At 43.6% G+C, this 70,749-nt stretch overlaps 21 non-coding genes across 21 annotated transcripts; 11 read left to right on the plus strand and 10 right to left on the minus strand.

Moving 5' to 3' along the window:
• The first annotated feature begins 25,957 nt into the window (after positions 1 to 25,957).
• On the plus strand, positions 25,958 to 26,030 carry TRNAA-AGC. Its single transcript has one exon. It is a non-coding gene; the product is annotated as a tRNA-Ala (tRNA).
• Positions 26,031 to 27,232: 1,202 nt separating this feature from the next.
• Positions 27,233 to 27,305, plus strand: TRNAA-UGC. Its single transcript has one exon. It is a non-coding gene; the product is annotated as a tRNA-Ala (tRNA).
• A 201-nt stretch (positions 27,306 to 27,506) lies between these two features.
• TRNAA-AGC lies at positions 27,507 to 27,579 on the plus strand. The gene has a single exon. It is a non-coding gene; the product is annotated as a tRNA-Ala (tRNA).
• A 3,248-nt stretch (positions 27,580 to 30,827) lies between these two features.
• On the plus strand, positions 30,828 to 30,900 carry TRNAA-AGC. Its single transcript has one exon. It is a non-coding gene; the product is annotated as a tRNA-Ala (tRNA).
• An 856-nt stretch (positions 30,901 to 31,756) lies between these two features.
• TRNAA-UGC lies at positions 31,757 to 31,829 on the minus strand. Its single transcript has one exon. It is a non-coding gene; the product is annotated as a tRNA-Ala (tRNA).
• A 1,598-nt stretch (positions 31,830 to 33,427) lies between these two features.
• TRNAA-AGC lies at positions 33,428 to 33,500 on the minus strand. Its single transcript has one exon. It is a non-coding gene; the product is annotated as a tRNA-Ala (tRNA).
• A 286-nt stretch (positions 33,501 to 33,786) lies between these two features.
• Positions 33,787 to 33,859, plus strand: TRNAA-AGC. Its single transcript has one exon. It is a non-coding gene; the product is annotated as a tRNA-Ala (tRNA).
• Positions 33,860 to 35,120: 1,261 nt separating this feature from the next.
• On the plus strand, positions 35,121 to 35,193 carry TRNAA-UGC. Its single transcript has one exon. It is a non-coding gene; the product is annotated as a tRNA-Ala (tRNA).
• Positions 35,194 to 37,560: 2,367 nt separating this feature from the next.
• TRNAA-UGC lies at positions 37,561 to 37,633 on the minus strand. Its single transcript has one exon. It is a non-coding gene; the product is annotated as a tRNA-Ala (tRNA).
• Positions 37,634 to 38,951: 1,318 nt separating this feature from the next.
• TRNAA-AGC lies at positions 38,952 to 39,023 on the minus strand. The gene has a single exon. It is a non-coding gene; the product is annotated as a tRNA-Ala (tRNA).
• Positions 39,024 to 39,319: 296 nt separating this feature from the next.
• TRNAA-AGC lies at positions 39,320 to 39,393 on the plus strand. Its single transcript has one exon. It is a non-coding gene; the product is annotated as a tRNA-Ala (tRNA).
• A 1,704-nt stretch (positions 39,394 to 41,097) lies between these two features.
• TRNAA-AGC lies at positions 41,098 to 41,170 on the minus strand. Its single transcript has one exon. It is a non-coding gene; the product is annotated as a tRNA-Ala (tRNA).
• Positions 41,171 to 44,936: 3,766 nt separating this feature from the next.
• On the minus strand, positions 44,937 to 45,009 carry TRNAA-AGC. Its single transcript has one exon. It is a non-coding gene; the product is annotated as a tRNA-Ala (tRNA).
• A 201-nt stretch (positions 45,010 to 45,210) lies between these two features.
• On the minus strand, positions 45,211 to 45,283 carry TRNAA-UGC. The gene has a single exon. It is a non-coding gene; the product is annotated as a tRNA-Ala (tRNA).
• A 1,603-nt stretch (positions 45,284 to 46,886) lies between these two features.
• TRNAA-UGC lies at positions 46,887 to 46,959 on the plus strand. The gene has a single exon. It is a non-coding gene; the product is annotated as a tRNA-Ala (tRNA).
• A 202-nt stretch (positions 46,960 to 47,161) lies between these two features.
• TRNAA-AGC lies at positions 47,162 to 47,234 on the plus strand. The gene has a single exon. It is a non-coding gene; the product is annotated as a tRNA-Ala (tRNA).
• A 2,065-nt stretch (positions 47,235 to 49,299) lies between these two features.
• On the plus strand, positions 49,300 to 49,372 carry TRNAA-AGC. The gene has a single exon. It is a non-coding gene; the product is annotated as a tRNA-Ala (tRNA).
• An 821-nt stretch (positions 49,373 to 50,193) lies between these two features.
• TRNAA-AGC lies at positions 50,194 to 50,265 on the minus strand. The gene has a single exon. It is a non-coding gene; the product is annotated as a tRNA-Ala (tRNA).
• Positions 50,266 to 51,013: 748 nt separating this feature from the next.
• TRNAA-UGC lies at positions 51,014 to 51,086 on the plus strand. Its single transcript has one exon. It is a non-coding gene; the product is annotated as a tRNA-Ala (tRNA).
• A 14,243-nt stretch (positions 51,087 to 65,329) lies between these two features.
• On the minus strand, positions 65,330 to 65,402 carry TRNAA-AGC. Its single transcript has one exon. It is a non-coding gene; the product is annotated as a tRNA-Ala (tRNA).
• A 732-nt stretch (positions 65,403 to 66,134) lies between these two features.
• TRNAA-UGC lies at positions 66,135 to 66,207 on the minus strand. The gene has a single exon. It is a non-coding gene; the product is annotated as a tRNA-Ala (tRNA).
• Between the last annotated feature and the right edge of the window lie 4,542 nt (positions 66,208 to 70,749).

Consider the following 70,749-nt stretch of genomic DNA (forward strand, 5'->3'; position numbering starts at 1 on the left):
AATATAGGGCACAATTTCCTAATAGTAAAAACCTGTACAGCAGTGGGACAAACCTCCTTGGAGGTGGTAGATTCTGCATATGTGGTAATTCTGAAGAAGAGGCTGAATAGCAATCTCTCATTGATGGTTTAATTGGGTTTCCTGGAAGTTGCAGGGGATTGGATTAGCAATAGCAATAGCACTTAGATTTGCTGCCTTTTCTAAGCGGTTTACAGAGTGAGCATATTTCCCCTAACAATCTGGGTCCTCATTTTACCAACCTCCGAAAGAAGGAAGGCTGAGTAAACCTTGAGTCGGTGAGAATCGAACTGCTGGCAGTCGGCAGAATTAGTCTGCAATGCTGCATTCTAACCACTGCGTCACCAAGGCTCTAGGTTAGATAATTCTTGGGGCTGTTCCACTTCCATAATTCTATTAATTATTGTATAATTCATGAATGATGAATGAATGAATAAATGAATGAATGAATAACAAATGAATGATGGATGAAAATTGCATTTTTGTCCTACCTTCTAGAAGTTGCTCAGGGCCATGCATGTCAGTTCATCATTCATTTTAAGTTCACAACAAGAACTCTTGTGAGATAGGTTGGTTAACCCAATCCAAAGATGACTGGACCAAAATAATCCAATGACTCTATGGCTGAGAGTGGCCTCAAACCTGGATGCCCTCATCCAGACATCAAATGGATTCTCATTATATAATTAGAAGGTACTTCAGATGTTGCTGGATCTCATTCACATCAGCTCCAGCCAAATGTCCAGATGAAAGGAATTCTGGGAGCTGTGATCTAGCAATGGTCATTCCAGCACTGGCAACTTATGAATTTTTAGAGCAGGGGTGTCAAACTCAATTTCATTGAGGGCCGCATCAGGGTTGTATTTGACCTTGGGGTTGGGGTGGGGTGGACATGGTCAGGGTAGACATGGCCAGCTCGACGTCATTTGTGTCAGGGTGCCTGTGGTGGCCCAAGCACTCTGCCAGTGAAAGTGGGCTCCTGAGCTCTGTTTCCGGCTGCGACAGCCTCCTGCAACCCTCTGCCGGTGAAAATGGACCTCAGGAGGGCTGCACATGGCCATCCCAAAGCTCTGTTTTCTCTGACATAGGCATTGTGGGTCGGTCCCTCATTGTTTCCAGGGTGTCTCTGTGGACCTTGAGTTTAACCCCCCTGGTGTAGAGCATCAGCCAGATATTGTTGAAGTGATATAAAACTGTCTACATTGTTGCTTTTGGGGAGGGGGGGACACGAATATAGTTGTATTCTTTGAGAAGATAATATTTATTTGTTTGTGTTTCACGGTTCTAGACTGCCTGTCCCTCTCTCTCAATGTAAAGAAATGGTGAGGAAACAACCTATATTTGGAGAGATATTTGCTCCCCATCCTGATTGTGCAGATCATTAACCCTAAGGTAAAGGTTCCCCTCGCACATATGTGCTAGTTGCTCCCGACTCTAGGGGGTGGTACTCATCTCTGTTTCAAGAGCCTGCGCTATCTGAAGACGTCTTCATGGTCATGTGGATGGCATGACTAAATGCCGAAGGCACTCAGAATGCTGTTACCTTCCCACCAAAGGTGGTCCCTATTTTTTCTACTTGCATTTTTGACATGGTAGGCTGGCAGAAGCTGGGACAAATAACGGGAGCTCACTCCGTTACGTGGCACTTGGTATTTGAACTGCTGACCTTTCTGATTGACAAGCTCAGCGTCTTAACCACTGAGCCACCGCGTCCCTGACTGAACCTAGAGACCCTAGAAAGGACTATTTCCACCCACTATATTGCAACAAATTGTTTGAATAACAAACACACAGATGCTATACCCTTACTCTCCTTACAAACTCTACAAAGATTTGAAGTTTGAGGATCATTGTGGCATACCAGCTTGAAAGAATGGTTTGTTTTAGCCTCACACAAAGTGGAGTTGGTAACTTCTCTGGGCTACAAAATCTGATTTGTGAAAACGCCAAATAATTTCAGGAGGGCAATTCAAAGAAGACACTTGCACCGAAACCTGTGTGTGATGGAGTTTTGAGTGGAAGAACTGTTGCACAGGGCTCAATCCCATTCTCTTGGTAGATGAGACCTTAATCCAGTGGCGCAGACAACATCTCCATCTGGAGACCTCTCTTGCTGCAGTGAAATCTAAGTGTCTTGTCATACTCTTAGCACTCCATACCATCTGCTGGGCCTACTTTCTTGACCATTGGACCATTGAGGGCCAGACATTACACTGTTGGTTAGATAAATCCTCTACTTCATTTTTTTTCAAAAAAATGAATGTTTTTATTGTACATTTTCCATTTATTCTACATCACAATTTCAGTTTTGCAACAATCATATACTGGTTGTATCCAGTCCTTTTTAAATATATACATAGTGTTATACACCCTAATCATAACCGTTATTCTCTTAATCATATAGTATAATCTCTTTTTATATATGTAATATTGTACAGCATAGTTATGTCTATTATTTCCATAGTTGTGCCATACTTTTATCACTCTATACATTTTAATCTATCATCGCATACAGTCCAATGATACTATTGCTTACAATGTATATATATTCTTATGTGTATTTATATACTTGTCTTTGTTTCTAATTTGTTGATCTTCTTTCATTGTTGATTTTCTAATCTCTGCACCTATTATCTACCCATTTATACCATAAGTCCCATATTAATGTTCTGATTCTCCTTTATCTTTAAATTCCATTGTTAGTCTGCTGCTTTCGGCATACTTTAATATTTTCTTTATTGCTATTTCAATCTGTAGGTATACTTCTGTTTTTTCCCCAATTTTGTGCATACCTAATTCCATCTGAAGCCTCTACTTTAGGGTCAAAGATTCACCTAGTTTGGCACATCTGCCAAGACGGTTTAGTGGGGTGTGGCAGCTACATGTGTTATATATATTTGGAGCCACAGAGGGAACACCAGGTGGGGACCAAAGGTGAACAAGAAGCCGTAAAAAGGGTATGGTGAGCCATTCCATCAGAGATGCTACCCCTCCCTGGACACCCCATACCACCTCATACTTAGCACATCTCAATCAACCAATCAGAATAGAGCTGGAAGGGACCTTGGAGGTCTTCAAGGTCAAACAGGAGGCCCTACACCATTTCAGATAGGTGGCTGTCCACTCTCTTCTTAAAAACCTCCAGCGATGAAGCATCTACAACTTCTGGAGGCAAAGCTGCTCCACTGGTTAATTGTCCTCACTGTTAGGAAGTTTCTTCTTAATTCCAGGTTGCTTCTCTCCTTGATTAGTCTCCATTCATTATTTCTTGTCTTGCCTTCTGGTGCTTTGGAAAATAAGTTGACCCCCTCTTCTTTGTGGCAGCCATTCAAATACTAGAATACTGCTGTCATCTCACCCCTAGTCCTTCTTTTCTCTAGATTGGCCATATCCAATTCCTGCAACTGTTCTTCATATGTTTTTGGTCTCCAGGCCTTGATCACCTTAGTTGCTCTCTCACTAAGCATTAAATAATATTCAGCACAATATCCTGGCTTGCAAAAATCAGCTTGAAACCAACTCCAACAACTTACCTATTTGGAAGAAGCACACTGCTAAGAAAATGTTCAAGACTCCAGTTCTTTTCTCCATAACTCAGATTGTAGAATGTCAAAGTAGTCAGATTGGCAGCTGTACAGCAGCTGTGTGAATGAAGAAATACCAGCATCCGCTTTGTTTGAAGCAGTGTTGGGAGGTTAATTCTACCGGCCTCTATATATTGCCACTGCCCGATGTCAACATCAAGTACCACTAAAATAACAGTGGGCGGAGGTGTGATTGTAGCTCCACAACACACCCTTTTTAACTTGAATTTGGGAAGCTCCAGTATAGACAGAGGTTCGTAGAGAGGGCCTAGAATAGGAGGTACAGTAAGTCCTGAGGTAATACTTTCCCTCAAGGTCAAGGTATCCTTCCATATTGTGGAGGAAACCAATGGTGAGATAGAATTATGATAGGGGATTGTATGGGAAAGATGTGTGGAAGTTGCCTGAGAGAAATTCTGAGTCAATGTAAAACTATGACATTTCTAGGTAGGGCTCATTAGCCATTTTCCACCCTTCTGTTGTTTCAGGGATCTGAAAGCATCCATGAACTTGTAGTCACATTGTATTGCATAATCACGGTGATTCTTTCAGCAACTGTTTAAGTCTTGCACAGAAGAAAATAACAGCAAACATGTTTCAGCTCCTCCCACTGAAATTATTGATCTTGTTGTAGAATTGTAGTAATAACTAAGCTCTTATTTCCTCCAATATCTGGATAGTTAGACAAAGGGATTAAATAGGTTTGATGCCACCTTCCAAAATTGCAATGTGGCACTTTGGGTGCCCACCTAGATGTGGAAACTGTGAGCAGGATTGTGTGCCTTCAGTTGCAATGTCCTCTGGGAATTGTGCTTTGTGGTACAATAACTTGATTTATTGTCTATGTGCCATTAAGTTATTTTTGACTCCTAGCAGAGAGATTCCCCCCCCCCCCATGTTAAGTTCTATATAAGGGGACATGGTGGCTCAGTGGCTAAGATGCTGAGATTATCGATCAGAAAGGTCGGCAGTTGGGCGGTTTGAATCCCTAGCACAGAGTGAGCTCCCGTTACTTGTCCCCGCTTCTGCCAACGTAGCAGTTCGAAAGCATGTAAAAAAAATGCAGCTAGAAAAATAGGTACCACTTTGGTGGGGAGGTAACAGTGCTCCATGCACGTTTAATCATGCTCACCACATGACCACAGAGATGTCTGCAGACAGCGCTGGCTCTTCAGCTTTGAAATGGAGATGAGCATTGCCTCTAGAGCTGGAAATGACTAGGATGCAAGTGCTTGGGAACCTTTACCTTTACCTAAGCTCTATATAACCTGATATTTCTGGTCTCCCAATGCTGTTCCCATTGCCCCTGTAACCGAATCCATCCATGTTGCTGCTAGTTGTCCTCTTTTCTTTTCTTCCACCATTCCCAGCATTACAAAATTTTCCTGAGAGTTGGGTCTTCCCATCATGTGTCCAATATAGGATAGAATAAATAGAGTGCTTACGTCAAGCCAAATAATTTGATGGCCTCTTATCTAGATTATTCTAGTGCACAGAGAAAGGAAGAAATAGAATAGGAGTTGGCACACAGGGACATTAAGTTTCTGAAAATGTGCACCTCTTTACTATTTGGTAAAGAAGCCATGTTTCTTCAAGTATCAACAGAACAGGAGTGGGTTCCTGCCAGTTCTAAGCTCTTCTATAGAAGAGGTTCCACAAATCTACAGTGCCGTTTAGAACTGGTTCCAGCTCCCTCCCCCGGCCCGTCCGCACATCATCAAGATGAAGACCGAGAGGAGGAATTCTGGGAGTTGAAGTCCACAAGTCTTAAAGCTGTCAAGTTTGAACACCCCTAGGATTTTTTTTAAGGGGTTAGGGATGCAAGGGTCTTGTAACTTGAAAGGTTTAAGACTTGCGTGCTTCAAATGCCAGAGTTTCTGAGCCAACATTTTGGTTGCTAAGCGCCAAGCCACTCCCACCCGGTCACATGGTCAGCAAGCCACTCCCACCCAGTCACATGGCCAGCAAGCAGGCCACACTTACAGAAGAGGTTCTAAAATTTTTTGAAACCCACCACTGCAACAAAACCTGAAACAAAATATGTTTCTATTTTTCATATATATTTTATTGAAAAGTTTTTTAAAAAAAAAGACAAAAAGAAAAAAATATTTTTTTTGGAAATTTCTTTCTGTACAACATTTCCACCTTGGTATCCATTGTAAATGTATTTTCTCCCTCCTTATTTCAGTTTCTCTTTGTCTATACATATGATACCATTATATGCAGTCCTTAACTTATAATCCTTCTTTCCAGTTAGATATGTTTGTTCATACATTGTTAATTTCTAGCTCCTGTGTCTTCTTCATTTAGTCTTTCCTTAAGCTTTACGCCTGTCCTCTAGCCATTTGTACCACGCATTCCATACCATATAATATTCTGTTTCCTCCTTTTCTTTGATTTCTTTTGCAAATTTGTCCATCTCTGCACACTCTAACACTTTCATTATAACATTCCCCTCTGTTGGTATATTAATATTATCCCAATTTTGTGCATATGTTATTCTCGCTGCCGTTATATGTATAATTAAATATTGTGGGGTTTTTTGGTCATATTTCCTTATAGGTATTCTCAATAAAAATAATTCCGGTTTCATATCTATTTGCTATTTAGTAATTTCTTGAAGCCATTTTCTTATTCTATGCCAATATTGTTCAGCATTTGGGCATAACCTCCACATGAGGTAATACATTCCTTGATTTTACCTACATTTCCAACAGTCTGGTGATATGTTTGGGTACATATTAGCCAATCTTGCTGGTGGGAGAACCTGGAAAAAAAGATGTTTCTAATTTAAGGCATCAACTTGCTCAAGTTAACATGACTCTTAAAGCAATAGGATGGCTTAATAAATGGTTGATTAGGACTACAAAAATCTCAGGAACCATTATCTGGAAGCAAAGAGAACAGTCAATTCTAACTCTTTGCTTCCATCTCTATCTAGTAGATGTTTGCTGCTCAGATAACTTTATTATAAGGGATACCAGAGAACTTCTGAATTTGTATGAGGTCCAAAGCGCTTCAACAATTTCCAAATTGTGCACAACCCTGCTAGTTACGGTAGTTAACATTCAGCATTTTGAGACCAAAAGCACAGGTTGTAGGTGCTAGCAAACAGGCTATTTTAGACCAACTGCAACTTTCAAGTAAGATTGGATAACCATTTGTATGAAGTTGTGTAGGGTTCCCTGCCTCTGAGCAGGGGATTGGACTAGAAGACCTCCAAGGTCCCTTCCAATTCAATTCAATTCTTTTCCATTCCACTCCACCCCCCCACCCCTCCCACCCCATCCAATCCCATCCCATCCCATCCCATCCTATTCTACAAAGGCAGCTCCATGTAGACTGTATTTCAGTAGGCCAACCAGATGCTGATATCAGCATGTTGGTACCACCTTCCAGTGCAGGTAATCAGATATAATGGGCTGTGGGAATAATCTTGAGGAACAGGCTGCAGCCATGACAATAGTCAGATAAGAGAAATGTGAATCCAAAGCAAGAATGTACTTTGAAAAAATGTCTCCCTTGAACCACCCCTAGTTTATTTTAAAATAAAGACCGGGAGGGGAGAGATACTTTCTGATTTGCAAGATTCTATTAGGGTAACCCTGTAATCAAAGTAATTTCGGTATTCATACCTTTAATGTCCATGTCTAGTCTACCTTGAAGGGCGGATATCACACAATGACGGCCAGGCACCAAACAAGTCTTCATTTGATTGGGGTTAAGCAGGCGTGGGATTGAATTTTTTTAGCAACCGGGTCTCCGCCTGGTTGCTGGGGGTGTGTGTGGCCATGGGGGCATGGCCTAGTCGGCTTCCTGCACCTGGGTGGGGGCTTTTCTCCCTCCCCAGGCTTCGGAGGTTTTCCTCGAGCCTCCAGGAGGGCAAAAACAACCTCCCCCAGGCTCCAGAGGCCCTTCGGAGGCCGGAAACAGGCCCACTTCCAGACTTCCGGTAGGCCTGTTGTTCGCCCTTCCCAGGCTCTGGAGGCTTTCCCTGAGGCTCCGGGAGGGCAAAATCGTCCACTCCCAGACTCTGAAGGCCCTCCGGAGTCCAGAAACAGGCCCATTACTGGACTTCCGGAACTTCTGGGAGTCCCGTTATTTGCCTTCCCAGAGCCTCCGCGTGGGCCCTACATTCACCTGGCATCCAAAACGGGTTATGTGGAGACTCCTGGGAGGGGAGGGGCAGGGTGGGGGTGGGGGGATCAGCCAATCCTTGCAGCTACTGGTTCGGTGAACCAGTTTAACATCCAGTTTACCAAAACCAGTCTGAACCAGCTGAATCTCACCCCTGGCCGCTAAGATATATATTGGCATTATAAATGTAGTGATGCCAGCTGCTCCTGAAATGATGAATGATTTAAAACAGTGGCCTCATGTACACAGGAGACGAGCGTTGAGGCCACACACATTTGGGCCTTGGATTTGATCTCTCCTGCCTATCCATCCCTACTGGATTTGGCCACAGAGAAAGGAGAAGAATTTGTGTTTCCCATTCCTAATCTCTTCAGGTAATCCAAAAGGATAGTATGGTCATTGAGAGCTGTTGAGAGATGACGAACTAAAACATATGAAGAACGGTTGCAGGAACTGGGTATGTCTAGTTTAAGAGAAAGAAGGACTAGGGGAGACATGATAGCAGTGTTCCAATATCTCAGGGGTTGCCACAAAGAAGAGGGAGTCAAACTAGTTTCCAAAGCACCTGAGGGCAGGACAAGAAGCAATGGATGGAAGCTAATCTAGGAGAGAAGCAACCTACAACTAAGGAGACATTTCCTGACAGTTAGATCAATTAATCAGTGGAACAACTTGGCTCCAGAACAGTGGTGGGTTACAAAAATTTTTGGAACCTCTTCTGTAGGTGTGGCCTGCTTTCCGGGTCCACTGGTGGAACCTCTTCTAACCGGTTCAGTAGATTTGACGAACCGGTTCTACCTAATAGGTGCGAACTGGTAGGAACCCACCTCTGCTCCAGAAGTTGTGAATGCCCCAACACTGGAAGTCTTTAAGAAGATGTTGGATAGCCATTTGTCTGAAACGGTATAGGGCTTTTCTGCCTAGGCAGGGGGTTGGACTAGAAGATCTCCAAGGTCCCTTCCAACTCTGCTATTGTATTGTATTGTATTAACAGAATACTCACACCACCTCCATCCTAGCTCAACTAGAGGTCATCCACAAACATGACCAACACTGCCTTTGCTTTGAAACCTAACTGAAACAGTGGTGGGATTCAATTTTTTTAACTAATGGTTCTATGGGCATGGCTTGGCATGGCTTGGCGGGCATGGCCAAGTTGTCATGTGACTGGGTGGGTGTGCCCAATTTAGCATTCCATTTTGCCACTTTAGCAGTTCATTAAACAATACCCAGAAGCCCCCTTTTCTATTCTTTTTAATGCTGCATGACGTTTTTGCTCTAGGTTTATTTGCTTCTTTTTTTTACTGGGGGGGGGGGGGGAGAGGTTGGCAATGCCTGGGGATTTCTGGGAATTTCTCCTCTGTGTTAGAGGCATCAAAATAACCAAGATGGTATAAGGCAGTGATGGATAACCTCTTTGTTGTTACATGCCGAAAGCGTGCACACGTGACAGTGTGCATGCGTGTGCCCACATCCATATTGCAAATGTATGCGCAATCCCCCATGCTCCCTGCCCCCCCCTGTGCATGCACTCATGCCCTCCCCCATGGCCCGTTTTGGGTCTAGCAGGTCTCCCTGAAGCCTCCTGGGACCAAAAATGGGGCATGGGGGGAATGCCGCCCTCCCCCCCACTCCCTGCCTGCATGCACCCCTCCCCTCGTGGATGCAAGGCAGAAACCCCAAAATCAACTGGCTGGTGGGAGGTGTGTGCACATGCGCGGTGGAGCAGAGCTGGGGCGACAGCTTGTGTGCCTGCAGAGAGCCGCCCGGTATCCTTCGGGATTGGGCGGCATATAAATTTATTAAACTTAAACTTAACATGCCGCCTGTGGCACGTGTGCCATAGGTTCGCCATCATGGATATAAGGTCTCCTGCTGGAGCAGGGGGTTGGACTACATGACCTCAGAAGTCCCTTCCAGCCCTGGATTGCTGTGCTGCTTCAAAGCATCCTCTGGAGCTGCATCTAGTGCCAGGGTTTGTGGTCCTTCCTTCCATTCCTGCACCCCCCCCCCCCCCCTGTTTTCAGCCTAGCAAGCCTCCCTGCACTTACCTGGAAGCCAAAATGGGATGCGTGGGGACTCCTGGAAAGGGCGGGGTGGGGCCAGTCAGAGGTGGTATTTGCCGGTTCTCTGAACTGGCTAAAATTTCGGCTACCAGTTTGCCCGAATCGGTCAGAACCAGCTGAATACCACCTCTGAACTGAAATAAGTCCAGACAACCCATTTCCTCCACTGCCTTTTGAAGCTTCTTAACAATCTTCCCTAGTAAGTGGAAAATGGGATAAAAGTTGACCAGAACTATTGAATCCAGCATTAATTGTGTTTCATCGTATATTGAGGATATCTCTCCAAGAACCAACACGGGACTTCTTCTCGTGGCTTCATTTAAATGATGGAACCCCACAAGGGAGTGCCTACTAGGTTGTAAAGCAACTGAGAAGGAGGAAGAAGTGAAATGGTTGCCTTGGAGAAGTAAAGTAGAAAGTATGACAACAGCTCTGGGCGTTGGCGGGAGAGGGCAGCGGGCCAGCTGCAGCCGGGACAAGTCAAGGAACTGAGGGGAGCCTCCCGTGTGTTGCACACCCCTCCCTGCAGGCGGCAGCCCAGACCCTGCCTGGTCCAAGAGCCGTGCAAAGTGAAATTGGAGGCACCCCACTGGCAGAGGCTCTATGTGGACAGCAAGGGAAGAATGCAGCGGCGGAAGAGGCTGGCCATCCCCTAGCCAGCTCTCGGAGGAAGGAAGCAGGGATGCTGGTCTGGGGCTCGCTTCCATTACTGCTTGCCGCCGCCCCTGCAGAATGGAGTGTTGGAGGCCAGGCCGGTCCTGCCCGCCCGCCTGCCCGCCCACCTGCTTGGTTGCCACTTTCGCAGCTGGCTGACCAGGTGGGGCCTGGGCTGCAGTTGGCAGAGAGAGGAGTGCAACAAAGTGGGGCCTCCGAAAGGCCAATTGCAGCTGGCAATGGGGCACAAAGGAGTGGCTACGCAGCAGAGCTGGGAGCGTCCCCAGGTTGGTGGGGTAATGGGGAGGTTGTGTGGGGCTGGAGGTGGCTGGGAGGCGGGGGTCAAGGCACCTGCAACATGGTGTTAGCATCATCACCACTACTATGTGCAAGAGTTGTGTGCAATCCAACCCTTGCACACAGCCCAGAAGACGTGAGCTTTAGGTGGCATCAATGCATTAATTCAAGAGAAGCATCAGAAACCAGATGACGGGGTTAAAATGCCAAGCCTGAGATGCTGTCAAACACTGGCTTGTTTATAAAAACTGTATTAAAACAATTAGACGATGTTAGACTTCATTCCTAAAGGTTTCATAAACTTGATCTGCAAACGTCAACGTATGCTTGTTTGCTTTGCAGTATGATAAAATAGCTCTTCCTTCCTCATCCTGCCACTTGGAACTCTGACCTAGATACACTGATGGCACAATTGGTTTAAAAAAAATAAATAGATGAGGTTACCCGGAATCTGGGTGTAGGTCTGTTTGCAAAACCCATCTCCCAACCACCTCAAATAAGCATCAAACAGGCACCTTTATAAATATGAGAAGGCCAGAAGTCAAGATACATTTGTCACAGTCTTTGCCATGTTGGGTCCTCAATCTTTTGAATCCTTGAAAAGTACCACAGGGAAGAGGGCATCAATTTATTCTCCAAAGCATCCAAGAGCAGGACAAGAAGCACTGGGGGGGAAGCTCATCAGAGGGAGATTCAATATGGAAATAAGGAGGAATAACTGACAATGAGAAGAATTAATCAATGGAACAGCTTTCCTCCTGGAGTTATGGGTCCTCCATCACTGGAGATTTTTAACAAAATATTGAACAACCCTTTGTCTGGGATGGTATAAGGATTCCTGCCTTTGGCAGAGGATTGGACTAGAAGACCTCCAAGGTCCTTTCCAGCCCTACGATTCTATGAATATGTGTTGAAGGACAGGTCCTGTCATCTCCAGCCAATTCTTCGGTTTGTGATGTCTTCATCTGCCAGCCAAAGAGAAACTACCCTGTTTTCCTGAAAAGAAGACCTCCCCAGATAATAAGCACAATTGGGCTTTTGAGCGTATGCGCTCAAACAAGCCCTCCCTTGAAAATAAGCCCTCCCCAAAAATATTGCAACACAGCAGCAGCCGTGAGGTGACCACACCCGCCACTTTCTGCACCTCAAAAATAATAGGACCTCCCAAAAATAAGACCAAGTGCTTATTTTGAGGATCAAAAGAAAGTCACACCCTGTCTTATTTTCATGGAAACATGGTAATAAGTCCATGATTAGAAAACTTAGAGTTAGAGCAAATGAAGACAAATATAAGTCTCCCAGGATAATGTTGCAAGGCACAATCTGGGTCGGTCACTGGGATCAGAGGGTTTTTCTTCTGAGTTTCGGACTTGTGCTGGAGCCCATCTTCAGGAAACGTCTCTCTTTGCTAGAGAGAAGTCTCCTGAAGATGGGTTCCAGCACGAGTCCGATAGCTCAGAAGCTAAAACCTCTGGTCCCAATGACCGACCCAGATTGGAGCCTGTGTAGTGCATGTTTTAGGATGTCTTGGTTAATTATTGGAATAGTTGGCAATAGCACCTACTGTACATTGAGGTGTTGAGGTGGAGGCAGTGAGGAAATAGAATATAAATAGATTGAACAAATGAATGAACAAATGAACAAACAACAATGTTTCTGGAGTAGACATTGTGCAATATTATGTTCCACCTTCCCAGCTTTTAAATACACTGAAGAGTCACAATTAGAGAAGAAGTTATTACTAACACGTCTTCCATCATCTCTGAATTGCTTAAGTGACAGAACAAAAGAAAAATATTCTACTATTTCCTACTGAGAATTTTTGACATTTCTCTCTCTCGGTTGGCAGAAGAAATAAGCAAACAACAACAACCATGGCAACAATTCAGCCGTGTGGGAGGACAGTTCACAATTCTCATAGTGTCCACTGCAGATAGGACTGTTTCTTTTCAAAAGCTACTTTCCCCTTCTACGTTCACATATTGAATAGAATAGAATAGAATAGAATAGAATAGAATAGAATTCTTTATTCGCCAAGTGTGATTGGACACAGAAGGAATTTGTCTTTGGTGCATATGCTCTCAGTGTACATAAAGGAAAATAAAATAGAATACATTCATCAAGAGTCATAAGACACAACACTTAGTGATAGTCATAAGGTAAAGGTGAAGGTTCCCTCACACATATATGCTAGTTGTTCTCAACTCTAGGGGGCGATGTTCATCTCCTTTTCAAAGCCGAAGAGACAGCATTGTCCAAAGACGTCTCCATGGTCATGTGGCTGGCATGACTAAACGTTGAAGGCGCATGGAATGCTGTTACCTTCCCACCAAGGTGGTCCCTATTTTTCTACTTGCATTTTTATATGCTTTCAAACTGCTAGGTTGGCAGAAGCTGGGACAAGTAATGGGAGCTCACTCCATTATGTGGCACTAGGGATTCGAACTGCCGACCTGTTGACCTTTCTGATCACCCATAGTGATAGTCATGGGTTACTATAAGCAATGAAATCATACTAGGAAACAAATAAAACAACATAAATTTAAAAGATACAAGCAACATGGTTATAATAAGTGGGAATAGATAGGTACTAAGAAGGATGAGAAGAATAATAGTAATACAGTCTTAGTAAATAATTTGATAGTGTCGAATTAGTTGTTTAGCAGGGTGATGCCATTCGGGAAAAAAACTGTCCTTGTGTCTAGTTGTTCTGGTGTGCAGTGCTCATTGTTGGTGTTCATTGTTGCTCATTGTTGGTGCTCAACCCTTCATTGTTGGTTCAGCTGAAACAGAATGACAGGCCTAAAGAGAAACCCAGAAATTGAATTTCTTGAATCCTAGTCCAAAACCAGGGTTTCTCTTGCCCAACCTGGTTTGTGAGTACTGACCTTCTGCCCTCACAGCCTTACTGGGTGACAAAGGCCTCCGTTTGATAATTTACTCAGTAAATAACATTGATCTGTACATGGCTAAGTATCACGACTCAATATCTCTTTCATTTATTTGCTGTGATCAGGAAAGTCTCAACTCAAAAAGGGGTTGTTACTTTCTCCTTAACAAGATGTTGGCAGCAAATCCAATTTCTCTTGATTTTCATAAATGTGTTGATCCACCAATTTCAACCCAAGACTTCAGCTGTGGTATGAGTGGTGATGTTGCTAATGATGATGATCATCATATAAACATCTCCATGGGCTTTATTTATTTGGTCATGATGACATTAACCAAATTACCTTCCTTGATGCAATGGTAGAAAAATCCCTTAAAATCAAGCCCTAGGCATTAAATATGGTGTCAGAACTTCCACCTCACTGCCAGTCTGCCATAAACCATGAGGGGTGGGGAAGGTGGAAGGGAGGCTGAGGGCCTGGGGGAAAGTGAACTGTGAAACTGAACTGTGAGAAGATAATAGAATAGAATAGAATAGGAGAGAGAGAGATTTCAGGAACTATTATTACTGAAGAATAGAAGAGAAGACAAGAGAAGAGAAGAGAAGAGGGGAGTAGAGAGAGAGATTTTAGGAAGTATTATTACTGAAGAAGAGAAGAGAGTGAGAGAGAGAGATTTCAGGAAGTATTATTACTGAAGAAGAGAAGAGAAGAGAAGAGTGAGAGAGAGAGTGTGTGAGAGAGAGATTTCAAGAACTATTACTACTGAAGAATAGAATGGAAGAGAAGAGGGAGAGAGTGAAAGAGAATGTGTGTGAGAGATTTCAGGAACTATTATTACTGAAGAATAGAAGAGGAGAGAGAGAGAGAGAGAGAGAGAGAGAGAGAGAGAGAGAGAGAGAGAGAGAGAGAGAGAGAGAGAGAGAGAGAGAGAGAGAGAGAGACTGTTCCTCATATGCTTTAGCCTCCAGTCCCCTAATCATCTTGGTTGCTCTTCTCTGCACTCTTTCTAGAGTCTCCACATCTTTTTTACATTGTGGCGACCAAAACTGGATGCAGCATTCCAAGTGTGGCCTTATCAGCGGTGGTTGGACTTAGTCTGCTTGTGGCTATGTAGAGATTCTGTTTTAACACTGCTCCCAGAGTCTGCCACTCCTTCTCTTACAGGTTGCGTGCCAAATCATGGAAAGTTTTATATTGCATTACCTAATGACTTGCCTATAATAGTACTTCTCATTCTCACTGGTTGTTCAACCCACTCCAGGTTGAAAGCATTTTAAACCGTTCCTTGAGCAAGAGTAAGTTGGCTAATTGAAGAGAGTTATTGAGAAAATGAGGAACACCGCATGTAATCTAAAGATGAAAATAGCACACTTGGGGAATAACCTGAACAGCATTCAAATCTACATACTTTTCCTCCTTGAAGAGTTTCATGGGCATAGCCAAATTAGCTCAAATCAATCAAGGGTTCAGTGATATCGTCAAGATTAACATACCCCAAAACCCTTCCTGCCATCCAAATGATTCCTTCACTACACACGATTTAATCTGTCTTCCCTCCTTAAATATGTTTGCATTTGCTGCAATAGAAGACATGTAAATTACACACAACCTTATTTATTTTCATTAACATTATTTTTAATAGCAGTTCTCTTAAAAATTGTTGAAAGAAATGTCCTTCTGGGCTCAGCTCCAAGTGGGGAAAAGACACTGGAGACATGGAGGCTGTTTGGAAAGTTGGTTTAATAGTGGACAGGACCACATGGTTTGAGGTCCTGAACAGAAAAAGGGGACCACATGCTTCAAGATGTTGAGTGAAGAAGAAAAAAAGAGAGAAAAGAAGGGGCTTGCTGGGTTTTCTATACTCTGTTTAGCCACACCTATCTGTTTCCTGTTCCTGTGTAAGAAAGACTCCTGTGAATCCCTTGGACAGCAAGGTGATCAAACCAGTCAGTCCTAGAGGAGATCAGCCCTGACTGCTCTTTAGAAGGCCAGATACTGAAGATGAAACTCAAAGACTTTGGCCACCTAATGAGAAGGAAGAACTCACTGGAGAAGAGCCTCATGCTGGAAAAGACGGAGGGCAAAATGTTAGGTAAGCTCCCTGGTGGGAGAGCGAGTACGTTCAGAGAAGTGTTGTGAGAGTTGTTGTGTTGGATAACACACAAACCAGCATACAGAGACACAGCAGTTTAAATAGGCTTTTACTTTCATTGAAATAGAGGTATCAGAGTCTATCAAACAGTCCAAGCCATACACGGATAAGAGTCATCAATATCTTTCAGTTAAGGGATAATCCAAATAACATAGTCCATAATCATACAAACAGTCCGGTGCACAAAGTTTGCTAGCAGTTGCAAAACTTACAATAGCTCACGGCACTCAGATCAGATTAGCCCAGAATTTAACAAACAGAGAGCTAACAATCATTCTGGCTCCCCCTTATGGCCGATTGAGGAAAACAGCAACCAATCACATTTTACAGTATGATTTAAAGAAACAGGTATAGCATTGTTATATGATTTATATATTGCCAACCCAACCGTTAGATTATATTCCTAACACAAAATAAGAAGGGGACATCAGCGAATAAGGTGGCAGGATGGAGTCATGGAAGCCGTAGGCATGAGCTTAAATGGACTCCAGGGGATGGTAGAGGACAGGAAGGCCTGTAGGAATGTTGTCCATGGAGTCGTGATGGGTCGGACATGACTTCGTGACTAACAACAACAAACACATCATCATTATATCCTGATTGTTGGGTAGGGATATGATTCCACAGGACTACAACCACCACAGAAAAGGTCTTGCTTTATTAACTAACAATTTGCAGGTGTAGCTTTCTCTGCAGACCTTAATATGCCTGGGAGGATGGCATCAATGAAGGGCTTCTTTAAGTGAGAGCTAGTTTGGTATAGGGGTTGAGGAAAACCAGAAGATTGTGAGTTCTAGTCTTCCCTTTGTCCCAGAAGCTGACTGGGTAACCTTGGGCCAGTTATTTTCAACTATCTATGTACCACAAAAAGTTATTGTGGAGAAAATGGGAAGAGCTAGCAATATGTATACCATTGCCAGTTGTAAAAAGTAAAGGTGAGACAGAGACAGTCCTAATCTGTAATTAATATTTGTATTTCTAGAATATGCAAATAATCCACTGAAAAAGAAATGCATCAAGTCTACTGAATCAGTGGTTGATACCTTGTCAGTGTCCATATGACCACCTCTGTCAATATACATCTATTCAGGTGTAGATACATGGTGGGCAAAGAAGCCAACTGAGGAATTGTGCATCGTATTATCATAAGACAAGCTCCGACCCTTAGGAACTTTCCTGTGACGTTATGGCATGAGTAAATGACATCACAACAGATGTTTTGGTTCCTTGTCGTACAGTCCCATGGCTAAGAACAGAAGCCTATGTATCTGTGAAACTCAAACTTCTTTTTTTCTGGCTATTTTACAAACGCTCCTAAGAAAGCCCATGCTACACACCCAGTTTTATTTTTACCCTTGCCTTCTCAACAGATTGGAATGTCTTGGGAGGGAGGGACGAGAAAATATGATAGATATTTAGATCTTGGACTTCAAGAGAATGAAGAACAACAGAGCCTGTCGTTTTCCTCATACCAGATCAATCTTTTATATTCCAGAAGAATCAAAAGAAGATCCTTCTACGTGATCCTGAGAAGATGCTGTGAACCAAGCGAGAAACAACTCTGATTCTATTCTCATGTGGCTGGGCATGATGGGTGTTGCAATCCAAAGCCCCAGGGAGGAGAAGGCAAGAAGGGATGACATTAAGGGTGTGATTTGATGTCATGTATGACTATTGTATCTATTTTACTTAGCATAATACAAAAGTCACAGTGTATTCAGAAAACAAAAATAGAACATATAACATCAACTCTTAGAACTCTGGGAGAACAACAATAGCTTGAACAGATGTTTGAAGGACAGCCTTTTAAATACTTTAATAATATATGTGGGGAATATCTATTAGAGCAGGTATATGTGGACTACAACCAGAATTTCTGGAAATTCATGTTGCTTAAGGAATTCTGGGAGTTGGAAGTCCACAGTTCTTAAAAGTTAACAAAGTTGAAAAACACTGTTCTATAGCTTGGGTATTAATACAGTTTTCCTTAGAAAAAAAATCAGGAAAAATTGAAGCAGAATTTTAGAGAAATATGGTTACCTCTGGACATATACAGGTAAGCAGAAAGCCAATTCCCATACTTTATGAGTAAAACACAGCATTTTTAATAGCACAGATTTCTTTATAACAAAGATTTATATGCTGCCATTTATAAGTATATCTAGACAGTTTACAAATATCCATATATAATAAAAATAATTTTAAAATTGTTATAAATACCTTGGGCTTGGGTAAAAAGTAATGCTTTAAATGTAAAAGTTGGGACCAGGATCTTGTTTGTTAAATGAAGTGGTCGCTAAGTAAAACCACAACTGTGCTTATGAACTCACATCAGCTTTCTTTTCCTTCACAGGCCAATGAAGTAAGTACAAATGTTACTTCGTATTAAACATGTTAAACTAAAGTTACTTTTTCATCACTGTCGTAATTGTGAATGGTCACTAAACAAGGCAGTCACTATAGAAGAACTACATGTAATGCTTTAATGAGTAGCATTTAAAGCTTCTGAGACAGAGCTAACTTTAGCTCGCACTTGCAAATTCTTCTACCCAAAAATGAAAATGTAGTTGTATAGAAGAAAAAGAATTGAGTACTGTGTGACCTAGCTGTCCTCATAAACACAGCAACATTCAATAACTTTCTCCAAGAAGTGTTTGTTTAATATGTTTACTTAGTGATAAGGTGTTTCTAACAAGTTATTGATAGGTCTACACTTGTGAGGCAAATCAGTGTTTTGTTAAGTACAACTTTATATCAAAAAGATTAGCAGAATTTTAAAAAAAGTTTCCACTATGAGACTGTGTCACAGGAAGCCTCACATGTTATGAATGATTCTTTTACCTGTCATCCACAGAGTCTTTTCGAGAAAAGAATTGAATCACACTCAGTCTTAGAAAGAGACATATGTGTCCTGTTTTAAAATAGCATATATATTAAAATTTCCAACATTTAAAACAAATGTACACCTATAACAACTTTTCCATATCGGTATCAATATCTTTTGTAACAGTCCTATTTACAAAAATTCTAACTCTGTATCACTATCCTAAATGATATCCTTATTTAAATTATAATAACATCCACTTACACATCAAAATCATATATTTCTTGTAAGTTTTGCATTCTATATATTATACTTTTACATCTTATACCTTAAGTTTTACATTTGCTCTCAAGCCAGGAGATCTATTCTAAATTTGATAGTACTTGGTTTCTTCCCTCTCCTTCACTTCCATAGACAGTCTATCCATTTCTGCGCATTCATAAATTTTCCTTTTTACAATTGGATCTAGAGGAGTATCTGTTTGTTTCCAGTTCTGTGTTAACACAATTCTACTTGTGGTTAATATATGCAATGTTATGTATTGTAGTTTCCCCCCCATTTTCCCATCAAAAATATCAAGGAGAAACGATTCCAGCCTCAACTCTATCGTCTATTCAGTTACCCCTTCCAACCACTTTCTTATCTTACGCCAATATTTTCTAACCTTGGGCAATGAAAATGGGCAGTAGATATTAAATGTATATGTAGTTGTGTAGAAGGAAAAGAATTGAGTACTGTGACCTAGTTGTCCTCAGAAATCCAGCAACATTCAATACCTTTCTCCAAGAAGTGTTTAATATGTTTACTTATTGATAAGATATTTCTAACAAGTTACTGATAGGTCTACACCTATCAGCGTTTTGTTGAGTTCAACTTTATATCAAAAAGATTAGCAGAATTTTAAAAAAAGTTTCCACCATGAGACTGCATGTGCATGCACACATCTTTTCTTTCTTTTTTTATTTTTTTTATTTTAAACACTTAAACATATTGACAAAAACATACACAAAACGTACAGATAACATCAGAACGGCATGTTCCTTCTTACAGCAGATATCTATCGGTGTATCTTTACAAATATTATTTCCTCTCGGTACATTCTAATTTTACACTTATAATCCTGTTATTTCTTACTCTTTTGCTTAATGGTGTATGCTTGGTCATTCGTATCAGACAGTCTTTGTTACTCTTCTATTACATATCTTTTTCTACTTTCGTAAATCCTACTTTTCCTACATTCTTATCACTGTTTTCTACTTCTTCTATAATAAAAACTGCATTTCCCAAATTCTTATTTCCTATTTCTATCATCTAACCACTTATACCATTTTTCTCAAATTAAATAGTACTCTCTTTCTTCTCCCTTCCTTGAATTTTCTTGGTCAATTTATCCATCTCTGCACATTCTAAGATCTTCCGTATTATCTCATCTCTGTTTGGTACTGTGTTGATTTTTCATTTCTGTGCATATGTTATACTGGCGCTGTAATGATATGTAGAATTAGATATGGAGTCTCTTTACTGTATTTTGTTGTGGTTAAACCTAATAAAAATGTCTCTGGTTTCCAATCTATGTGGTTGCCTGTTATAACTTCCAACCTGTTAGATACCAGAAACATTGGTAATGGTTTACACCAAGGTCCTCTGTTCCGGCGGGAACAGAGATTCAATCTGATTGGTCGAAGGATCTGACAGCTCCCTATAAAAGGGCTGCTGTCAGACTGAACCTTCGCTGTATTGTACATAGTTGACTTGTGCTAATAAAGAGCTGCTTGTTACTCTGAAGCCTGAGTGTGCCTTCATTCACCTGATCTAACACAACCAGTTTTTGATTTTAACCCAGAATTTTTGGGCTGCCTCACATGTCCACCACGTGCACGCATCTTTTTTTACAATGAGAAGTTCACAAAAGCAGCTTCACATGTTATGAATGATTATTTTACCTGTCATTCACAGAGTCTTTTCGACAAGAGAATTGAACCATACCCAGTCTTAGAAAAAGACATATATATCCTAGGTTAATCATCAGGTTAATCAATTATCATCTTCAGAGTTTGCCAAGATCATGCCAGAATAAGTATTTTCCCCTTCCCATCTTGTGATGTCAAAAGTATTTCACTCGTTCAACAAATTGCAACTTAATGAGAAACAAACACAAATTACCAAATTGCCAGGCAGAAATAGTAAAGGGGGAAAGGAAAATATATGAACATTATATGTTCTACAGAGGAATTATTGAGTCTGTCATCTACACCTCTATAACCATCTGGTTTGGCTCTGCAACCAAACAAGACAGACACAGACTTCAACGGATAATTAGAACTGCAGAAAAAACAATTACTGCCTACCTGCCTTCCATTGAGGACCTGTACACTGCACGAGTCAAAAAGAGGGCTGAGAAAATATCTACAGACCCCTCACATCTTGGACATAAATTGTTCCAACTCGTACCCTCAAAAGGACATTATGGAGCACTGCACACCAGAACAACTAGACACAAGAACAGTTTTTCCCCAAATGCCATCACTCTGCTAAATAACTAATTCCCACAATACTGTCAAATTATTTACTAAGACTGTACTATTATTATTCTTCTCATTCTTCCTATTACCTATCTCTTCCCACTTATGACTATAGCCATATTGCTTGTATCTTTTCAATTTATATTGTTTTTATTTGTATCCCAGTATGATTTGATTGCTTATAGTAACCTATGGATATCACTAAGTGTTATCTTATGATTCTTGATGAATGTATTTTATTTTTCTTTATGTACACTGAGAGCATATGCACCAAAGGCAAATTCCTTGTGTGTCCAATTAAACTTGGCCAATAAAGAATTCTATTCTATTCATTATATTCTATTAAAAAAGAAAAGACACATAATGGTTTGGGGAAAAAACACTGGTTAAGAAATTGCAATAGGGGATGACATGACAATGCACAAAATCTGGCAGAGATCAATGAGCATCAAACAAAGAGACATAAGAAATTCTTAGAGGCTGTAGAGAAAGGGAAAAAAAGACCTAAAATGAGCACTATTTCTCAAGAAAAAAAAAGTAAGAATGGATTCTCAATAGAGCTGGAGATAGCATCCACTTATGGGTTAACCCTGTACGTTTTTCTATTGGACTGAGTCTGATTAATAATTAATTCTGGGCTTGGATTTTTTTTAAAAAAAATTCTGGAAATCAACTTATTTAAATAGATTTCCCTAGCTAGATGGCAGACAAAGCATGTTGTCAGCAAAGAAAATAGCCCCGGGTGTTGTCAGCATACACAAAATAGAGGACAAGCTCAAATCAAACAAGGCTTGTAGATTCATCCAGTGTGAAATCAGTACACATTTCTACTAGTCTTTTTAGCAATCAATGTAGCTATGTTCAGTCATAATACAATTTAAGAAAAAGCCACTAGTAGGGAAATAATTGGAAATTCAACTTTTTGCTCCCATCCAGTGCTAACGTCTCATCTGACTCAAGTTATAATTGTATAAATATTGACAACAAAAGTTGTACAGAGAAAATAGGAATTGTTTAATAACACAAGGCACAGACACGTGGCTAATGAATTAATATAGTGCTATTCATTACAGAAGTGAAGTACAGAGTTATTTACAAGGTTTTAGGTGCATAAGCCCTTTATTTATAGGTGTATAATAGCTGCAGTGATTGAGTCTAAATACTATGTATTCTAATAATTTTTAACTTAATTGTTGGCACTTAACTTCCAGTGGAAGTAGTCGAATCAATCATCATTGAGTTTAAACATGCTTGAGATAAATATCTGTCAGACCCATTGCTCTCAGCGGCTCGGGGCTGCCATTCCACTGGTCGGGAGATCCGCGAATAGGGCGTTTTGTGCTTTGGACTGCTGCTGTGCCGCGCTTGCTTCCCTGCCATGCCAAGAGTGTGAAGGACCTTTGGATGCCCCCCCCCCCAGATCCTTGGCCGTGAGCGTTATGTCGGTGGGGTCTCGAAGCTGATAGGCGGCCCGGCACATGCACAGTAACCCTGCAGTGACTTTCATACAGAGAGGCACCACCACAGGCGTGACAATGTAAACCAGCATGGTCTGTCACGTCATCGGAGTATATTGGATGTATTGCGCACGTATAGGAGAGGGCGGGGCACAGGAGGATTTAAATGGTGGAGGGAAGAATGGAATTATAGGCTTCACTTTATTTCACTCGTAATTTACATTGTGTGATGATTAGAAGTACCGGAACAGACTTTAAAGGTTACCATTACCACCTACCAGTTTAGTCTTCTTGTTTGTGTTCTTCACCTGAATGGAACCTGACATATCATCCGTCAAAAATTAATCTAAAATATAAAATAGTAAATAAATTAATTTTTTTAAAAAAGAAAAACACTGAAATGGCTGACTCAATGGACCTGGTCTTTTTCTGCTGTTTGTTTTCTGTTTCCATGTTCCTAATTAAGTAACTTAATTTTTTTATACTTTGCTTATAATAGAAAGCACTTTGCTGCTGGTTTCTTCCTCTCATGCTGCTCTATGTACAGGCTTAGGAATGCTAAGCACTTAGACTTATACCTCTTCACAGTGCTTTACAGCCAGTGGTGGGTTTCAATTTTTTTTAGAACCTCTTCTGTAGGTGTGGCCTGCTTTGTGGGAGTGGCTTGATGGCCATGTGACTGGGTGGGAGTGGCTTGGTAGTCATGTGACTGGGTGGGCGTGGCCAACTTGTAAAATGTGGTGAAACTCACTTAACAACGCTCTTGCTTAGCAACCAAAATGTTGGCTCAGAAACTCTGGCATTTGAAGCACGCAAGTCTTAAAGCTGTCAAGTTACAAGACCCTTGCACCCCTAACCCTTTAGAAAAAAAAACCCCAGGGGTGTTCAAACTTGACAGCTTTAAGGCTTTTGGACTTCAACTCCCAGAATTCCTCCTCCAGTCATGTTAGCTCAGGAACTCTGGCATTGAAGTGTGCAAGTCTTAAAGCTGTCATGTTACAAGACTCTTGCACCCCTAACCCTTTAGAAAAAGAAAACCCAGGGGTGTTCAAATTTGGCAGCTTTAAGACTTGTGGACTTCAACTCCCAGAATTCCTCCTCTCACTCTTCATATTGATGATGTGCGGATGGGCGGGAGGGAGGGAGCTGGAACCGGTTCTAAACGGCACTGTAGATTTGTGGAACCTCTTCTATAGAAGACGTTAGAACTGGCAGGAACCCACCCCTGTTTACAGCCCTCTCTAAGCAGTTTACAGAGTAATAGCCTCTCTTAATGCCCTTTACTTTGCTACAGCTTAGTGCTGGACTTCATTGACTTTCTGCGGTAGTTCACTGGGTTGGGAGTCGGAGGTACATTTTATAGTGGTTCCACTTCTGGTATAAGTCAGGCCTATCAAACTGGCGGCCCACAGGCCGAATAGGGTCTGTGCAGGCTATATCTGCCCTAGCTCTGTGAAGGCAAAAAATAAATAAATCACAATACGTCACAATATGGCCAGTGATGCGAGTGGGTTTGACACCCGTCGTGTAAATCATTCCAGATTGTAGTCTTGGGTGCCGGGGAGAGCATTCAAGTCTTTATTTGCTCCAAGGGTCAGTTTGGTCTAGTAGTTAAGGCACCAGGAGATAAACCAGGAGACTGTGAGTTCTAGTCCACCGTAGGGATGAAAAATGTCTGGATGACTTTGGGTCAGTCATTCTCTCATCCTCACAGGTGGGGAAAAAAGGAGGGAGAAAGATGTATTAGGTATGTTTGCCACCTTGAGTTATTTATAAAACTATTAAAGCTGAGAGATGATGATAGACAGACAGATAGACCAATTATAGATGCATAGATGGATAGATGATAGGTAGGCTGACAGACTGACAGACAGCTAAATAGATACCTAGAGGAAGAACTTGGGAGTCTATTTGTGTTATTTACCTCTGTGAAATTGTTGAAAAAGATAATTCATCAATCTGGGTTGACGTGTCATCAGTATGATGATGGGATTGACCTGAAATAAAGAAATAAATACTGTTGAAAAGACTAAATGTGGATTGTCATCAAAGTGCATACATAGTTGTTCATCACAAGATCACAAATACAAAATTTTGGGTTGCTATGCACATCATATTTACCCTCTTCCCTACTTTTCCTTAAAGCCTGTTTTTCACATCAAAAGTAAGCTTTTTCTGTCCCCTAGTGGCAGAACGTAGAATATAGGATGGCTTTAAGACACAAATAATTTTGAAATTTGTTTCCATGTTATTGTCCAGCTAGATGGCAGTACATGATCTCAGCTAATCTCAAAAGCTGTGTCAGTATTTTCCTATATATGAAAATAGTTACAAGCATTTTGTATGTGTTTTATTGGAAAACATCATGCAAAATTTAATTCTAATCAGAAACAGTTTTTGGATTATAATGTTTAGAATTATATTAAAACAATTTTGTGTGCTCCGTCCAAAATTTCATTTTTCTTCTCTGGTTTGTATTTATAAAGTATTGATTTAATATGTTGTTTACTGTTAAAGTTGTAAATTTTAAAAAGTTCCCACTTTCACTGAACAGTCACATTGTCCAATCAAGGTACTGGCTGGTCACCTGGTAACTAGACTACGCCTCTCTCCAGCTACCTGTTGGAATGTCCTTGGTTCCTACAGGGAATTAAGGGGTTCCTACGCCATCTAACCAGAAGTGGGCGCCACATGCTGTAACAACCAGCTGGTTCACCTACGAATCTTGCAGCACCAGGCAGTTGTTCACCCTTATGAACAACCACAGTGGCACTGCAACATTCATCCTGCATTTTGCTGGCCGAAATGGAGCTTCTGAGGGGACGAATCTGGCCCCCGGAGGCTCCATTTTGGCCTGCAATGGGCCAGGGGAGGCTTGCAAAAGCCCGAACAGAACCGCAGAGGGGCGCAGGAGGCTGGAGAGGAGGCTGCTTGCTAGATCTTCACAAGATAAGTGACCCAGCGTGGCAGGTTGGAAGGGGGGAGCAATTTGGGGAGCTTGACATATTTCAGTGGGTTGGGGAGGCCTTGTGTGGTCTTAGGTATGTGGACTGTTCCATCACTATCCCCACCACCACATGGCCTTCCCCAACCTGAAATATCTCATGTGCACTTAATGAGCCTCACATTCAATTAGCGAATGTGTGGGCGAAAGGAGGGAGTGATCTCGTTCAAGGTGCGAGATTCACTGCCACGAATCCTCAGGTTATGAATGGAATGGGCAGGCTCCATTACATTCATAACTCGAAGACTACCTGTAAAACTTCTCACAATTGACTTTTGATAGTTTCAGTGTCTGGATGAATCTTTTCAATTCACAAAAAGAGTATAAAATCCTGCCAAGTTAAAGCCAAGTGGGGAATTAGCTCAAATGGTAGAGCGCTCGCTTAGCATGCGAGAGGTAGCAGGATCAATGCCTGCATTCTCCAGTCAGTCTCTATTCACTTTTGGCTTCCATTCAGAAAAATCTTCATGCAGGCAAGCTTTGCATATTTTCCTGGACTAGAAATTAGTGGCAATGAAGAATCTTGCTTTCCTTGTGCGAGAGGTGGTGGGATCAATGCCCACTTTTTCTAAGACAGGCATTTGATTGCTTTTATCATCCTTCTTCAAGATCTACTTCACTCCACCCCTGTGATTGTGCTTGATATTTTCTATGTGTTTCTTGAGAAATTGTGGAGAAGCACCGCAAGAATATTGTGTGTGAAATTAGCTCAAATGGAAGAGTGCTTGCTTAACACACGAGGCAGTAGGTTCAATGCCCAAGCCTACCTTTAACACTGTGTGACATTTTATTAGACAATTTTTGAACTGTCTTTGAATATTAGTAATCAGATCAGACCATTTTTATTTATGTCTTTCTTTAGAGGAGTTATATTACCATCTATTCTTTGCCACATGACTTTGGGTGGCTGACATCAGTGACTATAAACAGAAACACTAAAAGCAATGCAACAAAAAAATGCAAGAAAGACCAGGACCCCAATCCAGCAATATATTACCTATTACTCTATACCCTTTTAAGCCGAGGGGTCCCAAAGGACTGTGCAAGCTGCCTCATGCAGGACCATTTGTAACTTCTGTATGGTCTTCAGGGGCAGCCCCATGTGGAGCGCATTGCAGTAGACCAACTGTGGAACCACAGGGCATGAATGGGGGTGAGTGTGAAGAAGACAGGAAGGAAGCTGAGGCTGCTGTCTGAGCTTGGGAAAAGAAACTGCAGCCAAGTAGAAAATCTTCCCACCCCCACCCACTTTCCCAAGGTGAGGCTCAGCTCATCCCTTTCCCCAAAGGGCCATAAAAGTTTGCATAGCCTCAGAAACCTAAAAGGAGATGGGCCAATTTATTTCCCCCCACCTCTGCACCCGTTGCCAGTTTGGCGAGAGAAACCTCCGGCTCACAGGCCCCCATGCAGGCATCTCTGCAGTCTGGCACAGCTCCAGAACTTACAGCTGTGAGGAACATGTTCACTTCCTCTGACTCCACCTGTTCAAGCTCTTCCCAGGTAAATGGAGCTCAGGTGTGTCTCGGTTATTTCTAGCAGATTTACTAGTTGGCATCTTATTTCATCTCCTCAGTTTCTCCTCCTCCTGAATTCTTGCAGTTTGGTGGGTCAAGGTTGCTCACAGCTGGGGAATTAGCTCATATGGTAGAGCGCTTGCTTTGCATGCAAGAGGTGGTGGGATCGATGCCCACATTCTCCAGTCCACTTTTTAAAACTTTCCTTTGCCAAAAACTTTAGACCCTTTCAATCTAATCAGTTTCAACATCTTACCCCGAATTCTTCTAACGTGGTAGAACAAGGGTGACAGGCAATTTACTTTCTAAAGTATTCGATCATTTTCATCTCTTCATTTTCTGCATCTTGTCCTCAATTCTTGTAACATGGCCAAACAAGGTTGACAGGGGAATTAGCTCAAATGGTAGAGCGCTCGCTTAGCATGCGAGAGGTAGCAGGATCGATGCCTGCATTCTCCAGTCAGTCTCTCTTCAATTTTGATTTCCATACAGAAGATCCTCATGCAGACAAGTTTTGCATATTTTTCTGGCAATATAGAAGCTTTGCTTTGCTTGCAACAGATAGTGGAGATCAATGCTTCCTTTTTCTAATACAGGCATTTGGTTGATTTTATCTTCCTTCCCCCAGATCCATCCCACTCCACCCCTATGATTCTGTATATGATCTTGAGACATGATGGAGTAGCAATGGTAGAATGCTGTGAAACTAACTAAAATGGAAGAGTGCTTGCTTCACACAGAAAAGGTAGTAGATTTTATTTTCCAATCAACCTTTACTAGAGGTGGTATTCAGCCAGTTCTGACAGGTTCTGGAGAACCGGTAGCGGAAATTTTGAGTAGTTCAGAGAACCGGCAAATAGGCTGGCCCCATCCACACTGCCTCCCAGCTGATCTTCTTTTGCTGCCCTGAACAGGAGAACAGAGCTGGAAAGCAGGTTAGTGGGGTGGGGAGGGAATGGGGATTTTGCAGTATCCTTCCCCTGCCATGCCCACAAAGCCACGCCCACCAAGCCATGCCACGCCCCCAGAACCGGTTGTAAATACTTTTGAATCCCACCCCTGATCTTTATCCTATTTTGGAAAGTTATTAGACCATTTTTATTTATATCTTTATTTAAAGGATTTTTAATAGCCCCTTCTCCCCATCCTCTTACACATCACTCTGGATAGCGAACAACAATGATAAAAACAGAAAGATTGGAAGCCACACAACAAACAATTAAGAAAAACCAGGGCCCCAATCCATTCATCTATACCAGCGGCCCCCAACCTTTGGGGCACCAGGGACCGGTTCTGTCTGAAAAGTTAGGGTTCTCCATTCTCCAGCCAAACATTTATTTTGCTATATTATTGGGTCATTTTGATCTCCTCAGTTTCTGCGTCTTGTTCTGATTTCTTGCAACATGGTTATCAGGCTTGGAAGCCTTCTTTTACAGTGGGCCTCAAGCCTGCCACTTATTCTACTGTGGGAAACTGGGAGAGGGGATTGTATGTGCTTAATTTGCAAGCTGAGGTAAAACAGATGCCGTGCTGCGATAGAACTGTTTATTAACAAGTCAACGTTAGAAAGAACAAGCAATAACAGGGACCGCCTGACAGCTATTTATATGACAGCTGTCAGGCGGGCAGCCAATCCGAGGGCTGTAGTTTCCGTGCCTGTCGACAGGAGCACTGGAACCAATCAGGAATGACCGGGTGGGTTCGGCCTGACTCCGGTCATAAGTCCAAGGACTTAACACTCGTTCCCCCCAGATCGTGCAAGTGTATTCAGAAAGATATGCGGGGCGGCGGCGGGGCGGCGGCGGACCCACCCCGACCTGCGTAGTTCGGGTGGTGAGACTGGTGGAGAAGGAGTGTTGCAGTTCTCCAGTGGCTGATGGGATTGGCTTGGGACAGCCGCGGAAAACTCTGCCTCTGGAGCCCGGCGATCAAGTTGGGTACTTGAGAGACCGCCTACTGCCAATTACCTCCACTAGACCGATACGATCGCATAGATTAGGCCTCCTCCGAATTCCATCATCTAGCCAGTGTAGACTGGCAACTACCCGGAGGAGGGCCTTCTCGGTGGCTGCTCCGACCCTCTGGAACGAACTCCCCGTGGAGATTCGGACCCTCACCACCCTCCAGTCCTTCCGCGCCGCCCTAAAGATCTGGCTGTCCCGGCTGGCCTGGGGTTAAGACTCTAACCCCACTCGAATTTGTGTGGCTGTTGTATTTTTTTAAAAAAATATGTTGTATTGTCTGTATGTTGGAAATTGTTTGTCCTCCCCCCCCCTTTTTTTGAACTGTGAGCCGCCCTGAGTCCCCCCAGGGAAAAGGGCGGCATACAAATAAAGGGAAAATGAAATGAAATGAAAATGGAGGTAGGTAAGAATGATTTGGGCTGCAGAGAAGGCGTAGTTGGTGACGATGGAGTGTGTGGCTGGTAGGTGGGGTCTAGAGGTGGGTCAGAATTCTCTCGGCGCAGTAACTCCAGTCGTAAGTCCAAGAACTTAACAGTATGGAATATAGGAGCAGAAGTGGGTTGCTTCTGGTTGGGCCCAGTTTGGCTGCACCGATAGTGGGATTCAGGACTGAATTGCAGAAACAGCAGTGACCCAGGCCTGTCATGCCCTCAAACTGGTTCTCTCGCTGCCACTTGGCCGCTGCTATTTGGGTTTTTAGTGACTGCATATGCACAGTTCACTGTAAATTGTTCTGCGAATGCATGAAGAACAATTTACATTGAACAGCGCACATGCATGCAGTGCGCACGATGTGAACCGGTAGTAAAACCGGCAGCAGCCCACCCTTGAATGGGAGGTATGTAGTCAAAATAACATTCTTTCTAAGTGAGTCAAGGACAACTTGCCCTGGCACCTGGAGAGGAGTGACTGGGAGGAATTCTTTCTCTGGAAAGTGACTGATTGGACCACGTGATGGATGTGTGGATACTGAGGCAGGGTCTTGAACTTTCAACTGGGTGGGGAAAACCTGGAAGCTTTCAGATTTGGGTTTCCCCAGATGTGCCAACATGGCTCTTTTAATAAATTGGAACTTTAAGGAATCTCTGGTCCCATATTCTTATTTCATGGAGGATGCTATTTGGAACCCTGACATTGGTAGTGATGGGCCATTTGCTGTACAAATGCAAGATTAGGGCATGAACTCAGAAGGAAGGGATGAGATGTATGTGTACGTGCAAAGCCTGTATAACAAAGACAAAGGAGGAGGGAGTGTGAACAGGTGGGGCCCCTTTCAACGTAGAAAACAATAGCTGACTGTCAGGCACATCATACAAGACTTATTGCTAAGACAAGGCATAGGGCTAAGACAGAAGAAATAGAAGATTTGCTAAATGCCTCCTCCAGTGCCTATTAATTAACTTTTGGGAATAGGGCTGAAGCAATAGAATAACTCTTGAAGTGTGTATTGGTTAAGACTTAGAAATAGGGATGGAGTGGAGTCAACAGAGGACCCTTTAGATAACTTTCAAAATGCCTTTTTGACAATGTATCTTTATCCCACCTTGAAAAAAAAATGTATAAAAGCTGGTTGAATCTTTTGCTCTGGGTCCTGGCATTTCACTGGCTGGAGCCCCTTTTGCTGAAGCACTTCAGTAAAAGGAAATCAATCCTGCACCTCGTGTCTGGCCATCTTCATTGGCTTTGGCACCAGGCTAAGACCCGAATTTGGGGACAACAGTAGAACAAGGTTGACAGGCAGTTGGGGAATTAGCTCAAATGGTAGAGCGCTCGCTTAGCATGCGAGAGGTAGCAGGATCGATGCCTGCATTCTCCAGTTACACTGTTTTGTACCATCCATGGAAAGACCTTTTTCCACTCTATATCTGCATCTATAACTGCATTTCGACATTTGGAAATGTTCAAATTTTGAATAGATTTGGATAGCAGTCATATATGAGATGAAAAATAAGAAATTATGATTATTCTCACCTACCCACAACCTCATGTCTTTTTTTTTCAGGAACCCTGTTTTCAAACTCTTCTGCCTCTCCTAACTCTTTCTGAGGGCTGGTAAGAGCCATTATCATAAGTAATTATTGAAACTTATCAAAGGACAAGGAAAGAAGAACAAAGAACCCACAGAGATGTGCCTCCTTTATTCCTTCTCAGATTCCCTACTTGGCAGAAGGGATGAGGATGAACAAGAGGGAAAATCTCTTGAATCTGCAGTCATCCTGTCGATTGGGGGTGAAGATCCTGGAACAAACAATGGAGGAGGGATATGAAGCTGTATCTTGGCTTTGGCAGGTTATGTTCTGATATTGAGGTTGGACAATCATCAGCAAGGTGTCAGGCTTGCAGGCATATTGGCTTGTGGATCTCAGGCCTGCCACACTCTATTATTCTACTATGCATTTTCTATTGTGGGAAAATGGGAGGGGGGATTGTATGCAGTTAGATGATATGTAGCCATTTGAGCTAATTCCCCTGTCAATCTTGTTCGGCCATCTTACAAGAATTCAGGACAAGATGTAGAAAATGAAGAGATGAAAATGATCTAATACTTTGGAAAGTAAACTGCCTGTCACCCTTGTTCTATCACGTTAGAAGAATTCGGGATAAGATGTTGAAAGTGGGTAGATCGAAACGGTCTAAAGGTTTTGGCAAAGGAACGTTAAAAGAAAATGGACTGGAGAATGTGGGCATCGATCCCACCACCTCTTGCATGCAAAGCAAGCACTCTACCATATGAGCTAATTCCCCAGCTATGAGCAGCCTTGACCCACAAAACTGCAAGAATTCAGGAGGAGGAGAAACTGAGGAGATGAAATAAGATGCCAACTAGTAAGTCTGCTAGAAATGACCGAGACATACCTGAGCTCCATTTACCTGGGAAGAGCTTGAGCAGGTGGATTCAGAGGAAGTGAACATGTTCCTCACAGCTGTGAGTTCTGGAGCTGTGCCAGGTTGCAGAGATGCCAGCATGGGGGCTACCTCAGCTGTCTGAGGAGAATTTTCGCCCACCCCAGGCTCAGGAGGGTGAACCTCTGGGAGGGTGAAAATGGGCTCCCCTGGGCTCTGGAGGCCCTCTGGAGGCTGGAAACATGCTCTTTTTTTTGGCACCAGGAGCCTTCAGCAAGAACCTGCAGAGCGGCCATTTTCGCCCTCCCAGAGGTTGGAGGAAAGCTTCAAGGGGTCTTCATTTCAAGGAGTCTGGGGAGGGCGAAAAACAGGAGTTCTGAACTTCTGGAAGAAAATGGCCTCCCTGGCCTCCGGAGGTCCTCCAGAAGCTGGAAACCGTGGCACGACAAAACCGCGCTCGTCAAAATAGCGGTGATAAAATCGTGTCGCTAAAGCCGCGACGTCATCACCGCGCATCATCACTGCCACGACAACAGCGCAACAACAGAAGGGCGCTTTAAAACCGCGCCGTGGCAGAAAGCCGATTTCAATTAACGTAAGGGTTAGGATTAGGTTTAGGGGTTTGTTTTAGGGTTAGGTTTAGGGTTAGGTTTAGGGTTAGGTTTAGGGTTAGGTTTAGGGTTACGGTTAGGGTTAGGTTTAGGGTTAGGTTTAGAGTTAGGTTTAGGGTTAGGTTTAGGGTTAGGTTTAGGGTTAGGTTTAGGGTACTGAGTGCTTGGGAATGCGCGGATTTGCCCTCCGCGATTATGTCATCGTGGTAGGGTCGCGTTTTTCCTTAGCGCATCGAACGGCGCGAATTAGTCTTTGCGCTTATGTCTCCGCGGATAAGCGCTTCGTGGATTTGTGGTGGAACTGCTGGAAACAGTCCATTTCTGAATTTCCAGTTGGCCCTTAGGTTCCATTTTTCACCCTCTCCAGGCTCCGTAGGCTTTCCTGGATCATGAGGAAGGTGGAAACGGTCTCCTCCGGCCCTCCGGAGAGGTCAAAAATCAGCTGGCCAGGGTACGTATGTGTACTGGAGCTGACATAGGGCAACAGCTCACGTGCTCACAGAAATCGCTCCGCGTGCCACCTGTGCCATAGATTCGCCATCACGGGTATAGATCAATAAGTGAGATTCCTGGTTTTTCTTCATTTTTTTCTTACATTGCTTTTAGTGTTTCTGTTTTTGGTTATTGCTGTTAGCCACTCAGAGTCATGTGGCAAAGAATGGATGGCACCCACACAGAAAATCGTATACAGAATCACAGGGGTGGAGTGGGGTGGATCTTGGGGAAAGATGATAAAATCAACCAAAATCCTGCCTAGAAAAGGTGGGCATTGATCTCATCATCTCTCACAAGAGTTTAGCATTGCCAGTAATTCCTAGTTTAGGAAAATATGCAGAATTTGTGTGCATGAGGATTTTCCGAATGGAAGCAAAAAGTAAAGAGACTGACTGGAGAATGCAGGCATTGATCCTGCTACCTCTCGCATGCTAAGCGAGCGCTCTACCATTTGAGCTAATTCCCCACTTGGAAGGATCTTTACGCCCTCCTCCCTTTCTTTGTGTGAACTGAAAGGATTTATTCAGACACTGTAAGATGAAATGTCCTTGATGGTATATATGTAGATGTTGTTTATACGTGTGTGCCTGTGGATGGCTGATTTGTCAGAGTGCCAGGCTTCCAGGAATTCTCTAGTGTTTTTGGATTTGGATTTTTCTCCGATAGATAATAATATTATAATTTCATGTTTTCAGCTCCTGAATCTTATCCTAAATCCTTGCAGTTGAGTAGGTGAAAGTTACCTTATGTCTGGGGAATTAGCTCAAATGGTAGAGCGCTTGCTTAGCATGCAAGAGGTAGCAGGATCGATGCCTGCATTCTCCAGTCAATCTCTAAACACTTTTGGCTTCCATACAGAAAATCCTCTTCCAGGTAGGGTTTCAAATTTTTTTACTACTAGTTCGGTGGGCATGGCTATGGAGGGGGGATGTAACTGAGTTGGTGTGGCCAACTTGACGTCGCTTATGACCATGCCCACTCAGTCACAGCCCCCCCCACTTAATCACACCCACCAGACCGGTGAAAATTTCTGTTTTGCCAGCTGGGAGGCTGGCACACAAGCCTTGCTTTACTTGCCACTGCCGAACAGTCTGTGCCCTCCCCCTACGGACTGATGCTACATGAGGGCAGGAAAGAAGCTGGTGTTGGGAGAGACCTTCCCTCTCCCTCCAGAGAGCGAGGAGAGAGGAGGTGGGCTGGTTTGTAAGTGGGTGGGCGGTTTGTGGTCGGCACCTCCTTCACTTGTTGGGGCGAGCACAGCAAGATGCATGTCATAGCAGCCCCCCCTCCCCTGCTTGTGTGAAGACAGTGTGCGGATGGGAGAGTTTTTCTCTCCCCCCCTCTCTCTTCACCCACCTGCTTCCTGCTGCTTTTCCTCCCGCTCCTCCTCTGCATTGCCTGATCACAAAGGATGAAGAAATGATGGTGGAGGGTTAAGCAGAGACAAGAGGATGCCCAGAGGGGTGCTAACCTTTGCCCTTGACGGCAGGGGCTGCTTTATCGCATGCCTCTCTCCTTTCTTTCTCTTGCCCCTCTCCTTCCCTTGCTCACTCTGGTGGCACTCCAGTAGTAGCAGTCACGTGAGGCAAGGAGGCATAGGTGGGTGAGCAAGTGGCAACTAGGGGACCAGTTCAGGGGCGTGGCCTGCCATCCTTACTGGTTCGGTGACCCAGGCCCAATTACCACTACTGATTTGATCAAACCTGTGCAAACCGGTATGAACCCACTTCTTCTTCCAGGCAAATATTGCATATTATCCTAAATTTCTACACCGTTGAAAAGCAGTACAATCAGTCAGTTGGGCATTAGTGGCAATATATAAACTCTTGTTTTGCTTACAGGAGATGGTGGGATCAATGCCCATCTTCTCCAGATGCAATATACAGGCACTGCTGGGATATGGTGCAATCAGCTGAAATGATAGAGCACTTGCTTTACATGTAAGAGGTAATAGGATCAATGCCAGCATTCTCCGAGAGAAACCTATACCTCATTTTGCTAGTTTCTTGGACCACTTTTATATATTTAGTTTCCGCATCTTGTCCTGAGGTCTTGCAGTTCAATGCCTTAAACTCTACCTAGAGCTGGGGAGTTAGCTCATATGGTAGAGCGCTTGCTTTGCATGCAAGAGGTGGTGGGATCGATGCCCACATTCTCCAGTAAATCTTTTCTTAATTTTGCTCCGTTGTTAGATCATTTTCAGCTCCTCAGTTGGTATCACAGTTGGTTGCCCTGAATTCTTTTTTTTAATTTTTATTTTATTTTATTTTTATACATCTCATTGCATGAATGTTTGATTCCTGAGTATCATACAGTTCAATACAAATAAAGTAACATATTATTTCTAATAATTACAATTCATTTTTAGTTTTACTCTAACACAGAACTTCTATTATCATCCTTTAATTCTAAACCTTCTGATAGTTCTGCCATATGTTGTATCATCTTAACATTTGTTTTTACTATTTCCCCGCTCTTATTTCTATCTCTATTTTAGTCCTTTCCCCCTTCCCCCATCATCATAATATTCAGATGTGATCCTTCCTTTTTTCCTATTCAATATTCAATATGCACTTCTAACATCAATCGTGATCTTTCAAGCATTTAATGTATATTCACTGTAATCACATTTTTTCATATTTACTATTTTCCCAACCCTTCAATCATGATACTCTTATTTTCATTAAAATATGTTCTTTCTTTGTCAAATCTCAAATTAATCTTAGCTTTTCAATGTCAATCATATTTTTATACATATTTAATAATACCCTTATAGAAATTCTATTTATCTGATTTACAAACTATTTTTCAACCTATATAACTTGTATAATAATATACATTACATTACTACCTTACTAATATATATTCAAAAATAATTGTAATCTCTTACACCACATACAAAGCAGTTATCCAACTTATATAGTTCTAAGATTCATAGACATTGTTAAAATACTTTCATAAAATGTTTTGCTTTACATTCTTTTTCTTTCCCTTTGTCCCATATCTTACACTGTCATCTAAATGTTTAATATTTTTTTAAATATTTTTTATTCTTTATTTGAAACAAACACAATATCCTTCTTTACATGCTGTGGAAAGTGTATCAGTTGGTTACAAAAAGACTGCTCGCTGTCATCGGCTGAGGGGGCTCTCCTAATCAGGGAGGGGAGATGCAGCTACCCTCTACCTGCTAGGTAGTCCTCCTTTGCTTCGCCAATCCTACAGAGTAGCTATGGTCCAAATTTGGGCCCACCAATAAGAAGTTGGAGCTGGCCGAGAACCAATCTTCTGATGGCGCCAGAAGTACAACCAGAAGTCCTCTTGCCCCAAATATTTGTAACATGGTTAATTAAGGTTGCTTGGAAGTTGGGGAGTTAGCTCAGATAGTACATTGGTTGCTTTGCATACAAGAGGTGGTGGGCTCGGTGCTCACATTCTCTGTTATTTTTTCCCAATCCATACACTAATTCAACCTCATTGAATCCATCTGTACACATTATTTTGTATCTGCCTTTTCTTTTGTATGTTGTGGGGGTATGTCATCGCCTGGTAGGGTTCAGACATCAGGCAAATACCCGTGTTGTTAAGCACTCACTCCCCCTCCCTTGCTTCACTGGTGCAGGAGAGAAGAGACATGCAGGGCTACAAGGAAAGTTTTAAGGCATGGGCCAGGAGGCCAGGGTTGGGTACCCAGCTATTGTCTCTGATTGATTACCTGAATGTATAAGATGTTTATCACACTTTCCCTAGGTGTTGATTCGCCTTACATGCTTACTTGCCTGGAATAAAACCACCCAGCTCTTTTTTGGTGCAAATAAAAGCTGTTTTTTCCCAAATCTCTTTTTGGCACTTTGATGACTTAAGTGCAGTTTTGGACCTTACAGTATCTATACAAACTGGCCCCTCCCTCTCATGACTGCATTATTAAGCATGGGCATATTGAGCAAATATATTTCTGAGCAGTTTACAAAACCAGCACATTGCCCCCAACAATCTGGGTCCTCGTTTTCTCAAGATAAACCTACAAAGAATAACATATGCAGAATCACAGGGGCAGAGTGAGGTGTATCTAGGGGAAGGATGATATAAAATAAATCAAAAGACTGTCTAGAAAAAGTGGGCATTGATTCCACCGTCTCGTGCAAGCAAAGCAAGAGTTCTGTATTGCCACTAATTCCAAGTTCAGGAAAATATGCCAAATTTGCCTGCATGGGGATCTTCTGTAGGGAAGTCAAAACTGAAGAGAGACTGACTGGAGAATGCAGGCATCGATCCTGCTACCTCGCATGCTAAGCGAGCGCTCTACCATTTGAGCTAATTCCCCTGTCAATCTTGTTCGGCCATGTTATAAGAATTCAGGACAAGATGTAGAAAATGAAGAGATGAAAATGATCGAATACTTTGGAAAGTAAACTGCCTGTCACCCTTGTTCTACCATGTTAGAAGAATTCGGGATAAGACGTTGAAACTGATTAGATCGAAAGGGTCTAAAGATTTTGGCAAAGGAACGTTAAAAGAAAATGGACTGGAGAATGTGGGCATCGATCCCACCACCTCTTGCATGCAAAGCAAGCGCTCTACCATATGAGCTAATTCCCCAGCTGTGAGCAACCTTGACCCACAAAACTGCAAGAATCAGGAGGAGGAGAAACCGAGGAGAGGAAATTTGATGCCAACTAGTAAGTCTGCTAGAAATAACCAAGACACACCTGAGCTCCATTTACCTGGGAAGAGCTTGAGCAGGGGGATTCAGAGGAAGTGAACATGTTCCTCACAGCTGTGAGTTCTGGAGCTGTGCCAGGTTGCAGAGATGCCAGCATGTGGTCCTGTGAGCCAGAGGTTTCTCTCACCAAACTAGCAGCGGGTGCAGAGGTGAGGGTAAATAAATTTGCCCATCTCCTTTTAGGTTTCTGAGGCTGTGCAAACTTTTATGACCCTTTGGGGAAAGGGATGAGCCTAGCCTTGCCTCGCCTTGGGAAATGAGTGGGGGGTGGGAAGCTTTTCTACTTGGTGGCAGCTGCTTTTTCCCAAGTGTAGACATCAACCACAGCTGACTGAGGAGAGTTTTCGCCCTCCCTAGGATCAGGAGTGTGATCCTCTGGGAGGATGAAAATGGGCTCCCCGGGCTCTGGAGGCCCTCTGGAGGCCGGAAACATGCTCTGTTTTTGGCACCAAGAGTCTTCAGGAGGAACCTCCAGAGCGGCCATTTTCGCCCTCCCAGAGATTGGAGCAAAGCTTCAAGGGGTCTTCAGTTCGAGGAGTCTGGGGAGGGTGAAAAACAGGACTTCTGGAACTTCTGGAATAAAATGGCCTCCCTGGCCCCCGGAGGTCCTCCAGAAGCTGGAAACAGTCCATTTCTGAATTTCCAGTTGGCCCTTAGGTTCCGTTTTTCGCCTTCTCCAGGCTCCATAGGCTTTCCTGGATCATGAGGAGGGTGGAAATGGTCTCCCCCGGCCCTCCGGAGAGGTCAAAAATCAGCTGGCCGGAGTACGAATGTGTACTGGAGCTGACATAGGGCAACAGCTCACATGCTCAGAGAGATCGCTCCGCGTGGCCACCTGTGCCATAGATTCGCCATCACAGTTATAGATCAATAAGTGAGATTCCTGGTTTTTCTTCATTTTTTGTTACATTGCTTTTAGTGTTTCTGCTTTTGGTTATTGTTGTTAGCCACTCAGCTAATGTGGCAAAGAATGGATGGCACCCACACAGAAAATCGTATACAGAATCACAGGGGTGGAGTGGGTGGATCTTGGGGAAAGATGATAAAAACAACCAAAATCCGGCCTAGAAAAGGTGGGCATCGTCTCTCACAAGACTTTAGCATTGCCAGTAATTCCTAGTTTAGGAAAATATGCAGAATTTGTGTGCATGAGGATTTTTTTCGAATGGAAGCCAAAAGTGAATAGAGATTGACTGGAGAATGCAGGCATTGATCCTGCTACCTCTCGCATGCTAAGCAAGCGCTCTACCATTGAGCTAATTCCCCACTTGGCTTTAACTTGGAAGGATCTTTATGCCCTCCTCCCTTCTTTGCGTGAACTGGAAGGATTTATCTAGACGCTGTAAGATGAAAGGTCCTTGATGGTATATATGTAGATGTTGTTTATGCGTATGTGCCTGTGGATGGCTGATTTGTCAGAGTGTCAGGCTTCCAGGAATTCTCTAGCGTTTTTGGATTTGGCTTTTTCTCCGATAGATAATAATATTACAATTTCATGTCCTCAGCTCCTGAATCTTATCCTAAATCCTTGCAGTTGAGTGGGTGAAATTTACCTTATGTCTGGGGAATTAGCTCAAACGGTTAGAGCGCTTGCTTAGCATGCAAGAGGTAGCAGGATCGATGCCTGCATTCTCCAGTCAATCTCTAAACACTTTTGGCTTCCATACAGAAAATCCCCTTCCAGGCGGGGTTTCCAATTTTTTTTTTTACTAGGTGGGCATGGCTATAGAGGGGGGATGTGACTGAGTTGGTGTGGCTAACGTGACGTGGCTTACGCCCATGCCCACTCAGTCACATGCTCCCCCCCCCCACTTAGTCACACCCACCAGACTGGTGAAAATTTCTGTTTTGCCAGCTAGGAGGCTGGCACACAAGCCTTGCTTTGCTTGCCACTGCCGAATGGTCCGTGCCCTCCCCCTCCGGACTGATGCTGCTATGAGGGCAGGAAAGAAGCTGGTCTTGGGAGAGGACCTTTCCTCCCCCTCCACAGAGCCCGTGCGAGGAGAGAGGAGGTGGGCTGGTTTGTAAGTGGGTGGGCGGTTTGTGGTCGGCGCCTCCTTCACTTGTTGGGGTGAGCACAGCAAGATGCATGTCATAGCAGCCCCCCCTCCCCTGCTTGTGTGAAGACAGTGTGCGGGTGGGTGAGTTTTCTCTCCCCCCTCTCTCTTCACCCCTCTGCTTCCTGCTGCTTTTCCTCCCGCTCCTCCTCTGCGTTTGCCTGATCACAAAGGATGAAGAATAATGGTGGAGGGTTAAGCAGAGAGAAGAGGTATGCCCAGAGGGCGCTAATCTTTGCCCCTTGACGGCAGGGGCTGCTTTATTGCTTGCCCCCCTCCTTTCTTTCTCTGGCCCCTCTCCTTCCCTTGCTCACCCTGGTGGCACCCCGGTACTAGCAGTCAAGTGAGGCAAGGAGGCATAGGTGGGGCAAGCAAGTGCTTGGTAGTTGGGGAGTTAGCTCAAATGGTACAGTGATTGTCTTTGCATACAAGAGGTGGTGGGGTCGGTGCCCACATTCTCCAGCCATTCTGTGTTAATTTTGTTCCCAATCCATACACTAATTCAACCTCATTGAATCCATCTGTACACATTATTTTGTATCTGCCTTTTCTTTTGTATGTTGTGGGAGTATGTCATCGCCTGGTAGGGTTCAGACATCAGGCAAATACCCGTGTTGTTAAGCACTCACTCCCCCTCCCTTGCTTCACTGGTGCAGGAGAGAAGAGACATGCAGGGCTACAAGGAAAGTTTTAAGGCATGGGCAGGAGGCCAGGGTTGGGTACCCAGCTATTGTCTCTGATTTGATTACCTGAATGTATGTTTATCACACTTTCCCTAGGTGTGATTCGCCTCACATGCTTACTTGCCTGGAATAAAACCACCCAGCTCTTTTTTGGTGCAAATAAAAGTGGTTTTTTCCCAAATCTCTTTTTGGCATTTTGATGACTTAAGTGCAGTTTGGGACCTTACAGTATCTATACAAACTGGGCCCTCCGCTCATGACTACCTGCATTTATTAAGCATGGGCATATTTGAGCAAATATATTTCTGAGCAGTTTACAAAACCAGCACATTGCCCCCAACAATCTGGGTCCTCGTTTTCTCAAGATAAACCTACAAAGAATAACATATGCAGAATCACAGGGGCAGAGTGAGGTGTATCTAGGGAAGGATGATATAAATAAATCAAAAGACGTCTAGAAAAAGTGTGGCATTGATTCCACCACTCTATTGCAAGCAAAGCAAGAGTTCTGCATTGCCACTAATTCCAAGTTCTGGAAAATATGCCAAATTTGCGCACGAGGATCTTCTGTAGAGAAGTCAAAACTGAAGAGAGACTGACTGGAGAATGCAGGCATCGATCCTGCTACCTCTCGCATGCTAAGCGAGCGCTCTACCATTTGAGCTACTTCCCCTTTCAATTCTTGTTTCAGCCATGTTACAAGAATTCAGGACAAGATTGTAGAAAATGAAGAGGATGAAAATGATCTATATTTGGAAAGTAAAACTGCCTGTCACCATTGTTTTACCATGTTAGAAGAATTCGGGATAAGATGTTGAAACTGATTAGCTCGAAGGTTCTAAAGATTTTGGCAAAGGAACGTTACAAAGACTAATGGAACTGGAGAATGTGGGCATCGATCCCACCACCTCTTGCATGCAAGCAATCGCCTCTTACCATATGAGCTAATTCCCCAGCTGTGAGCAACCTTGACCCACAAAACTGCAAGAATTCAGGAGGGAGGAGAAAACCGAGGAGAGGAAATTTGATGCCAACTAGTAAGTCTGCTAGAAATAACCAAGACACACCTGAGCTCCATTTACCTGGGAGAGCTTGAGCAGGGGGATTCAGAGGAAGTGAACATGTTCCTCACAGCTGTGAGTTCTGGAGCTGTGCCAGGTTGCAGAGATGCCAGCATGTGGTCCTGTGAGCCAGAGGTTTCTCTCACCAAACTAGCAGCGGGTGCAGAGGTGAGGGTAAATAAATTTTGCCCATCTCCTTTTAGGTTTCTGAGGCTGTGCAAACTTTTATGACCCTTTGGGGAAAGGGATGAGCCTAGCCTTGCCTCGCCTTGGGAAATTGAGTGGGGGGTGGGAAGCTTTTCTACTTGGTGGCAGCTGCTTTTTTCCCAAGTGTAGACATCAACCACAGCTGACTGAGGAGAGTTTTCGCCCTCCCCAGGATCAGGAGGGTGAACCTCTGGGGAGGATGAAAAATGGGCTCCCCCGGGCTCTGGAGGCCCTCTGGAGGCCGGAAACATGCTCTGTCTTTTGGCACCAAGAGTCTTCAGGAGGAACCTCCAGAGCGGCCATTTTCGCCCTCCCAGAGGTTGGAGGAAAGCTTCAAGGAGTCTTCAGTTCGAGGAGTCTGGGGAGGGCGGAAAAACCAGGACTTCTGGAACTTCTGGAATAAAATGGCCTCCCTGGCCCCCGGAGGTCCTCCAGAAGCTGGAAACAGTCCATTTCTGAATTCCAGTTGGCCCTTAGGTTCCGTTTTTCACCTTCTCCAGGCTCCATAGGCTTTCCTGGATCATGAGGAGGGTGGAAATGGTCTCCCCTGGCCCTCCGGGAGAGGTCAAAAATCAGCTGGCCTGGGTACGCATGTGTACTGGAGCTGACATAGGGCAACAGCTCACATGCTCAGAGAGATCGCTCCACGTGCCACCTGTGCCATAGATTCGCCATCACAGTTTATAGATCAATAAGTGAGATTCCTGGTTTTTCTCATTTTTTGTTACATTGCTTTTAGTGTTTCTGCTTTTGGTTATTGTTGTTAGCCACTCAGCTAATGTGGCAAAGAATGGATGGCACCCACACAGAAATCGTATACAGAATCACAGGGGTGGAGTGGGGTGGATCTTGGGGAAAGATGATAAAACAACCAAAATCCGGCCTAGAAAAGGTGGCATCGTCTCTCACAAGACTTTAGGCATTGCCAGTAATTCCTAGTTTAGGAAAATATGCAGAATTTGTTGTGCATGAGGATTTTTTTCGAATGGAAGCCAAAAGTGAATAGAGATTGACTGGAGAATGCAGGCATTGATCCTGCTACCCTCTCGCATGCTAAGCAAGCGCTCTACCATTTGAGCTAATTCCCCACTTGGCTTTAACTTGGAAGGATCTTTATGCCCTCCTCCCTTTCTTTGCGTGAACTGGAAGGATTTATCTAGACGCTGTAAGATGAAAGGTCCTTGATGGTATATATGTAGATTTGTTTATGACGTATGTGCCTGTGGATGGCTGATTTGTCAGAGTGCCAGGCTTCCAGTGAATTCTCTAGCGTTTTTGGATTTGGCCTTTTCTTCTCCGATAGATAATAATATTATAATTTCATGTCTCAGCTCCTGAATCTTATCCTAAATCCTTGCAGTTGAGTGGGTGAAAAGTTACCTATGTTGGGGAATTAGCTCAAATGGTAGAGCGCTTGCTTAGCATGCAAGAGGTAGCAGGATCGATGCTGCATCTCCATCAATCTCTATTCTCTTTTGGCTTCCATACAGAAAATCCCCTTCCAGGCGGGGTTTCCAATTTTTTTTTACTAGTGGGCATGGCTCTAGAGGGGGGATGTTGAATGAGTTGGTGTGGCTAACGTGACGTGGCTTACGCCCATGCCCACTCAGTCACATGCTCCCCCCCCCACTTAGTCACACCCACCAGACTGGTGAAAATTCTGTTTTGCCAGCTAGGAGGCTGGCACACAAGACTTGCTTTGCTTGCCGCTGCCGAATGGTCCGTGCCCTCCCCTTACGGACTGATGCTGCATGAGGGCAGGAAAGAAGCTGGTCTTGGGAAGAGACCTTCCCTTCCCCTCCAGAGGAGCGCGTGCGAGGAGAGAGGAGGCTGGCTGGTTTGTAAGTGGGTGGGCAGTTTGTGGTCGGCGCCTCCTTCACTTGTTGGGGCGAGCACAGGAAGATGCATGTCATAGCAGCCCCCCCTCCCCTGCTTGTGTGAAGACAGTGTGCGGATGGGAGAGTTTTTCTCCCCCCCCCTCCTCTCTTCACCCCTCTGCTTCCTGCTGCTTTTCCTCCCGCTCCTCCTCTGCATTGCCTGATCACAAAGGATGAAGAAATGATGGTGGAGGGTTAAGCAGAGACAAGAGGATGCCCAGAGGGCGCTAACCTTTGCCCTTGACGGCAGGGGCTGCTTTATCGCATGCCCCCCCTCCTTTCTTTCTCTGGCCCCTCTCCTTACCCTTGCTCCACCTGGTGGCACCCCGGTACTAGCAGTCAAGTGAGGCAAGGAGGCATAGGTGGCAAGCAAGTGCTGGGAGTTGGGAGTTAGCTCAAATGGTACAGTGATTTGCTTCTGCCTACAAGAGGGTGTTGGGGTCGGTGCCCACATTCTCCAGCCAATTCTGTGTTATTTTTTCCCATCCATACACTAATTCAACCTCAATTGAATCCATCTGTACACATTATTTGTATCTGCCTTTTCTTTTGTATGCTGTGGGGTATGTCATTGACTGGCCGGGTTCAGACATCAGGCAAATACCTGTGTTTTAAGTACGTCACTCCCACTCCCTTGCTTCACTGGTGCAGGAGAGAACAGACATGCAGGACTAAAGGAAAGTTTTAAGGCATGAGGACCAGGAGGCCAGGGTTGGGTTGCCCAGCTATTGTCTCTGATTGATTACCTGAACCTATACGATGTTTATCACACTCTCCCTATGTGTTGTTTCGCCTTACCTGCTTATTTGCCTGTATGTTGTGGAATAAAACCATCCAGCTCTTTTTTTGGTACAAATAAAAGTAGTTATTTCCCAAGTCTCTTTTTGGCATTTTGATGACTTAAGTGCAGTTTTGAACCTTACAGTATCTATACAAACTGGGCCCTCGCGCTCATGACTACCTGCATTATTAAGCATGGGCATATCTGAGCAAATATATTTCTGAGCAGTTTACAAAATCAGCACATTTCCCCCAACAATCTGGGTCCTCATTTTCTCAAGATAAATCATATGTATATCATATGTAGAATCACAGGAGCAAAATGAGATGCATCTAGGGGAAGGATGATAAAATCAATCAAAAGACTGTCTAGAAAAGTGGGCATTGATTCTACCATCTGTTGCAAGCAAAGCAAGAGTTCTGCATTGCCACTAATTCCAAGTTCCGGAAAATATGCCAAATTTGCCTGCATGAGGATCTTCTGTATGGAAGTCAAAACTGAAAAGAGACTGACTGGAGAATGCAGGCATCGATCCTGCTACCTCTCGCATGCTAAGCGAGCGCTCTACCATTTGAGCTAATTCCCCTGTCAACCTTGTTCTGCCATCTTACAAGAATTTAGGACAAGATGTAGAAAATGAAGAGATAAAAATGATCCAATACTTTGGAAAGTAAAATGCCTGTCACCCTTGTTCTACCATGTTAGAAGAATTCGGGATAAGATGTTGAAACTAATTAGATCGAAAGGGTCTAAAGATTTTGGCAAAGGAAAGTTTTAAAAAATGGACTGGAGAATGTGGGCATCGATCCCACCACCTCTTGCATGCAAAGCAAGCGCTCTACCATATGAGCTAACTCCCCAGCTGTGAGCATCCTTGACCCACAAAACTGCAAGAATTCAGGAGGAGGAGAAACTGAAGAGATGAAATAAGATGCCAACTAGTAAGTCTGCTAGAAATAACCAAGACACACCTGAGCTCCATTTACCTGGGAAGAGCTTGAGCAGGTGGAATCAGAGGAAGTGAACATGTTCCTCACAGCTGTAAGTTCTGGAACTGTGCCAGACCGCAGAGATGCCTGCATGGGGGCCTGTGAGCCAGAGGTTTCTCTCACCAAACTGGCAGCAGGTGCAGAGGTGGGGGCAAATAAATTGGCCCATCTCCTTTTAGGTTTCTGAGGCTATGCAAACTTTCATGGCCTTTTGGGGAAAGGGATGAGCTGAGCCTAGCCTTGGGAAAGTGGGTGGGAGGTGGGGAGATTTTCTACTTGGCCGCAGCTGCTTTTCTAAAGTTCAGACAGCAGCCTCATCTTCCTTCCTGTCTTCCTCACACTCACCCCCATTCATACCCTGTGGTTCTGTAGTTGGACTACTGTAACATGCTCCACATGGGGCTGCCCCTGAAGACCATATAGAAGTTACAAATGGTTCCACATGAGGCAGGTTCTGCAGTCTTTAGTGCCCACCAGCTTGCTCCTATTGTGCTATTATTATGCCAGGTGCATTGGCTTCCAGGTTCTCTCCACTGCAATTCAAGGTGCTCCTTCTCACATTTAAAGTCCTATCTAGCACAGGGCTAGGTTGTTTCCAGAACCTCCTCTCTCTTCGTTTAAGTGTTACCTCCTCTCCAGTGGTGGGTTTCAAAAATTTTTAGAACCTCTTCTCTAGGTGTGGCCTGCTTTGTGGGATTGGCTTGCCAACCATGTGACTGGGTGGGAGTGGCTTGCCAGCCATGTGACTGGGTGGGCATGGCCAACTTGTAAAATGTGGTGAAACTCACCTAACAACGCTCTTGCTCAGCAACCAAAATGTTGGCTCAGGAACTCTGGCATTGTAGTGTGCAAGTCTTAAAACTGTCAAGTTACAAGACCCTTGCACCACTAACCCTTTAGAAAAAAATACCCCAGGGGTGTTCAAACTTGACAACTTTAAGACTTGTGGACTTCAACTTCCAGAATTTCTCCTCTGGCTCTTCATCTTGATGATGTGGGACGGCGGGGGGAGGGAACTGGAACCGGTTCTAAATGGCATGGTAGACTTGTGGAACCTCTTCTATGGAAGAGGTTAGAACTGGCAGGAACCCACTCAATTTCCCAAGGTGAGGCGAGGCTCATCCCTTTCCCCAAAGGGCCATAAAAGTTTGCACAGCCTCAGAAACCTAAAAGGAGATGGGCCAATTTATTTACCCTCACCTCTGCACCCGCTGCTAGTTTGGTGAGAGAAACCTCTGGTTCACAGGCCCACATGCTGGCATCTCTGAAGTCTGGCACAGCTCCAGAACTCACAGCTGTGAGGAACATGTTCACTTCCTCTGAATCCACCTGCTCAAGCTCTTCCCAGGTAAATGGAGCTCAGGTATGTCTCGGTCATTTCTAGTAGACTTACTAGTTGGCATCTTATTTTACCTCCTCAGTTTCTCCTCCTCCTGAATTCTTGCAGTTTTGTGGGTCAAGGCTGCTCACAGCTGGGGAATTAGCTCATATGGTAGAGCGCTTGCTTTGCATGCAAGAGGTGGTGGGATCGATGCCCACATTCTCCAGTCCATTTTCTTTTAACGTTCCTTTGCCAAAACCTTTAGACCGTTTCGATCTACCCACTTTCAACATCTTATCCCGAATTCTTCTAACGTGATAGAACAAGGGTGACAGGCAGTTTACTTTCCAAAGTATTAGATCATTTTCATCTCTTCATTTTCTACATCTTGTCCTGAATTCTTGTAACATGGCTGAACAAGATTGACAGGGGAATTAGCTCAAATGGTAGAGCGCTCGCTTAGCATGCGAGAGGTAGCAGGATCGATGCCTGCATTCTCCAGTCAGTCTCTTTTCAGTTTTGATTTCCATACAGAAGATCCTCATGCAGGCAAATTTGGCATATTTTCCGGAACTTGGAATTAGTGGCAATGCAGAACTCTTGCTTTGCTTGCAACAGATGGTGGAATCAATGCCCACTTTTTCTAGACAGTTTTGATTTTTTTATATCATCCTTCCCCTAGATACACCTCACTTGCCCTGTGATTCTGCATATGTTATTCTTTGTAGGTTTATCTTGAGAAAACGAGGACCCAGATTGTTGGGGGCAATGTGCTGGTTTTGTAAACTGCTCAGAAATATATTTGCTCAATATGCCCATGCTTAATAATGCAGGTAGTCATGAGCGCGAGGGCCCAGTTTGTATAGATACTGTAAGGTTCAAAACTGCACTTAAGTCATCAAAATGCCAAAAAGAGACTTGGGAAATAACCACTTTTATTTGCACCAAAAAAAGAGCTGGATGGTTTTATTCCACAACATACAGGCAAATAAGCAGGTAAGGCGAAACAACACATAGGGAGAGTGTGATAAACATCGTATAGGTTCAGGTAATCAATCAGAGACAATAGCTGGGCAACCCAACCCTGGCCTCCTGGTCCTCATGCCTTAAAACTTTCCTTTTAGTCCTGCATGTCTGTTCTCTCCTGCACCAGTGAAGCAAGGGAGTGGGAGTGAGTACTTAACAACACAGGTATTTGCCTGATGTCTGAACCCTACCAGGCGATGACATACTCCCACAACATACAAAGAAAAGGCAGATACAAAATAATGTGTACAGATGATTCAATGAGGTTGAATTAGTGTATGGATTGGGAAAAAATAACACAGAATTGGCTGGAGAATGTGGGCACCGACCCCACCACCTCTTGTATGCAAAGCAATCACTGTACCATTTGAGCTAACTCCCCAACTACCAAGCACTTGCTTGCCCACCTATGCCTCCTTGCCTCACTTGACTGCTACTACCGGGGTGCTGCCAGGGTGAGCATGGGAAGGAGAGGGGCCAGAGAAATAAAGGGAGGGAGGCATGCGATAAAGCAGCCCCTGCCGTCAAGGGCAAAGGTTAGCGCCCCTCTGGGCATCCTCTTGTCTCTGCTTAATCCTCCACCATCATTTCTTCATCTCTTGTGATCAGGCAACACAGAGAAGGAGGGGGGGAAAAGCAGCAGGAAGCAGAGGGGTGAAGAGAGAGGGGGGAGAGAAAAACTCACCCACCCGCACACTGTCTTCACACAAGCAGGGGAGGGGGGCTGCTATGACATGCATCTTGCTGTGCTCACCCCAACAAGTGAAGGAGGTGCCGACCTCAAACCGCCCACCCACTTACAAACCAGCCTCCTCCTCTCCTCGTACGGGCTCTCTGGAGGGGTGGGAAGGTCTCTCCCAAGACCAGCTTCTTTCCTGCCCTCATGCAGCATCAGTCCGTAGGGGGAGGGCACGGACTGTTCGGCAGCGGCAACAAAACAAGGTTTGTGTGCCAGCTTCCTACCTGGCAAAACAAATTTTTCACCGGTCTGGTGGGTGTGACTAAGTTGGGGGGGGGGAGCATGTGACTGAGTGGGCATGGGCATAAGCAATGTCAAGTTGGCCACACCAACTCAGTCACATTCCCCCCTCTATAGCCATGCCCACCGAACTACTAGTAAAAAAAATTGAAACCCCGCCTGGAAGAGGATTTTCTGTATGGAAGCCAAAAGAGAATAGAGATTGACTGGAGAATGCAGGCATCGATCCTGCTACCTCTTGCATGCTAAGCAAGCTCTACCATTTGAGCTAATTCCCCAGACATAAAGTAACTTTACCCACTCAACTGCAAGGATTTAGGATAAGATTCAGGAGCTGAGGACATGAAATTATAATATTATTATCTATCGGAGAAAAAGCCAAATCCAAAAATGCTAGAGAATTCCTGGAAGCCTGGCACTCTGACAAATCAGCCATCCACAGGCACATATGCATAAACAACATCTACATATACCATCAAGGACCTTTCAACTTCCAGTGTCTGGATAAATCCTTCCAGTTCACACAAAGAAAGGGAGGAGGGCATAAAGATCCTTCCAAGTGGGGAATTAGCTCAAATGGTAGAGCGCTCGCTTAGCATGCGAGAGGTAGCAGGATCAATGCCTGCATTCTCCAGTCAGTCTCTTTACTTTTTGCTTCCATTCGGAAAATCCTCATGCACACAAATTCTGCATATTTTCCTAAACTAGGAATTACTGGCAATGCTAAAGTCTTGTGAGAGACGATGAGATCAATGCCCACCTTTTCTAGGCAGGATTTTGGTTGATTTTATCATCTTTCCACAAGATCCACGACTCCACCCCTGTGATTCTGTGTACGATTTTCTGTGTGGGTTCCATCCATTCTTTGCCACATGACTCTGAGTGGCTAACAACAATAACCAAAAGCAGAAACACTAAAAGCAATGTAACAAAAAATGAAGAAAAACAGGAATGTCACTTATTGATTTATACCCGTGATGCAGTGGTGGGTTTCAAAATTTTTTAGAACTTCTTCTGTAGGTGTGGCCTGCTTTGTGAGAGTGGCTTGCCAACGATGTGACTAGGTGGGAGTGGCTTGCCAGCCATGTGACTGGGTGGGCATGGCCAACTTGTAAAATGTGGTGAAACTCACTTAACACGCTCTTGCTCAGCAACCAAAATGTTGGCTCAGAAACTCTGGCATTGAAGTGTGCAAGTCTTAAAGCTGTCAAGTTAAAAGACCCTTGCACTCATAACCCTTTAGAAAAAATAACCCAGGGTGTTCAAACCTGACAGCTTTAAGACTTGTGGACTACAACTCCCAGAATTCCTCTTCTCGCTCTTCATCTTGATGATGTGCAGACAGGCGGGGCCTGTCCTTACTTTAGCATTGGCAGTAATTCCTAGTTTAGGAAAATATGCAGAATTGTGTGCTTGAGGATTTTCCGAATGGAAGCCAAAAGTAAAGAGACTGACTGGAGAATGCAGGCATTGATCCTGCTACCTCTCGCATGCTAAGCGAGCGCTCTACCATTGAGCTAATTCCCCACTTGGCTTTACTTGGAGGATCTTTATGCCTTCCTCCCTTTTTTGTGTGAACTGGAAGGATTTATCCAGACACTGGAAGATGGGTCCTTGATGGTATATATGTAGATGTTGTTTATGCGTATGTGCCTGTGGATGGCTGATTTGTCAGAGTGCCAGGCTTCCAGGAATTCTCTAGTGTTTTGGATTTTTCTCCGATAGATAATAATATTATAATTTCATGTCCTCAGCTCCTGAATCTTATCCTAAATCCTTGCAGTTGAGTGGGTGAAAGTTACCTTAGGTCTGAGGAATTAGCTCAAATGGTAGAGCGCTTGCTTAGCATGCAAGAGGTAGCAGGATCGATGCCTGCATTCTCTAGTCAATCTCTATTCTCTTTTGGCTTCCATACAGAAAATCCTCTTCCAGGCAAATTGTGCATATTATCCTAAATTTCTACACTGTTGCAAAGCATCCAGGCAGTCAGTTGGGCATTAGTGGCAATATATAAACTCTTGTTTTGCTTGCAGGATGGTGGAACTGATGCCCATCTTCTCCAGATAAAATTTACAGGCATTGCTGGGATGTGGTGCAATCAGCTGAAATGATAGAGCGCTTGCTTTAAGTGTGAGGTAATGCGATCAGTGCCAGCATTCTCCTAGAGAGACATATACCTCGTTTTGCCAGTTTAACGGATCACTTTAATATATTTAAGTTTCTGCCTCTTGTCCTGAGGTTTTGCATTTTGGTTCCTTAAAATCTACCTGTAGCTGGGGAATTAGCTCATATGGTAGAGCGCTTGCTTTGCATGCAAGAGGTGGTGGGATCGATGCCCACATTCTCCAGTAAATGTTTACATAATTTTGCTACGTTGTGAGATTGTTTTCAGCTCCTCAGTTGGTGTCTCTTGCCCTGAATTCTTGTAACGTGGTGAATCAAGGTTGCTTGGTAGTTGGGGTGTTAGCTCAGATGGTAGAGTCCTTGCTTTGGATGCAAGAAGTTGTGGATTGATGCCCGCATTCTCCAGCCAACTCTCTTGTTTTTTTTTTCCTGATCCATACACTAATTCAACCTCATTGAATCCATCTGTACACATTATTTGTATCTGCCTTTTCTTTTGTATGCCATGAGAAGTATCTATGAGAAGCAATTGGGAAATCGTTCACCCTGTGAAGCAAGCAATCAGAGCCATTCATGAAATCTGAAATTTTATGGTCTACCAGTTATAAGAACCTCAAGAAGAAGATGCTTCCCTTGCCTTGGTTACAACCAGATAAGGCTTCATGGATGGATTTGGGGGTAAGTCAAGCTTATGCTAATTGTAACAATTAGTGCAACAATTCCAAGCTAGGCACTCACAAATTAATGCACTTAGGTTGCACACCCTGGAAATGTGTCCTCTAACTCTTCCTTAACCATAATAATGATTATACCCTAGTGACTGGATCCTCACATCCCACTTTGCCAGAAGTACCAGAGGGTGAGGGTTAGTGCTAATCCAGGCATCCCTCTGAAGTTCCAGATTTGATGTAGGTAGGTTGGACTGCACTCTCACCATGGAGCACCAACCTTCTCCAGTTTCTCAATGTTACCTTGGTTTCTTTCTTGGTAAATTGTTCAAGAATGCTATCAGACAGCTGGGGAATTAGCTCAAATGGTAGAGCGCTTGCTTAGCATGCAAGAGGTAGCAAGATCGATGCCTGCATTCTCCAGATATTTTCTTTTATTTGCTCCATCCATAGGGAGTCCTTCATTTAACTGCTGCATCTCCTCCGAGATTCTTTCAGCGTGATGGTCCTTAGCTATTGAAAAGCTTCAGCCCAAGGCAGCAAAGTTTAGCCTGAAGAGACAATGGATCTTTTTTTCCTGTAAATATCTGATTAATGGAATAGCTCCCTCTGGAGACCAACATTGTCCAAACACTGTTTGCTTTCTGAGCAAGATTCAAAAAAACAAAATCACTTTAAGATGAAAGTTCATTTGTTCTATAGAAAGCCTGGATTTGGGTTGTATTTTGAACAGAACAGACTTGGAAGTCTCAGAGTGTGCTACACTTCAAAGGCATAGAATGTATTTGAACAATTCAATTTCTCTCAGCCCCTCTCCACTTTCCCAAAATTCCCTCAACCATAGATGTATCTTAAGTTACAGTTCCTCTCACTCTCTTCTTAACTTCTCAGTCCCTCTTCCCAGACATTGTTAACTCTACCTAACCAAATTGAACCTTATGCTTTTTCCTTCCTTAGTTCTTCAACCGTCATTCCTTGTCCATCTAAATCACTGGACAATTTCCTTCCTGGTGGAACAGCCAGCTTCTTGCTCCTTCTTCCTTAGATATATTTGGAAAGAAAGCTGTGTTGATGCTCTCTAACACTCATCAACAGCAGCATACAAATACATCAATAATCATGCAGTCATCAAACTAAAGAATGCATCACATTTATGTGTCATAAAGCAAGCACACCATCATATATAATCATGCAAATATCAGCACAATGGCCAGGCTCAATCTGACTTTGGACACATTATGTGATGACTTGGCCATTTGATGAAGGCTCTAAAGCTGGAAATGGTGGAAAGGAAGAAAAGAAAAGGATTTCCAGCAGCAAATGGGTGGACTCTTGTTACAGTGGTGATGGAGGAAGCCTTGGGAGAGCTGAAGGACCAAGTGAGGGGCAGATGACATGGAAATGTCTACCTATGTGCAGTGGTGAAATCTTTTTTTTTTTTTTTTCTACTGGTTCTGTGGGCATGGCTTGTTGGAATCATGTGACTATGTAGTATGTAACTGGGGGATCAAAAGGCAGAAACTCATTTTAACAATGTCCTGCTGGAGCAGGTTGGACTAGATGACCTCCAGGTCCCTTCCAGTCCTGGATTATACTTTGAAGCTGCATCTAGTGACAGGTTTGTAGTCCTTCCTTCCTCTCCTTTTTCTATCCCTCTTGCCCTTTCTTTTTCTTTCTTTCTCCCTCTCTCTCCCTCTCCCTCCATCTCTCTCTCTTTCTTTCTCAGAACCCCCCACCCTTATTTTTGGCCCCAACCCCTGTTTTTGCCCACCCCACCCCATTTTTGGCCTCCACCACCATGTTTCCGGAGAACCTGTAGTAAAAAAAAATGCTTAAAAGTTTTTTTTAAAAGTTCTGAAGATCAGTTGTGTCACGTGCAATCGTTGGAACTTTTTAAAAAGTTTTTAAAGTATTTTTTACTACTGCGAACCAGTATCATTTTTTACCGGTAGAATTTCAATCCTGCCTATGTGGTTACTAAGAGTCATTACTGACCTGATGGCACTTAATCAATAACATTCGAAAATCTCTCTGGAAATATTTTGGGCGAAATATTTGATGTCAGGAATGAGTTACTCCAATACAAGAATGAGTTACTCCAATACCTCTGCTTTGCTACTTGCTTTCAGCTGCCATTGAAAGGGGGGGGGCATGGTATTTGGGTGGGGAAGTATTCAGTATAGGAGTGATTGTAAAATGGATGGTTCTCCACCATCTATTGCGCATGCTGCAGATAGTGGATTTGCCTCCAAGGCCAACTGTCCGGCATACCAACCTGATGATGCTTTTTGAAAATGTCTCCCACATGACACCTGAGGGATGTGCGGATTGGACTATGGGATGGGGTTACCAGGGGGAGGAGTTGGGTCATATATTGATATATATGATTATGCGCGCTTTTGCCTCAGATCTTGCTTTGCTTAGCTGCTATCTACTCATGACCAGTAAAAGTACTCTTAATTCTGCAAAATGGAGTTGAGCGGTTTCTTTCTTGGTTACTGAGGGAGGCCGCCTTGACATAGGCTTCAGTTGAACTATCAGAGTCTCAGGGACAACCCCGTTCCCTTTGAACTTAGTCACGTCCATCAAGCTCCTTGCAAAGTGTAGAACAGTGGGGGGGGGGGGGAGGGAATCCTGGGGCCACGCGATTTAGATTAGCATAAAACCAGGAAATCTGGCTTTCTAGCTAATAGAAATCATGCGTCACAGCTGATAGTCGGAAATACCGGTTCTCCCGATAGCATTTTTTTACTGCCGGTTCAGGCGAATCGGTCTAAACCGGTAGCATTGGCTGATGGTAGTATTACTCCAGCTCCATGTCATGCATAACCTTTGGAATTACAATGAAAAATTTAGCTTAGAAACTAAAACATTAGGACTTCATTGATTCCCCCACCCCCAAATATCTGCTTAAAGAGGCATGAAGAGATGTTATTTGATGGGCTACAAGAACAATCAATCTTCTCTAGAATAGTTGCTCAGGTTGATTCAGGTATGTTGTTCTAATCACATCTGGAATACAGACAACAAGACAAAAAGGTAACTGAAAACATCAAATTGATTTTTTTAGATGTGTCCTGAGCATGCAAGTTACGAGAAGAATATAAACAACGCAGAGAGAATTCCATTTCCAAATTTTATCACTGCACCAATCACCAACATGAGCTAAGCAGAGAAATTATTATGTACAATGGAATTTCTTTTAAATATGTATTTACACCATGTAGGTTGCAATCCCCCGCAGGTTTCTTCAGGATAAGTTTCATTAAGTCAAGGATGAGCAGCGTGGGTCCTCCAAATGTTGTTGGATGGTAAATCCCCACATCCCTTGCTCAGGATGTTTCAAAGTGACATTCAATAAAATCTGGAAAGGGCCCCATTGCTAATCCCTGGATTAAAAGAGAAACAAGATGTGGGTTAGAGACGAACGCTATAGAAATTAGATGTTCTTGGCAAGTACTTTTTAAAAAAAGTTTTATTTTTACTTTTTATTCTCTTACATACAGTTATAGGTATACATTCACATAGTTATCCTTCTTCTTTACATTGTCGTTCTTGTACATTTGTCATTCCATTTAAAATATTACAATATACAGTTTGAGTTGCTTTGCGTACCACCCCACCGCCTATTTTAACACTACCTATTTCTCCGTTTTTTTCTCCCTTCCCTACTTTTTTTTTTTCCCCCCTCCCTTTTTTCTTCCCCTCCCCTCCCCCCTTTCTATTCTTCTTCCCTCCCTCCCTACTCTACTTTCCTTCCTTCCTCCTTTCCTTCCTTCTTCCCTTCTCTCCCTACTCCTTCTTCTTCTCCTTCCTACCCTCTCCTTCTCTTTCTCCCCCTTCCACCCTCACTCCTTGCCTCTTTCTTCCTTTCCTCCTCTTCCTCTTCTCCTCCCCTCTTCTTTTCTTTTCTGTTGTTGTTATCTTCTTTCAGTTCTCAGTTATTTTCTTGGGATGGTATTTCTGCAAACCCAAACATAATTTAACATTTCTATTCCTTTCCTTTGCTAATCTATCCTAACTATGTTTTCCCCTTTATATCGCTCTTGAATATATACTTGTATATTAATACTTTCTTTTCTATTTCCCCCTCTCTTCCCCTCCCTTTTCCATTTAATAGTGTATCGTCTGGGATCTGTATTCCCCTTATTTCCTTTTTAAATCTCTTCTCTAGCGAATCATAAATTGGCAAGTTTTTCAGATGAAAAAAAAAAAGAGATTCTCTGGGGAGTCCAGAGAACATAAGCCACAATATTTACCAGGTTCTGTTAATTCCAGTTCTGAGGCAAAGGGTATTTCTCCATTACATTTGTCAGTGGAGCAACAACTTGAAACACGGACATATGGATCCGCCTTCGTTGTTCTGTTGCAAAACCAACTTCCAAAGCTGCTATAGATACAGGTATACCTTAGGAAGTAGAGATCACCATCTATAAGGGGAAAGATAAAAATATGTGAAATGGGTACCTATATATATACACAGAGGTGGGCTGCTACGGATTTGCCTGGGTTCAGGAGAACGCTAGCTAACATTATGGCTGGTTCGGAGAACCTCCAAATTCCCCCCTGGCTGGCCCCGCCCATACCATCCTGCCTGGGGTGATCCCAGAACCTTACTCCGGGAACATCAGTTGCTTTATTATGGATCGATCAAATTTATATAGCTGCCCATCTCATGAGTATGACTCTGGGAGGCATTGCCATAAAACAAAACAGTAAAAACACACCTTCAATAACCAATACAATTTAAATATACAGAACACCACAGGAGAGTGTTTTGAAGACTCGCACACAATGAAATCCCATCGTGCCTCTCTGTTACTTATTAGTGTCCCTGCAATCTCGTGGCTGAGTAACTCTTGCCAAGTGAGGACACTGCCCTGAAAGGTTTCCAAGCTCTCCAATGAACCTGCTTTAGAACAAACACTGAGGTTTGTTGGCGGTGCTTTTCTCTGTGGGAGGGGCTGCCCTTTCCATGTGGCAGGAGGGGATGAGAGAAGACAGACAGATGAAGACTGTTGGGTGAAGATGGTGGATGTTGTGGTCCGCAGTGGCCTGTGGAGTTGGCAGTAGAGTTGAACAGTGAGGAGGTTGGGGAGGAACATGGGCCAGTCCATGGAATCTGGGGAAGGCTTGATCAGGGCTCTGCGTCGGAGGAAGAAAGGGCCCAGGGCCATCTGGTAGTTATGTGCTGTCTCCAGAGTCTGACACCAGTGAGGCAGAAGAACAGTGTAGGCCTGTTCCCACTGTGTGCATGTGCAGAGCAGAAGGCATGAACAATTAAGACAAAAAGGGCAACTCGGGAGTAAGGCTTGGAGATGATTGCCCCCTTCCATAAGAGAACCTAAACAGAACCATTCTTAAAATATCAAAACCACCAACCAAGATTCTTTAGCCTGCACTAAATTGTATTCACACACTCCCATATCTGGCTGCTTTCTTTCCTATATGCATGGTTTTCATTCTTGCAATCTTACCAGACATAACTTGCATATGAGTAGCATTGTCCAGAGTAAGTCTTACAGGTCTCTTCTTTCTCATAGCAACCTTTGCCATTTCCAGAATCACAGACTCTACAGGACGATGCCTTGGGCTGACAGAGAAGAAGAGAGCATTAAATGGACACAAAATCAGCAGGCAAAGGCGTGGAACAGCTGAAGTGCTTTTGGTCAAGTTTGAATATGAAGCAAGAATTGTCTTGCAGGTAGAGGAGCTTTCCCTAAGCAGATGCACTTTGCAAGAATCTATTTCTCTTCCCGATTAGATTACAGATTAAAAGAGTTGGAAGGGACCTTGTAGGTCATCTAGTCCACCCCCTGCCCAAGCAGATTTGAGGACCATTTCTGCTTTCCATCAATGCTTTCCTATCTAGTGGATGGATACAACCTTATTTAGATGTTTTTCTTTTAAAAATTTTTTTATTAACAAACATGTAAAATTCACACACACAAAACCTAGCGTACACCACATTTACACAATACAAAATGAACAGGAGCTTCCTGTTCTTTCTAATAGCAATTATCAATCGATACCACTCACCTTATATTATTTCCCCTTCTATTTTTATTTCATTTGGATTTCACCATTCTTAACCCCCTATTTTATCATCAACTATTTTTTTTTTGATGTTTTTGTTATATTCCTTCATTGATTCTTGTTTCTTTAGAGGTTATTTAGATGTTTTTCAAGAAGACAGAGATTTGCCATAAATAGGGAAAGGTTTAATTGTACAGCAACATTTTCCTACTGCAAAACCAGACACAATTATGTGCCTCTAAATGAAATAGAAACCTTAAATTAGAAAATGTATATAAAATATAACAGCAACCAAATCCAATGACAATTTTCATATTTTCAAGAAGGAACAAGCGCAAAGTATTACTGGAAAATCCAAATGGTTCAGGCAAAAAATACTATGGATAGTAAATAAAAATATCAGGTTTTTTACTTATATTTTTAACTGCACTGTAAGCAGTTGGAAACCAATCAGTTTAAACCCCGTGCATGTAGGGAAGGTTAATCTCTACTTTTGACAGATTGCTGTGAGAAATTCAGCTTCATCTTTGCGAAGAGTATTTTTTAATTGCAATGAAGATAATGGATTTCTGCTTTAGAGCCCCTTTAAAAAACAGTCAAGGAAGCTTTGAAAAGGCATCAGGATGAGAAATCAATTTTAGTAAGCAAATAGCGGGAAAATGGAGGAAGCCTTAAACCTTCTGTTGTATCCTGCCTTGCCCCGCAAAAAACAACAATCAGAAGAGAGCTGCCATTTTTGTATTTAATCTCATTCTTTACCCTCAGAAACTGAAGAAGTTTGAACAACTCAAATCATCATTGAGTTCGACAAACATCATTGAGTTTGACAACTCAAAATTAAGGGTTCCAACATCTCAGGGTTGCCACAAAGAGGAGGGAGTCAAGCTATTCTCCATGGCACCTGAGGGTAGAACAAAAAGGAATGGGTGGAAACTAATTAAGGAGAGAAGCAACTAGAACTGAGGAGAAATTTCCTGACAGTTAGAAACAATTAATCAGTGGAACAATTGCCTCCAGAAGTTGTGAATGCCCCAACACTGGAAGTCTTTAAGAAGATGTTGGATAGCCATTTGACTGAAGCGGTTGTAGGGTTTCCTGCCTAAGCAGGGGGTTGGACTAGAAGACCTCCAAGGTCTCTTCCAACTCTATTCTATTCTATTCTATTCTATTCTATTCTATTCTATTCTATTCTATTCTATTCTATTCTATTCTATTCTATCTTTAACCCCAGTCAAATGATTTGGCTGGGCAGCAGGTCAGAAAAGTGGAGGCTTCCAACTTGCTTAGCAGAAATAAGTCTCTTTGGAGCAATTCAGGCGTTGCATGGGGCAAGTGCTGAAGGCCAGGCTGTACTTCATTCTATGGGAAATGCAGACTACGGAATGGGGTGTCCCAAGGAAGGAACATCGTGAACAGGATTGGAGAACAGCAAGTCTTGAGATGTTTTGAATCTATCTAGAAGAATCAGGTGGGTGGAGAGTAGACTCTAAGTCACCTTCCACTTTTCATGTACACATGAATTCGGGGAAAAAAACACCTGAATATGGATGAGTTTTCCTGGAATCTCTCTCTTGTATGCTCTGCAGAACTAGGTAAACACCAGCCAGTGGTGGGTTCTGGGCAGTATGGCCGGTACCGCTGCACTGGTAGTAGCCGGGGGAAGCGGCCACTGTACCGGTACGGTGACTCGTTTGGCCCACCCGCCTGCCTGCATTCCATAGCTGTTTATAACGTGACTGGCCAATTGCGCACACATGCACAGTGTGTGGCGCCTGTGTGGCCTCCGCCGAGCAGCTGGGTGTTGCAGGGTGATGGTGTGCATAAGCATACACAGTGCGCGTGCCCGACTAGGATGCCTGGCCCCATGCGCAGCGTGCAGGTTGCGACGGGATCTGGAACCCACCACTGACACCAGTTAATCCTCACCCATTTCTGCATGGTGAGTTTTTCCAGGTTCCTGCCACTCAGCACCATTTTAAGTCCTGTTAACCGGCCATTTTATTGATGGAATCCCTTCTGTTTTCATCCTTCCATCCATCCATTCCCTGATGCTATTAGAAGACGGGAGAGCTTCTCAAAACTAGGTGCTCAGTGGACACACTCTTCCCATCTTCCAGCTTGAGATTCAAATTGCATGTCTCTAAAGTCATGCAAATACCTAAGCATAGTACACAAAATTGTCTGCTACAATGTCCTACTTGTCAACGATGACTTCAGCTTCAACCTCAATAATACACGGGCAAAACAATCAATACAAACTCAAAGTAAACCACTCCAAACTCGATTGCAGAAAATGCGACTTCAGCCACAGAGTGGTCAACGCCTGGAATGCTCTACCGACTCCGTTGTTACATCCTCAAACCCCACAGCTTCAATCTTAAACTGTCTACCGTGGACCTCACCCCGTTCCTAAGAAGTCCATAAAGGGGGCGTGCCTACTGTCCCTCTCCTACTCTCCCCATTTATTTGTACTCATTTATTTTGCTCATGTTCATGTTTATACATATACCTGTTGTCTTGTACATGTTTGACAGACCAAATAAATAAATAAAACTAAATAAATACCTACCAGTGCTGTAGAGGAGCAGAGCAGGAAACCCGAGTAAGAAAATCACATTCATCCTGTTTTAGGTCTCTCAAGTAGAAATGTCCTGAGCCAGTATGAAGAAGCGGGAAAAAGAATGCAATAAAAAGCAGAAATTCAACTTGGGATTGGGTTTCTGGTGTGCGTTCACCAAACATCCAAGTTCAGCCAATAAGGCCTGGGACACAGATACATGCGTATGTTGTCTTTGGGGAGTTTCAAAGAGGCAGATACGGGAAGCCAAACAAAGTCCCATGAGCTGGCAAACAAATCAATAAACTTTGTACACGGTGCCCTTCGTGTCACTTCCACACGATCCAACTCTAAAAACCTTGGGGTCGGTGGTACATTTGTCTGCGATTGTGCAAAGGGGGAAACCCCTCCCCGCCCCAGGATTGCTCACCCTTCCAATTAAATAGCAGGAAAGGAAGTCTTGCCCATCCAGAAGAGAAATCCAAATGAAAGCATATCCAAGGATGGGCTGCCCACTATAGGAAGCCTCTCCCCCCCCTTAGAGAATGACATATTTTGGGGGAAATTAAAAGCGGTAAAATATTATATTTGCTAAAGGAGAAATGGAGGAAGAAAACAGGTTCTTAAAGGTAACCCCAGTCTTCCTGCATGGTAAAACAGCCTCCAGCAGATGCCTGAAGTTTTTAGAGATGGATATTTTGAGCCCTTTAAGAAATCCAGGCCAGCTTATTTGCTAAAAAAACACCTTCATCTGCAGCGATGGGATTAAAATTTACATCCCCCCACCCAAATTGTAAGAACCTGAGATGATCTTTAGAACGTAATAGGATTAACCCACCACCATTAGGATAGCAAAATACTACATTGCACAATTTCCTGCAGCATCTCAGAACCCTGTAAAAATCCATGTAGTCCTCAAGCCAAGTTGCCAGCTGTCCCAGACCTACATGCTGTTGTTGGTTCTGCTTATCAATAAACAGAGTCCTATTTTTTCTGACCAGCCTCCATTTTATTTCCAGCGTCTTTCTCCTGGCTTGGAACTGGACTGGATTTTTCTTCCTATATCACCCTCTGCTTGAAGGCTTAAGAAGGGAAACTCAACCTCAATCTGCCTCAGTAGGTTTCACTCTCAAAGGAAAGAGGTCTTGAGCTTCTCGGAAAGACGCCTTCAGAAGTTTAAAGGTCAATGTTATATTATCTCAGGGGATGCCACAAAGAAGAGGGAGTCAAACTATTCTCCAAAGCACCTGATGGCAGGATAAAAGGAACAGGTGGAAACTAATCAAGGAGAGAAGCAACTTAGAACTGAGGAGAAATTTCCTGACAGTGAGAACAATGAATCAGTGGAACAACTTGCCTCCAGAAGTTGTGAATGCTCCCAACACTGGAAGTTTTTAAGAAGAGATTAGATAACCGTTTGTCTGAAGTAGTATAGGGTTTCCTGCCTAAGCAGGGAGTTGGACTAGAAGATCTCCAAGGTCCTTTCCAACTCTCTCTCCTCTCCCCTCCCCTCCTCTCCTATCCTCTACTCCTCTCTTCTCTTCTCTTCTACCCCTCTTGTTTTTCTCAACATTATAGAATCCCAAGTCCTTCCATCTTTCTTCACAGAATTTGGGTTTCTGATTCCTGGTGATGCCCGTTGTTGTTTGGAATGTCTGATGGTCAGTGGTGGATCCTGCTGGTTTAACAACTGGTTCGGTGATTGTGTACTTTGCACACACACAGTTTAAGAAAACTTACATTTTGCGTTACTGTTGGGGTGTAACACAGTTGAGGCGCTGCAATCCTCTCTGCCTTGTGAATCAGCTGAGAAGATATAGGTCAGTAGACCCATGAGGCAGGTGGGCAGGCCCACCTGTTCGTTGGAGTGAACCGGTTCGCTCCCAGCTGATTGTCGCAGTTACTGGTTCGCCCAAACCAGTCCGAACTGGTAGAATCCCACCCCTGATCATGGTACTGCCGAAAATGTCATGTGCCTTTCTTACAACCATGCCTCCTACTCTGCTTGCAATCAGTGACTGTTCAAGGTATTTTTACCCAAGAACTCAGAGGTGGGTTCCTACCGGTTCGCACCAGTTTGTTAGAACCGGTTTGTCAAATCTACCGAATCAGTTAGAAGAGGTTTCCACCAGTGGACCCGGAAAGCAGGCCACACCTACAGAAGAATTTCCAAAAATTTTTGAAACCCACCACTGCAAGAACTGCTACTCATCCAGGTTTGGGAATGTATTTTGAACTTGCATTTCTCTAGCAGTGATCCTGTAAAGTAGAATTGGGAAGTTGCTACGGTAGAAAGTTTGCTTTCTCCCATTGTTCCACCGGGAAAGGAGAAGATCTGCTTTGGGAGTCCCCTCAGATTATAACAAGGGTGAAAATCTTCCACCCTTAAGCTGTTCCACCATCTTTGCTATCTTATTTGAAACAAAGAAGATCCCAGAGGCCTTTATGGAAAGACAAAGGGGGTGGGGAAGGCTGGGAAACAGGGCCCTCATCAGTCAACAGGAGTGTTGATTTACCACCAGCCTATCCAGTACTTAGAAGGCGAGGGTTGGGCAGGACAAGCAAACAACAGCCAACCACTCAAGAGTCAGCCATCAACACATCCCAATCAACCTCTAAAAAGCCACTTACAACAGGTACTATAAATACCTCACACAGAACAGCACACACACTCTGCTAGAGAGAAGTTCCCTGAGGATGGGCTCCAGCATGAGTCTGAAAGCTTGGAAGACTAAACCTCTGGTCCCGGTGATCGACCCAGATTGGCTCCTGCAACATTATCCCAGGACACGTGTGAGCGCTTTCATTCAAGATACAAAAAAGTGCCACGACACAGAGAGGAGGATGCCAGGACAAAAATGATTTCTATAAATATTGTCTCTACTAATAGAGCATCCTGAAGCAAATTTCACCATGCAAGATTCCACTTTTTTTGTTTCCTGGAGTGACAAGTATTTTAAAATTAAATTGAAAAAAAAAATAAGGCCATGATATTAAGAAGAGCACAGCAGCAAAAAGCAACATCAAGTTAGCAGCAGTATCAAACAATACCAACAGAGAAAAGCATTTTTTTTAGAACTGTTTTTTCCTTTAAAAAAACAAACCCTTCATCTTGCACAAAAGAACAAAAGGTGATTCTGTCTAGGGAGCACACAGTTATGGGCTAAGGGCCACCACCAAATAGGTCTTCCCACTTGTAACTAACCCCTTTGTTAAACAAGGGTGCATGTAGAAGAGTCCAGTATAATCTTAGAAGTCCGACTTGGTTCAGAAAACTTCTACAGGTGGATTTTATAGCAGAAAGCCAAGCAACAACTCCTTTAACAGGGGTGTAAAAGAGAATGTTGCAATCATTAGTTTGATCATTTACTTTCTGCTTATCTTTCCACACACACAGACACCCTTTTCAATGGCAAACACTGAGCTGAAGTGAAGAAAGTTTGCACCCACCCCTCTTAGGAGGATGAAATATTCCAGGAAATGTTAAAAGGCAGAATATTATACCTCCCTGGATGAGAAAAGGAGAAATGCTCTTGGAAAGCAGCCCCCGCCTTTGATATTAGCCCCAGAAACACTGGGCCACCTTATCTACAGCAAGAAAGACCTTCCGCTCCAGGGTGATAGGATTAGACCTCACTCAAGATCCAAACCAGGACAAAGCCATTAAGCCATAATAGGAATTGGCCAAAGCCTCTTCATTACATCACCCAGCAAGAGTCAACCAAGTCTGGGACACAGACAGCCTAGAAGGTTAGCTGTGACCCAGAGGTCGGTTCCTACCAGTTCGGCCTGGTTCGGCCAAGTAGGTAGTAACTCGGCCTGCCATGCATCCCAAACTGGTTCTCTCAGTGGCACCATAGGCACCGGCATCTTGGTTTTTTTAGTACTGTGCCTGTGAGCGTGCACGAAGTGTCCCCGAGTGAACCGGCAGTAGCAGCAGCCAGAGGTCATCCCTGCTGTGACCCCTGCATAGCCCCTGAGAGCCTGACAGCCAATAGAATCCCTGCCCTTACCACAGGAACAGGAAGCTAAAGTTCAAAGCCCAAGAGAGGGTATATAAATAACACTCACTCTCCACTCCATGTCTTCAGTTGCAACAGGACCATGTGCTTAATGGTTCTACTCCATTCAACCAACTTTCCAAGCAGCCTCCACATTTCCAGTGTCTTTCTCCCCACTTGGAAATTGCAGCTTTTACGCTCCTGATGGGCCACTCATGCTTTTAGCCGAATGAGAAGAAAGACACCGGACAAATGCTTTCTCGGGATGAGGGCCTCGAAGGAAAATCGGAATCCTCTTTTATTAGGTACAAACAAAGAGAAGGTGTATACGATTACATCAAAAGGCACATGATTAACTAAGTCCAATAATAATGTTGCAGCGTAGCAGAAACTTTATCTCTGGGTGGGAAGAGGGGTAGATGAGAGGTGGGGGAAGTGGGGGAAAAGGTGGGGTGGGGAAGAGGTAAGCAGCTCGCATTCCTGTGTCCAGAAACTTCATCTCTGGGTGGAGAGAGGGGTAGATGAGAGGTGGGGGAAAGTGGGGGAAAAGGTGGGGGGAAGAGGTAAGCAGCTCGCATTCCTTGCTAATTGATACATGCCAGATGCTAGAGGCTGATACAGATCAGCACGTTAATTAATAGGAATGCTTTACATATTGCTAAAAGGAATGTTATGCACATCTCCTGATACTGTGTTTCTCCATCCCCGTGTCTGTGTCTTCAGGCAGCTAAAGCTGCCCTATACACAGACCTGGTAATGGATTCCAACAGGAAATTGAACCCAGATGGACGTTTCTTCCAAAAGAAGCAAATGGGCATCCTTTCCCAGATGGGTAGAACCATCATCCATCTCTGTGACTCCAGGTTACAGGATTCAGAAGTCTGCCTTACAAACTCTCTTGCTCTGAAATGAAAGGAGTCTGGGTTTGCTGTGTCTGCTAAGTACCATCCACACATGTTGGATCCAGCACACACAGCAAGCATTAACAAGACGCATTTCTTTACTGCTGTCCCTTTATCAGTATCTCTCTTCTGCAAACACAGCTACGTTGATTAAAAGCTAAAGCTGAAAAAGATCCTATTGTCTCTTCAGGCTCAGCAGTCACCAGCATTATGATACATTTCTCAGAAACATAGAAGCCCCACATTAGGGAAGAAACTGTTGGAAGGGCTTTCTATGGATGGGGCAAAATATAGGAGAATGGCTGGAGAATGCAGGCATCGATCCTGCTACCTCTTGCATGCTAAGCAAGCGCTCTACCATTTGAGCTAATTCCCCAGCTGCTGGATAGCCCTGTTGAAAAATTTCCAAAGAAAGAAGCCAAGATAACATACAGAAACTAACAGGAGAAGATTGGTGTTCCCTACTGAGAGTGCAATTCAACCTACCTACATCAAAGGAAGCCCTTTGAATCAATACATCTAGACCTCTTCAGAGGGATGCCTGAATTAGCAGTAAGAGAGACCCCTCCACCTCAGGTGGCTATGGTTAAGTGGGGATCCAGTCACTTGGGGATAATCATTAAATCATGGTTTAATGAAGGTTAACTCAGGGGTGTCACACTCGATTTCATTGAGGGCCACATCAGGGTTGTGTTTGACCTTGGGGGTCCAGGATGGGCTTGGCCAGCTTGACGTCACTGGTGTCAGGGGCGCATACGGTGGCCTGAGTATTCTGCCAGTGAAAACGGGCTCCCAATCTCAGTTTTGGGATGGAAGGGCCTCCTTCAACCCACTTCCAGCGAAAATGGAGCTTGGGATGTCAGCCCTCCTGAGTTCTGTTTTCGCTTGCAGAGGCACTGTGGGCTAGTCCTTCACTGTTTCCAGGGCAGCTCTGTGGGCCATATCTAAGCACCCCATGGGCCAGGTCCAGGCCCCGGGTTTTGAGTTTGACACCCCTGTGCTAGGTTACTGTATATCTAAAAAGAGATTTGATGAGAATGATCATGGATGGCAATGGAGGAGATTAAAATGATCAAATATTATGGCCAAAATAAGCAAAACATTTGACTGGAGAATGTGGGCATCGATCCCACCACCTCTTGCATGCAAAGCAAGCACTCTACCATATGAGCTAATTCCCCAGCTCCAGCTATCCTAGACCCACCAAACCTCAAGAACTCAGGATGCAGAATCTAAAGAGATTTTTTAAAAATGTCCAAATAACCTGGCAAAATGGAGCAAAAGGTTGACTAGCATAATGCAGCCATTGCTCCTCCTATCTCTTGTATGTAAAGCAAGTACTCCAATGGTGGGTTGCAGGCAGGGCCGGATTTTCCTATAGGCTAACTAGGCTTCAGCCTAGGGCCTCAAGATCAAGAGGGGCCTACATTCAAATTGTTAGCAAAATTAAAATTACACTATTCTAAAAACAGTGAACACTAAAACACTGAACCGAAAATAAGGAGAAATTCTATGCATATGACTAATAAACAAACATAAAAATGTATTGGTTAAGATCGTTCCAGCGCCGTGGCAGTTGGGGAGCCTGCCCACATTCCCGGCACCGGCGGTCGGGCGAGAGGCGCGGCCGCTCCCAGTAGCTGCCCCGTCGACGCGGAGCCCACCAGCGGCCAGGCAGGTGAGGGCAAGGGGGCTGAGCCGGGCAGCTGAGCACAGCAGGGGAGGTGGCTGGCCTCACTGCCTTTGTCGCAGAGCAGAGCCGCCCTCCGTCGGGAGGCCAGCTATATATATTGATATATATTGATATATATCACAGTAATGATGTATTTTATTGTCTCTCATGTAATTTACAAACTTAAAAATGGGATGTGAAAGGGCCTCATAAGTGGAATAGCATAGGGCCTCTTTTCATCTAAATCCGGCCCTGGTTGCAGGCCGTATGCCCCAGTACGTGTGTACCGGTGCCTGCTGGAAGCAGCAGCCACCATACCAGAAGGGTATTTTGAAGGTCCCGCCCGCCCTTGCTCCTTACCTGTATTTGAACATAACGGGCTATCTGCTCATGCCTGTGCAGTGTACAGCACCTGCGTGAAACTTCGCCAAGCAGCTGGAGCATCACAGGCAGTGGGTGCACATGCGTGTGTAGCTCACGTGCTCGTGGTGCACGCCTGGCTCCCATTGCAGCGTACCAGTTGCAACAGGAGCCGAAACCCACTAATGAGGTACTCTATCCTTTGAGCTGATCACACTACATCCTAATAGTTCTGCTCCATCATTTCTCAAGAAAGAGCCAGAATCACACAGGGTGGATTGGGGTGGATCCACCCAAAAACTTTCTGATGAAATGGGAATCGATCTCACCATCTCCTGCAAGCAAAGCAAGAGTTTGGTATTGCCCCTAATGCCCAACTGCCTGCCTGGACTGCTTTGCAACAGTGTAGAAATTTAGGATAATATGAACAATTTGCCTGGAAGAGGATTTTCTGTAGGGAAGCCAAAAGCAAATAGAGATTAACTGGAGAATGCAGGTATTGATCCCGCTACCTCTCGCATGCGAAGCAAGCGCTCTACCATTTGAGCTAATTCCCCAGCTGTCTGGCCACCTTGTTCTATCATATTACAGTATCTCAGGACAAGAAACTGGGGAGGTGAAACTAGTCCAATTCTGGCCAGGTCCTCTGGAAATGACCAAGGCACTTCTGAACTCTATCTGGAAAAAGTTTGAGCTGGGACATCATGAGGAATTGGACAAGGTCCTCACATTGGTAAGCTTCGCCACCTGAATTCTGAATCATTTCCATTCTGGGTTGATTAAAGCCTCTGTCCAAATGGTGGTTCATGAATCTTTGAGGGAGGGAGGATTGTGCCAGCTGTTGAAAGTGTCAGGGGTGTTGCTGCCCCTCCTCAACATTTCATCCTTGGACTTGACTGTATTGGGTAGCTTTCTTTGAGTTTTCATCCTTTTTTGAGGGATAAGGTTGTTGAGAGGGTGGTTGGCTTTCAGATGCAGAGGTCCCTGGATACAATCTGGATACAGGTTATCTGGACTCTTTTCAGTCTGGGTTCAGGCCAAGGTATAGTATGGAGATTCATGTGCGATTCTTTGTGAGTGTGCGTGGGGCCCAGGGGGACATAGAAGCCATCATAGACATCGATGCATCAGGTGGTTTGGAGATGAAGATGAAGGCAAATGTAGAAGATTATGTTAAGAGCTGTGCTACATGTGCAACCATGAAGATGAGACCAGGGAACACCCACTGGGCTTCTCTAACAAGTGGCCGACCCCTGCTGGCTCTGGGAGGAAATTGCCACGGACTTTATAGTTGAACTCCCAAAAAGTGGAGGGAATACAATCATTTGGACCATGATTGACTTATTCTCAAAGCAAGCCCAATTCATAGTCTGCTTGGGGTTGCCCTCTGCCAGAAAATTGGCCAGGCTATTTATAAAGCTGATATACCGGCTGCAAAGAGTGCCCTGCAGGGTGTGACCCAACAAATGTGCGCCCGACAACAGTGTGCCAACAAAACTGCGGTGATAAAACTGTGACGTCGACAGCATGCCCACAAAGGCGCGTCGACAAAAGAGCACTGACAGAAGCGCGATTAGGGTTAAGGTAAAGGTTAGTGTAAGGGTAAGGGTTAGGGTTAGGGTTAGGGCTAGGGTTAGGGTTAGGGTTAGGTTTAGAGTGCGCTTCTGTCGGCACGTTGTTGTTGGCGAGCTTCTGCCCTCATTCGTTGGCGTGATTTCAAACTCACGGTTTTCTCACTGCGGTTTCATCAGGTGCACTTTTGTCGAGCGCGCATTTGTCGGTGAACCCCTGCAGGGTCATCTCTGACTGAGAGGTTCAATTCAAAGCTAAAATCTTCGGTAGATTTGACGAACTGGTTCTACCGAATAGGTGCAAACTGCTAGGAACCTGCCTCTGCACTGATAGAACCAGTTTGGGGGCATGGCCGAACTGGTAGGAACCTACCTCTGTTTCCATCCCATCCCCACCCCCTTGATGGAAAACTTTTACTGAACGGGGGACTTTAAAGACATGGAAGATGAAGTCTTAATCAATGTTTAACAGGACAACAGAGCGCATAAATATTTTTTTTGCAAGAAGCGGCAATACAGGAATTTTGTAGAAGAAAAAATGTAAGTCGGACCAGGGCTCAGATTCAAAGCAAAGCATTTAAAGGTTTCCATGTTGATTCTCCTTCTAATTTCTTCCTGGAGTCACATTCTGCTCTTGCATCCCTGAACCCTAACTGGATAATACTTGAGAGATGACATAAGTTTTGGACTATGGTTCATCTTTGTATTTTACTCGGGATTTAACAGACGAAAACCCTGAAATCTATTCAGGAGTCCATGTTTCATAACGCTTACTTAAAATAATATTTGAAGTATTGTCTTTATGAAACTGAGGAGCAAAGTAGCCCTGTGATTATAGTCAGAAGCTCTTTATTACATGACAAATGATCAGCTAGAATGAGAATCATGTCAGAATGGGGGCAGGGCAGAAACTCAGAGGATGATCAGGGAAGGGCATCTGTGTAGGAGAATCAGGAGAGAGAAGCAGACGTCCGTCTTGTTGATGGAAGATTCTTCCAAATAAATCCCTCTCTTGGAGCTTGCTAAAGTGGAGGCATAGTATTGCACTCTGTAGTATTGCAGCACCGCACGACATGTTTATAGGTGGCACCTCTTTTTTGTTTTGTAATCTTTGTTTCATTGCATTTTAAGTCTGCATAGTCGGAGGTGCAACCAGCGCCCCAGTCTAACAAGAGGTTACCTGTATTGGGAAAGGAAGGATCATTTTAAAAATGGATGTGGGGGAAAGGGGAGAGAAAGACCAAAGGAAAGAGAACCCCTTGAAGTTCCATTCTACATCCAGCCCAGTAACATACCTCTGTAAAAGCCTATCTTGAAACAATGCTCTGTCTCGCAAGCATAACAAAGGGTCCATCCTCCAATAGCAGACATAAACTTATCATAGCACCAGAGACCATGAACTGTAACACAAATGGTTAGTATGACTGAGAGCTGTCAACTACAACATGGATTTCACATGTTTTATATCAAAAGATTATTATTATGCTTCATCATGTAGTCAGAGAGATTTAGCATTTTTATCCACCTATTGAGTCGTTCCCAAGGCTCAGGTTGTTTGATGGTGATAAAGGCATCGTCACAAGATACAAGCTGCCTTTTGCAATTGAAGCATAGTAGTTTTATCAGTGCCTATGATGTTCCCAACCCTCCAAATATTTTGAATTTGCGCACAAGAGACCGTCTACCATTAGTACTAGGTTTGTTTCTCTTTTTCCATAGTTCTTCCACTTGCAGGTCTTTGTATTGTGCAACTTTTCTCCCACTTCTTCTTCTTCTATTCTGATGTCCCCAGGGATGGTAACCTGCCCTATCCAGATATTTTTTTGTCTTTCTTATTTATTTTATTTATTTAGGGAATAATAAATATAAATATAAATAAATAATATAAATATAAATATAAATATAAATATAAATATAAATATAAATATAAATATAAATATAAATATAAATATAAATATAAATATAAATATAAATATAAATATAAATATAAATATAAATATAAATATAATATAAATATAAATAAATATAAATATAAATATAAATATAAATATAAATATAAATATAAATATAAATATAAATATAAATAATATAAATATAAATATAAATATAAATATAAATAT

This window comes from Thamnophis elegans, chromosome 2 (assembly GCF_009769535.1).
Source record: "Thamnophis elegans isolate rThaEle1 chromosome 2, rThaEle1.pri, whole genome shotgun sequence".
NCBI lineage: Eukaryota > Metazoa > Chordata > Lepidosauria > Squamata > Colubridae > Thamnophis > Thamnophis elegans.